The 72,089-nt window shown below is 34.3% G+C and overlaps 1 protein-coding gene across 6 annotated transcripts; it reads right to left on the reverse strand.

The window, feature by feature from the left end:
* Nucleotides 1–438: 438 nt before the first annotated feature.
* On the reverse strand, nt 439–40,778 carry CHMP2B (Charged multivesicular body protein 2b). Of its 6 annotated transcripts, XM_076502606.1 has the most exons (10): nt 39,105–39,334; nt 39,018–39,041; nt 27,745–27,812; nt 16,654–16,745; nt 9,595–9,636; nt 7,141–7,242; nt 5,779–5,829; nt 4,430–4,532; nt 2,529–2,635; nt 439–1,875 (listed from the first exon to the last, which is right to left on the reverse strand). In XM_076502606.1, coding segments are annotated over exons 1-10 (699 nt in total). In that variant the 5' UTR covers nt 39,107–39,334; the 3' UTR covers nt 439–1,767. The 6 variants fall into 6 exon arrangements, with proteins under 6 accessions (XP_076358721.1, XP_076358724.1, XP_076358727.1 ...); XM_076502609.1 differs by lacking the exons at nt 39,018–39,041; nt 39,105–39,334 and adding an exon at nt 39,721–40,778; XM_076502612.1 differs by lacking the exons at nt 39,018–39,041; nt 39,105–39,334 and adding an exon at nt 40,114–40,578.
* Nucleotides 40,779–72,089: the final 31,311 nt, after the last annotated feature.

A 72,089-nucleotide genomic window follows, 5' to 3' on the forward strand; every position in this document is an offset into this window, starting at 1 on the left:
AATTAAACTTGTGGTCCCCAAATGATGAAGACAGTAGATAAATGAAAATTTGAAACAAAACAAAAAGACTTACAAATTAAAATCCAACAAAGAGAGAATTTGTTGTTGAGCAAAAAGCTAAACAATAGGCTATATGTGCTGTTCCCACCTAGTTTTTAGCATTATAAGCCTTCAAACTTACCATGGACCTGCTAAGGGTCAAGACAGAGAGTGCAGAATTGAAAAAAAAACAAAAAAATGGCCATGTCATTATTTATGGTTAATGATCTTACAGCCATGATAAAAAAAAATCCTAGCTTTATTATTAGCAAACTTGACATGCTTTGAAATCCTGTGAGTTAAACCAAGGTCCAAGTGTTTCAGAATTCTCTTGCCTCATCAATTGGAAACATGTTTCCTTCATCACACTTCAAGTTTTATTAATAATTGAAACATATATATATTCTGAAAATTTATTTATTTATCATGTTTAATAAATATAAATAATAACAACATGAATTTGTCTCAGTTTTAATTTTCCTCATACAAATAAACTGCAACTTGATGACATTTGAAAACATCAGTTAGTTCTTTGGTTTTATATGCTTTCACCTTTCTATCTCATAAAAGTATTTTTATTGTTAAACCTATTGTTCCTTTAGTGGTTCATTATACCCATTAAAGAATTTGGAAATTAAACATTATATTAGGCTAAGTTTTTTTTCAAATTTAGGGTTTAAAGAAAATAAGGTATCTTCATTCCTGAAATGTTTAACACAATTTTTCTTTTACACATTTAACAGTTTGTTTTCAAGAGTACTAAAAGGTACAATGTGCACCCACTGAATATCGCATTCCTTTTCATAGTTCAAACATTTCAGTGACAAACACTTTGTCATTTCCATTTTTAATATGTTCTTGATGTTATTCTCTGAAAGATAATTCACACTGTAATTTTACCATAGAATTACTCAAATTATATGCATTCTGGTGACCATGGGGATTGAAGTCTATATTTTAGCATTGTATGCTGAACTACCAGGGTGACAAGATAATTCTAATTTGCAATATTTATTAATACTCAGAAAAGAAAAAAAGAGCAGTAGAAAATCATATGGTAAATGTAACACTAATGATGCATTTTTCTACCTGCAATATGAATTATCATGTCAATTTTTATTTTATTTGTATTAAAATACTTTCCATTTAAGCTTAAAGGTGTATTGTTCCTATTTATTAATACTGGCTAGACTTAACTTTCTATACAAGTCATATAAAGTGAAAGACCATTGCAGGTTAAATTTTAGTTCCAAAAATTTACATATATCAAACCAAAAAATATTATGAAACACAGTAAGATATAAAATAAACACAAACACTTGTCAGTGATAATTAATTCACAGAACCTATTGATGGTTAAGTAAATACCAAAGGCACCTATATCATTAGGTTTAAGTAAAGTAACAGGCTGCTACTTTGCATAGGCCTAACAATTAACTTCTTATGCCTAATAGTTCCAAAGCATATTTAACTAATAATGTGTTGAATTACTTTTAAGAGTAACTTGACAAACAAGTTACTACACATGTCACACTAAACATGTGGCACGCAGGGAGAATAATTAATATTACCAGTGTCACAGTGCTAGTAAACATACCATTAGTAAAATCATTCTGGTTTCAATGCACGCTAATTTAAAAACACTGGTAGCATTTTTATCATTTAAATTTAAGACACTGGATTTTTTTTTTATTAAGTCTATAATACAAAAGAAGTAATCATTGTTTTCTATGCTTTAAGTTGGGCAAGTTGTTTTTCAATTTCTTCATCAGTTGGAAGACAAGCCTTGGATGTTTCTCCAAGTTTACCTTCATAGGCAGCAGGAGCATCAGAAACCTAAATGAAGAGAATTCTACTTTTAAATTTTGATCCATATTTTTCAACTTTTCCTTCCAACACTAAATTTTCTTAGGAGAATTATAAATTTTGAAAAGAAGCTTTTTTTAGTAGACTAGAAGAGTTAACTGAAGTATCATCACTAATATATTTTCTTTAACAGTGGAGGACGTATGATCTTAAGCATAATTTGACTCTATTTAGTAACTATTGACACTTATGTGAATTTGTTCAATAGATTGGGAAGACAAGGCTCTTTAGGAAGTGATAAAGGACCCAGGTTAAAACAGCAGCATCCCACCCAGCCCAAAGGGTAAATGCCAAGTTTGGTTGACATCAGTTAAAAAATTGTTGTGAATGATGTACATATAGACAGAAAGTGCCCCCTCCACCCAACCTTGCTAGGTACTGTATTGATAAATTGTCAATTGAAAAATACTTTGGATAATACATTTTTGAGAGTTAGATATATATATTTTTTACTTCAATTTTGATATTTGATATGCAAGTGTGCATTTGACACCTGTGAGACATACAACAGTCATAATAGTGGTAAAGCATAACCAAGCCGACTGTCCCAAAGTTTGCGCTAAAACTCAATAAAGGTTATTTCAGCACAAACTGAACTTAATGAAAATCATCCATTCTTTTACCTTTCCAGTGATTTCAATTCCAATTTCATCAAGAACTTGGGTAACAATTGCATCTTGTTCCTCTTCATCCCCAGATTCATCAAAAACTGCATTTAAAGTATCTTCCACTGAAAATCATATACAAGAGAATGAAACATAAACTGCAAGACCCAGTATTGTTGTAAATCTTTGTGGGACACACACATACTGTCTCAAAAAAGAAATAAAACAAAACCAAGTAAATCTTTTAAACAAACTTTTATCTTAGTTTTGGATAAAAATCAAAATTTACAGTAAAACATTCACACCTTTGGAGTTTGTAATCCAACACAATCTAACCAACCATTTAAATTATCTATTGTACTTAAACAAGTAACATTATTGTGCGTTCTAGTCAGTTGACTGTAAGCACAACTAGAAATAATGAAAATAATAACACTTAATGATTGTACAAATATTAAAGGCCTCCAATAAATTATTTAGTAAATTCGAGAGGATAAAGTTTTTACAGTATGAATAATAATGCACGAGTTCATGTGTTAATTCATCATTCACAAAACACTGCTGGAGTAAAGATGATAAAACAGAGATGTGTTTATAACAGAGGCATTCTGTAATGCACGTTCTGGCTACCAGGTAATTGGTCAATAATATCAAATATCATGTTTCAATTCATAGAAATAATTCCACTAATCTGGTTAAGGAGATCTTGGAACAGTGCCTCTTTCATGGTGCTTACAAGCAAGACAGGTAGCTCTTTTAACACTTATCTTTATAATTATAACACTGTTATCTTTATATTTACCTCATAGAAAAATTTAGTTTCTTGTATTTGCAACTATACACTTTAATATTCTTGACATATAGTTTTCCATTGTTGGTACTCTGAAAACATTCCTTATACCTGAACAACCCTTGGTGGCCATGGTACATCATATTTTTCCAGTCATTTATATTTTCCCTTTCCTTAACACCTTATCTGTACCCCCCTAACTTCTTGTGATGCTGTGAAAATATTTCACAAATAATCTTATATTATTTAAACCACTATTTCCCAACCTTTATAGCAAGAAACAAGTCTGACCTCTGAGCCAGCTGCATATTCCAGGCACATATAATTTGCTAAAACAATTTAATAGGGACTTATTCATAAAAATATGTAAATCAAAGAAACGATTCAAGGGATATACAACAACATGATAAAATATACTGATTCTTCACCCAACTATCCTCTAATTTTTAATCATGGCATTTATTTATTTCATAATGTTTCTTCAAAGGCAATAAGCTATTATCAAGTCTAAGCCTTCAGAACATCGGCCAAATACACCTGCTCTCCAACAAGTCTTGACCGGTCCAATCCTACCATTAAACCTAAGCTCATAGTTGATCCTTTTAACCAAATTAATGAAAATCTTAATAAGATCTAATTCTAAAACATGTACACCTCATGGCATATACCCACAAAGATTAATCCACTGGAAACTGCAACCCAACAAGCACAACTACAAGTTACAGATACAAATTAAATGCTTCAAAGTTGCATATAAAAGACACTAAACTGCTCAAACTAAAATAAATCTAGAACTCTGGATTTCTAAGGAACAAAGTTATGTACAAAGGTAAAGGTTGTTTGTTTTAGCACAAAGCCACACTGTGCTATCTATTATGTCCACTAGAGGGAATCAAACAGAAAGGTAAAGATTAGCCAAGTAAATAAATATACTTCCACCTTTTAATATAACTCTCCTCATTTAATATCAAACATTCGTGAATTTATCAGCTGAACACAATTTACGAACAAGCGTACGTGAAACAGGCAAGAAAACCACATAAAACGCATGCAAAACACTTTGATAAATAATGTATTTACAGTGGAATCAGTAATTCACTCGTACTGGATGAAAATAAATGTAACCTACTCATTTCTTCTGTCATTTCCATTTTCATATTTTGCTTTTCAAAATCCTGTATTGTTTTCATCATTGCCTCGGGTTTCATTTGTTTGTTGACTACACCCATGGCCTTGTAAAAATAGATATAGTTATATTTATATTATAAAAACAAACTCTAGATATATAACAGTCTGTGTGTGTGTGTACTTAAGTCTTTTGTCCTTACAGGTCAATCAGAATAATTAATTTATTATCTAATACTGGAAAAGGTTAGAAGATTGAATACCCACATAGCACTTTTAAATAAATGTCTTTTATCAAACACTATAAGCGAAACTAAACAGATAAATTGTTCTGATTTGTTTTTAATTTTGTCGAAAGCTACACAAGGGCTATCTCAGTTAGTCATTCCCAATTTATCAATTAAAGGCTAGAGGGAAAGCAGCTAGTCGTCCCCACCCACCACCAACTCTTGATTTACAGTTTTACCAATGAATGGTGGGACTGACCACCAATTTATAACACCCCCATGGCAGAAAGGGAGAGGATGTTTGGTGGATGGGGGATGTGAACCTGTGACTCTCAGACTGCAAGTTAAGTGGCCTAACCACCTGGCCATCCCAGACCATTAGATATATATAAATAAATAAATTCAACATGCTTGGTGTCAGTTCAGTATAAATATTTTTTTAAATACAGTATGTTCTTCAAGAAAAAGAGCCACTCTGTGTGTATTCTTATTCTAAAAGGTGACGAAATGTGTAACCCTAACATCGTTCATTTCAGGAGAAAATAAAAGTTCAAAACATATAAGAAATGATAAAACAACTTGAAACATTAATACGTACTTGAATGATGGTGACAAACAATACTTGTATCATACAATTAGCAAAATGAACTTTTGACTCCAAGATTTTAGTTGATTACTGGTGTCCTTACACAGAAAGAATACTACACACTTTATGTATGTACAAATGGCTGGTATGGATACAAAAAGCACTACGTAGAGGAGCAAACGTTTCGACCTTCTTCGGTCATCTTCAGGTTCACAAAAAAAGAAAGAGTTAACTGACTGATAGCTGACCACATGTTTGAAGGTGGTTGTGTAATTGAGTGTAGGAATGTAGAGGGCGTGCTTTGATGTTGAATATATTTATTAATATGGGTATAATATGTTCCTTTCTATTGGTTTATTTTGGGCTTGTGTTGTTGTATAAGTAAGACTACTCTACATAGTGGTTTCTCTACCCATACCACCCATTTTTACATGTGTAATTTTTTATACAAGTGGGTTTTCTCATCATCACAGAATACTACACACCTTTTGAGAAAAACAACATCAACTCAACATTACATAATTTGCACTTTCGTTATACCTTTGTTGTCTGTCCCATTGCACTGGCTAACTTCAAGTTGGAGTGCATTCCCTGAAAAACATCTAATATGTTAATACACATATATATATATATATATATATATATATATATATAAACACACATTTATATATTAACTGATATTGATAATAACACAATAGAGGTCTAAATGTATAAAAAATCTCACTAATTGTTATATAGTTTGAAATCAGAGTGAGAAATAAGTAACTAAATAATCAGTAAATATGTTACATAAACTAACAAGAGAAAGTCCATTCTGTGATATATAAATATTTTTTTTTTTGCAACATTCAATTTTTTTAACTGTTGTCTTGCCAAACGGCTTTGTAGTTATAGATTTATTGTATGCTGTGAAATTACACTAAAAATTCACAAGAATAGCTCCATAAACCAATCCTCTTTCTTCCAAGACAGAATATCCTTCTCAAGACACCGTTAACCCTTAAATGGTGGCCTCATAAATGGATGATGCTACCTTCAACATTCCTGCTCTTTAAGAGTTAAAGATGGTATCAAAGTTCCAGAAAAACATAATATAAATGAAATAAACCTGGCTATACTGGTTTGGCTTATTTTGAATTTTGTGGAAAGCTATACAAGAGCTATTTGCACTAGCTGTTCCTAATTTAGCAGTGTAAGAATAAAGGGAAGACAGCTAATCATCACCACCCATCACCACCAATTCTTGGGCTACTCCTTTAGCAACAAATAGTGGGATTGACCATCACATTAAAATTCCCTCCACGGCTGAAGGGTTGAGCATGTTTGGTGTGACAGGGATTATAACTTGCAACCCTTGGATTATGATTCAAGTGCCTTAACCACCTAGCCATGCCAGGCCCAGCTTGAATGTAATAAGTTAAAAACCATGACAATAAAATTACTTCCATTTAAGATGAATTAGCATACATTATTTTATATTAATGGAGTAAGTCATATGTGTTAGACAGGTACAAGTAGAATTTATCATCCGTGAATACTTTTAGCATCAATAAAAACTCACAACCTTATATTCAGTACATAAATTAAATGTGCTAACCACAATTGCAATTATTTTTCTAGCAATAAATCATGTCATCTTTTCATCCTGTTATCATCAGTTGATGTAACAAGCAAAATGAACCAATCAATACTTTGAAGTATTAAACTTAAGGATTCCATAAAGGTTTTGTTTTTTTAATAAATTATCGCACTAGAGTTTATTCATTTAGTTTTTTGACTAGTTTAAAAACAAAACACAGCGTTTAATTTAAGAATTTGTTCTCTTGTATTTCCTGTAATTAACAGCATTGACTTTCCTTTCTACTGAATATATTCTGCTCATTATTACTCGATAGTACTAACCTTGGACTGAGCACCAATGGATTGTACCTTTGAACCTGCTGTATATGTTCTTGTCTTCTGTTTCCTTAATTGGACCAGTTGTTTTGCTAGTACAGTACATACCTGTAAAAGTTAAGGTGACCATACCAACAAAACCTGTTTTTCTTACAACAATATTTTTCCCATACTAAGATCTTCAACAAGCTATTAAACTAGTCTCAACTCTAGAAACATTTTTGGCCATTCTCCTAAAATAAAATAGAAAAAGAAACTACTGCAACTTTTGTCAATAGTTTAAAAAAATAGTTTATTTTATCTTAAAAAACCAGAATTGTGAGGCTCACAAAAGTATCAAAATTTAGTGTTTTGAAAACTTTCCAGTTCTCAAGATCAGTAGTAAACTACAGTGTAGTTCCATAAGTTAAATCATATAATATTAAACATAAAAATAATATCACAAAAAGTAACTCTTAGAGAGAGGTTTGAAATTTTTGTAGTTCTTAAGTTAACTGTCATTGATTCTAAAATGTAAAAAAATATAAACCTAAATATAATAACCATCAATACTGGGGACAATAAAAACAAGCTTAAATATTCCTCCAAAAAGTAAAATGTTTTATGAACTTCCATTTTCCAAGCTTGAAACACATAACTTATTTGCACACTTTACAAGTTTCTGTGAGATTATTCTAACTGTTGCTTCCTTAAGTGTTTACAAAGAATTGAAAAAAAATATGAAACAGTCCTGAATAACAAGTTGAACATATGAGTTTTAATTTGATTTTGTGAAATGAACAGAAAGCCACTGCTTTTATTGTAATCTCTCATTGCTTTAATTTCAAAAATTGGGCTATTAATTTATGTTACAAGAAGTTTTTATAATTTTCTAAAGACAGTCATCTAGTTTCTGTGTTTCAGCTACAGACTGCGAGATATAAACACTTCAGGATCAGAAGTCAAGTGCATGGTTGGTACAAATCCTACCACGAAAAATTTATAAAATGAGTACCAATTAACATGGATCAACCTTAATACAAAAATAGTTACATTTGCCACTTAGTATCCAGTTAATATTAGGTATTTATGCCAATGGTTGTGATGCAACAGAAATCTTAAATATCGAACACTTGAATTTACTCTTTTCTCCCCTATAACATCAATTTAAAATTTTATTTTGGCAAAATTTCCATGTCAGAAATGTTAATGTATGGACAAAAGTTATAGATTGTGCATTGAAACTTAGGCAGAATATACAGGATAAGTCTGAGAACTTTAACGGACAAATAACTGTTTGTTGAAACAAAAGGTGAAGACATTTCAGCTTCTTTATTATAGAAGCTGAAAACTTGACTTCTTTTCTTTCAATGGGGAGTTGCAATGTATTAAAGTTCTCAAACCTATTAACAACTAAAATCTGATTATATGTTAGTAAAACATAGTTAAATTATTAGTTGATGGATAATATAAGTAGACTTTATGCATTCAGCATATAGTCACCGAGGGTGGCCAATTCATGTCACCCAACTATCAGAACAAAATGATTTGTGCTGGAGAAAACTTTCAACAGACAATAATTTTTATTGATGAAACTTTGTAGAATGAACAGTAACTGCCTGTTGTGGAGACGCAAGTTCAGAGGATTACGTTTCTGAAGATGAAAGCACAAGTTTAGAGGATGACGTTTCTGAAGATGAAAGCACAAGTTCAGAGGTTTCTGAAGATGAAAGGTGGAAGACTCTCTAAACGTCATTCTCTAAACTTGTCTCTCCACAACAGGCAGTTGCCATCCATTCTACAAAGTTTCATCATGAATACTCTGCCTAAACAATCTATCAAATAATTTTTATTATTCTGAAATTACAGTGACATCTGTATCATAAAACCAAAAATACAATGATGTATTTAAAATATTTCCTGTAAGAAAAGAAACATACAAAATCAATAAAAAATATGCTTTCTATTTGGTAAATTATAAATGTACATGTGCATGTGTGTTTGTATATAACACCAAAAGCTGTACTGTGCATTTTTACAATTTTCATGAAGATTTCTTGTTTCTATACCTTTTAGTCCTTAGATAATGTTTTAAAAACATTATACATCATGACATAACACAAAATTAAAATATAAATAATATTTTTTGAAAAAAATCTTGCATCCCTAGTAAATTAAGATACCTTCAATGTGTAATAATAACCACATTATCTCAGAAAGTAAAATAACCCCATAATCTTGGACATTATCTTAGAAAGTAAAATAACCACATTACCTTGGAAAGTAAAATAACCAAATTATCTTAGAAAGTAAAATAACCAAATTATCTTAGAAAGTAAAATAACTGCATTATCTTAGAAAGTAAAATAACCACATTATCTTAGAAAGTAAAATTACACATTATCTTAGAAAGTAAAATAACCACATTATCTTAGAAAGTAAAATAACCACATTATCTTAGAAAGTAAAATAACACATTACCTGTTTATTTCCTTGTTTAGCTGCTTTTTTTATTTCCATTTCCTGTAATCAGTAAAACATGAAAGGCATGCATATTAAAAATATGACTACAATTAGTAAAACATGAAAGACGTGCATATGAAAAATATGAATTTTTATTATTACAAAAAGGAAAACTTATTTTTACGAAATTTTGTTTTACAAATGTTTGCTCATCATAAAACACTTCCATTTCTTTTGAATTTTGCCCAAGGCTACATGAGTGCTATCTTCAAAACTCATTCCTAATTTAACAGTGTAAGACTAGAGGGAAGGCAGCTAGTCATCGCCACCCACCGCCAACTCTCGGGCTACTCGTTTACCAACAAATAGTGGTATTGACCTTCACATGACCCTAAGGCTGAAAGGGCAAGCAAATTTTGTCATAATAAAGAGTTCAAAATTAAGATATTATATTGTATTCATTACCTTGTTGTTACTTAAGTTTACTTCCTATTAACTGATAACTGACAGTTCCCTTTGACTTCACAATTTCTTTTCATTGTTTTGTCCAATATTAATCTGGTATTTGATAATCCTCCATCTTTTACTTCTCTGTATGATGATTCTCCACAGTTTTCTTAATATCAGCTGACAATTCACAGTAACCAACATTTAATTTTTATAACAATTTTTACAGTTTTCTCAATATCAGCTGACAATTCACAGTAACCAACATTTAATTTTTATAATAATTTCCAGTTTTCTAAATATCAGTTTACAATTCACAGTAACCAACGTTTAATTTTTATAATAATTTCCAGTTTTCTTAATATCAGCTGACAATTCACAGTAACCAACGTTTAATGTTTATAATAATTTCCAGTTTTCTAAATATCAGTTGACAATTCACAGTAACCAACGTTTAATGTTTATAACAATTTCCCCAGTTTTCTTAATATCAGCTGACAATTCACAGAAACCAATGTTTAATTTCATAACAATTCCCACAGTTTTCTTAATATCAGCTAACAATTCACAGAAACCAATGTTTAATTTCATAACAATTCCCACAGTTTTCTTAATATCAGCTTACAATTCACAGTAACCAACATTTAATTTTTATAATAATTTCCCCAGTTTTCTTAATAGCAGCTGACAATTCACAGTAACCAACGTTTAATTTTTATAATAATTTCCACAATTTTCTAAATATCAGTTGACAATTCACAGTAACCAACGTTTAATGTTTATAACAATTTCCCCAGTTTTCTTAATATCAGCTGACAATTCACAAAAACCAATGTTTAATTTTATAACAATTTCCACAGTTTTCTTAATATCAGCTGACAATTCACAGTAACCAACATTTAATTTTTATAACAATTTCCACAGTTTTCTTAATATCAGCTGACAATTCACAGTAACTAATGTTTAATTTTTATAATTATTTCCCCAGTTTTCTTAATATCAGCTGACAATTCACAGTAACCAACATTTAATTTTTATAACAATTTCCACAGTTTTCTTAATATCAGCAGACAATTCACAGTAACTAATGTTTAATTTTTATAATTATTTCCCCAGTTTTCTTAATATCAGCTGACAATTCACAGTAACTAATGTTTAATTTTTATAATTATTTCCCCAGTTTTCTTAATATCAGCTGACAATTCACAGTAACCAACATTTAATTTTTATAACAATTTCCACAGTTTTCTTAATATCAGCTGACAATTCACAGTAACTAATGTTTAATTTTTATAATTATTTCCCCAGTTTTCTTAATATCAGCTGATAATTCACAGTAACTAATGTTTAATTTTTATAATTATTTCCCCAGTTTTCTTAATATCAGCTGACAATTCACAGTAACTAATGTTTAATTTTTATAATTATTTCCCCAGTTTTCTTAATATCAGCTGACAATTCACAGTAACTAATGTTTAATTTTTATAATTATTTCCCCAGTTTTCTTAATATCAGCTGACAATTCACAGAAACTAATGTTTAATTTTTATAATTATTTCCCCAGTTTTCTTAATATCAGCTGACAATTCACAGTAACAAATGTTTAATTTTTATAACAATTTCCACAGTTTTCTTAATATCAGCTGACAATTCACAGTAACTAATGTTTAATTTTTATAATTATTTCCACAGTTTTCTTTTTATCAGCTACTACTTCATAATTCTCTGTGTTTCAGTTACTTTTATAACATAACATTTAGGGAAAACATGGGACCTACTGGTCAATCTTGGCTGTTCCATACACTAAAGTATATTAATTAAAAAAAAAACATTTTAAAGTCAGTCCTTATAATTCATATACTTGGCAAGCTCTCTCTTAAACGTACTTAAATTTGGTGCATTTACAATATCTGACAGCAACCCATTCCAAGGGCCAACCATCCTGTCAGAAAAATGAAACTTAGGTAAAGACAACTCCTACCCTACCAAACTTTATACTTGTGTCCCCTAGTTCTACTGTTAAGTATAAAAAAGGATGATGCACCCACACTAAAAATTCCATTTAAACACCACAATCAGATCCATCCTTCTAACTCTGATAGGTGTAATCCCCTCCACCCCAGGCATCATTCTAATTGCCCTCGTCTGTACCCTTTCCAACAATTCTATGTCTTTATTAAGATTGAACACGATACTTCAAAACAGTGACCTGTACAATGAAATTATAAAAATCTATTAAATAACTAGATAGAACCTAAAATCCTATTTGCCCTACTACTAACAACAGCACATTGCATGGATGGCTTAAGAGACTGTACCATTATACTGATGTTATCAATATTCTTTTCTTTCATGACCCTCTTAAGATTCTCATCAAAACTATATTCACAATTTAAATTATGATAACCCACATGCATTATCTTGTATTTATTATAACGTATTTGCCAGTTATTTGTCCAACATATTTAATGATATAAATCCTTTTGTAAATCAGCAGCATCCAAGACCTAAGTATCATCAACAAATAACTTACTCATCATTCTATGATTATGTCATCAACATAAATCAAAAAGAGCAAAAGTCATAAGATTGATCCTTGAGGTACCCCACTTGTAGCATTAATCCAGTTTGACTGAACTCCATTTGTAGCATCCCTCTGCTTTCTTCCATTAAGTCATTCATCTTTCCAATTTGCTAACTTTTACCCCATATATACAGATATTTTTTTACAGCCTGTTATGTGGCACCTTGTCAAATGCTTGTTAAAAATCCAGATATTAAATCTACTCCACAACCCTCATCTACATGAGCAGTAACATTTTCAAAAAATGTATTGCAAGCCAAGATTTTCCCTTAGCAAAACCACAATGACTAACTAGCCTTTAAAATTTCAACCTTCATAAACAGCTTTGCAAAGCATCTTTTATCAGACTTTCCAAAACTTTTCCCACAACTTATGTAAAATCACTGGATCTACAATCACTGGGACAATTTTTATCACCTCCGTTGAAAAGAGGAGTTGCATTACCTAACTTCACATCTTCTGGTACCTATCCACTATTCAAGAACTGACATAAAAAAAATAGTAGTAAGTAATTTGTATATACAATCCTTAACCTCCTTTAAAATCCTTGGAGGAAAATATTACACGGCTCAGGAGCCATATCATTCTTTAAACTTCCCAATTCATTTCAACCATCTCAAAATTATTGCAGTCATCTTGTTCTTACTTGTTTCTATCAACTGTTCAATATGTTGAATATTGCTTAAATTTTCATTAGTAGAAAGAAGAAAAAAAAGCAAAATTTAATAATCCAGCCAGCTATCTCATAATCACAAGATTCAAGCCTTTATTTATCATCTCTCAAGATCCCTACCCCAATACTAACATTTTGTTTTCCCTTAATATATTTAAAGAAATCCTTACTATTAATATTTACATTATCAACCAATCTTTTCTCTTACATCATTTTTGGTGTCCTAATTTTCTGTTTCACCAATTTTCTTAATATTTTATCACCTTCTAACTCTTCTGTTATACCAGTAAATTTAAATGTCTTAAAGTTATGATGACTTTTAAAATTTTATCTCTTATACTCTTTCTGAGACAACCCAGTTTTTTTTTACTTTTAAAAAATGTCCACATCTGATCAATATCTCCAAATAACTCACCTGGCCAATTCACAACAGCTAATTCTTGTTGCATCCTTTCAAATTTTGTTCTTGTTGTTTTTTTAATTTGTAACCAAAATACCATTATTCCTTATTTCTATATACAGCAAAACATTGAACCTAATACAGCAATAATCACTTACACCCAGATGTTCCCCAGTTTCTACCCTCTCAATCATTTCTATATTATAAGTTAACAACAAATTTAATGTGCCATTGTTTCTAGTGGGATCCTTAACCAATTGGTGAAGAAAGTCATCCTGAAGAGTTTCCAAAAACCCTTTTCCCTCATGGTTTGACTCTTGCATTTTCCAATCAGTATGTCTGAAATTACAATCACCCATAATTAAGACTTCATTAACAGTTGAAATATTAACCTCATTATAAAATTTCTCTCTAATCCTATCAGTATCTTCTGGTAGTCCGTAATAAATTCCCACTGAAAGACTTTTCCCTTAATCCTTAAAAGGCAGCCATCATCAACTGATGCTGCTACCTACAACATTCCTCCTGTTTTAGGGTTAAAAGAAACCCAAATGGATTTAATCCCTTTGCTATTATCTTTGATATCTTCAACTATAAAAGGATGTAACTCATATTTAATAAACAAAGCCACTTCTCCCCTACTCTTCTGTCTCCATATAGGCTTCACATATATTATAATTTTAAAACCTAGCAAGCCCTGAAAATGCTTGATAGGCAACCAGGGACACTCCTAAATCTCTGTTCTTTTTCACCTCTTCTTAACACGAGTTTAATAAATTTACTAATGATAATGAAAACTTTTAAACAGTGTAATTCGCTTTAAATGGAGTCATGGAAATACCTAACTCATGGAATGATGATAAGCAAATATAACAAGAATATATATTGGGCATAACTGATGGAGAACCTCAAGACATCAAGTAAAAACAGAGCCAAAAGCAGGACATCAGGAACCAGAAACAAGAACATGAGATGTGAAAATCTGATGAAAACTGTAACTGAAGTAACTTCTGCATGGCTTGAAGGACCAAAGCTGGGATGGAGTTCCTAAATAATGACTAACATGGAAATAAGCAGTATACTAAAATTGAGTGCCCTAAAGTAATTACTTTTATTTCATATACTACTAGCAACACAATAGTAACAGTTAAGCCTAAATTTCAGAACTACTTCTATATACTCATTTCCTGTGCCAAACTTTTTTTCCATATCTACTTTTTTTTTGCATTTAGTTCATCTTTGTCCTCACCACTGGCTAGTCCTAGTTTAAATCATCCCTTTCAGCTGAGTTAATACCCTTAACAAACAAGACAGCCCTTATATTATTTAAATATAAAATATTCATTTAAAAAAAATCCCTTCTTCCACGGAACTGATCATAAGTCCAACCAGCCAATTTGTTCATCATTACATACTAACCTAAGCCCAGAATTTAGGCCTAGTAATCTATTTATAACTTAATCTTCATAGTTAATTCTGGGTTGTATCCCTGACAAAATTAGGTTATGGTCCTTTTCTTTAAATGCCTTTATCAACTCCTTGTAATTATTAATTAGCTCTTGTGATCTACCCTTCCTTACATAATTAGCCCCTACACGTGCCACAAAATATGTATCTCCAATAACCCCCTTTATTATATCCCTACTCTGTCAGTTATATCTTCCACCTGTGCCCCTTGGTAGTATAATATGGTTCTTTTCTCCCTATCTAACCAAAAGACTATTCTATTCACATACCCCGTCAAGGAATAACCTATAACAATGACCTCCTTATCATCCACATCTTTCTATGACTCCTTTGTTTTCCTTCTTTCCAATAATTCTTCATCTGCAAAAGTCAAGGGCTGAAATTTGTTGCTCAACAGAATAGATTCATTATAAATAAATTCACTACTTTTAGCCCTAATAGTGCTGTCTATAACTTCTTGAAAGTCATTGTTATGACAATTTCTACCAGTTTTCTTCCTATCAGCTGATATTTGACAGTTCCATGTATTTTGGTTAATTTTATAATAGTTTTCTTTCTATCACCAGGCACTTCACAGTTATGTAGGTTTTAGTTACTTTTTATCATTATCCACAGTTATCTTTCATTCAGCTGGAACTTGACAATTCCCCATGTTTTAGTTAGTATTATAATAGTTTCCCCTAATTTTCTTTCTATCAGTTACTACTTCATAGTTTTCCATGTTTTAGTTATTTTTATAATAACTGACCCAAATTTCACTGTTATAAGCTAGCATTTGAAAGTTCTCTGTTCTTTGTTATGAGTACAATAATAGTTTTACCCTTGTATTTCTAACAGCTTCCCTCACTTTCCTTGCTATAAACTAGTTCTTAACATTACTAGTGAGTATTTTTTGAGCAAGGCATAAGTTTAAGAAATGGGATACAACCTTTTAAAAGTTTCTTTCTTTTGGATGTTACAAAAAACATTATCCTGCAAAATTCCAACATTTATCCAAGTACTTTCTCTAATATTGCCTCACTGTCTACATAGAATGTAAAATGAATTATAATGATTTTAAATTTCTAGGTTTAGGAATCGGTCTTACAAAGTGAAATTGTTAATCTGATGGTTCTACCAAATCCCAAGCACTGACAGGAACTGAAAATATTGCCTTCACCATATCAACAGAGTAAAACTTTAGGTACTCAATGTTCCCAAATTTGGTAAATACAGAATTATATCTAAATATATTAAACTTTATTTTATTGCTCAGTTAAGTTAAGCAATTTTTTTTTTTTTCATTATTGTCCACCTTCCCAATTAGTTTCAACTAAACATTTCTGATTAAGTTCAAAGTAGCAATGATACAATTTGTTAGTATAGATTACCCTATTACATTAAATAAACACATCTGTTTCAAATATTAAACATTTATTTAGACATTTTCAGTAGGTGTGTGTATGTATGTACAAATTTAACGATTTAAAAGGAAAAATATTGATACAAATCATAATTTCTACTCACAAGTTGTTTTTCTTGTCTTTCCAAATCTCTTCTATCTTTCTCAATACCCCTCTGTATTCTTCTCAGGTCCCTGTCTTGCTGGCGCATCTGCTCTTTATTTTGGGAAAACAAAAAGATAAAACTCAAAATAAAATCACTGAAATCTTATTAAACCAATAGAGTATTATGGATTCTCATCATCAAGTTACCTGTACATCATTAATCTATATAAATGTAATAAATAATTTTGTATCAGTGATTAAACAAAAATTCCTCAAGTCCACAAAGGCAAGTGCAGTAATTAAAATTAAGAATTTTAAATTTGTTATTAAATACTTAAAGTTGTAACTTTCCAAAACTTAAAATGTACTTCCTATAGGTACTTCCCTCCTCTTACAAGATTAGTTTTCCCATTTTGTGCTGCCCTCTGAATGCAAACTTTTTATAATGCATGCCACAAAGCCTTCTGCCCCCTCACACTGGAATAAAAAATTCCAACTTCTCTCATGCAAATCTTCACCAATAGGAGAGTAGTAGTATCACATGAAACATGTGTCTCCCTCCACTACTTAACTACCACTTTGATGTCTGGCAGAAGATGTAAGAACCAGAAGATTGTGAGAAGAGTAAGTGGAGTGAAGATACCAATTGGAAATATTTGTACAATGGTGAGTAAAATTATAACTTCCAATAACTTACTCCCTCTTCTTATACGATTAACTAGAATCCCATGCTGAAAAGAAAGAGAGACCTGTATGGAGAAGAACAGATGTATCCCCCCCCCCAAAGCATCTGAAGGATACCTCTGTATACAAGAGAAACAGATCAGATAATCTGAGGAGGATACTGCACCATCTTTGAACCAGGTACCTCCTTGCCATGAATAGCTATGGACAAACACCGAGGAAAAGGAAAGGAGCACATCTGAGTGGGAGAGGATAAATAGGAAAGTGATCCCAATCAGATAAATTCATAACTCAATTCAACAGAAGAATAAAGGATGTGTTTTATGGTTTAGAATGGCTATAACATGGTGGACTGTACTTAGTAAGTCAACTACATCTAACACTTCATCTTGCCATCTACATCAAGCCCTAAAATTGTGGATATGAGGAAATGATCAATCCAAGGCATTACACAAGAATAGCATTGAGCCAGGATTTGACATCTGAGAGGTGTTCATCACATGCAATCAACAACACCCACAACCATGAGCTGAAACATCCAAAAGTCAATATCATTACCATCATGAGAAAAAAAATGAATACCCAGGGAAGAGATGAAAACAACCCACATATACCCTCAGTGACTTACAAGATAGAGAGGAATTGTTTGAGAAAGATGGACAGCCCCAAATCTGTGTGAAGACTTACGTAGACTGGTTCACTTGATACCCAAAACCAGCCTTCATGGTATCGACATCCATATGAAGGTAAGAATAAAGGCACCCAATCAAAGGGGTGACCTGCACTGAGACATCTTACCCTGTTGTATATGTCATTAAATTCAGAAGATGGTACATCTTCTACACTGACAGAACACCCTACACTGAACTGAATGGTTTTTGCCATCTGTGTGGAACCCATCCAGCAGGATACTTCCATGGTCAACTACCCCTGCAGCTTGGAACTGTAAGTGGTAAGGACTCCCATACTCCATTGAAAGAAACAAGGGTAAAATAGCACTGGAAAATCCTGAATGACTGCTACACCTGAAACAGTAAAATGGGTGATCATGAAACCTATTCTAAAATACAAACCATACCAATTTATTCAATCAAGGTATGGCTGCACACTCCTGCTATGACCTTCCAACAATCTTGTGAAACACTGCAGCTCAAATCTGAACATGCACAGCCATAGAAAGAACATGCAAATCAGCATGGAATACAGTACAGGTTTTCTAAAGAGTACCTAGTCAGGGACCATTCACCACAAAAAGGGATCTAATAGTAGAAATTCAAAGAAAGAGTCTCTGAAAGAAAGTAAAGCATTAATAAAAACTTGCCTATTGTCATGACCACAGCAAAGTCTGAGGTATAAGTAATAGGCAATACCCCAAAATGCAGAAACATGATGGAATGAAGATAATGGGAGTTGAACATCTGAGTGGTGGTCCACATGCCTCCACCAAAGGCTGATCAAGACAAGAAACAAGGAAAAAGGTGAGGTGATGGATTTGATGGAAGATAACAGTGGGATGAGTACAAAGAGAAATAAGCCAACTGAATTAAACCAGAGTAAAGCAAGAAAGATACTGAGACAAAGGGGGATGCTATAAAATAAACAGATAGAAATGAGAATCTCAGCAGGAAATCATGCAGGCAATATGACAACATAGGACACACACCATACATAGAAGTCTATCCAGGTCAGGATGAGTGTAGAGATGAGAAATAGAAGGAAGGTAAATGAGCAAATAGAAGGAATTACCCTCACAAGCTACTGATGTCTTAAGATAGAAGGAACAATCTAGATAAAGGAAATGATATGTTGGGTGGTACAACATGAGAGTGACAGAGATAGTGAACATATCAGAGTGATGCTGTCCACAGACCAAGAGGAGAAGGAAATATGCCTTAAGGGGTAAGTGAATCAAAGAACTTGAGGCAATGGGATCAAACAGAGGTAAAGAAATGGAGTACAACATTAATGTTCCAACCCAGAAGTACCACACACCTAGGTGGCCAAAATATTCAGAAAGAAATGATCAAAAGGGTACAAATTGAGGAAAAAATGATCCAGAGTAATGAGAAAAATTGAAAATATGCGATAGGGCTGTCCAATACACAGATAAAGGGATCAAATACCTCTTATCAAAAAACTTTGGAAGAAATTCAGAGACAACTACAGCCAGAAAACTAGAAACTTTAATAACCAAAGTCAGGGCCCACATGAGGAAAACATTCTATTTCTGCTGATACACAGCCATGAATTAAGGATGAATGGAATGAGCTGAAGGAAATGCCACTCAACATGAAAAACCAGGACTGGAAAAATGTCAGGCATGAATATGGAGGTTATGAACTACAGGATGCAAAACCAGGGACCATGGTTTTCAAAAGATGTCAAATAATAAGGGGAGAGAGATGGGAGGGAATGACTGTAACAGGAATAAGCAAGAAAATCATGACTGAACTTACCAATAAGGAGCAATCAGAAAGATCTTGCACACTAATAGTGTGCAATCTACCCAGTCTCTTTGGAAAGATGATCTTCACCAGGTTCACCATGGCATTAGATAACTAGAGATATGATGTAAATGACCCAAAACCCAATGAACCACAAAAGTTTGAAGAAGTTAGCCTTCTCAGCCCTGGTTTCAAGTTATATGATGTTAGAATCACTTTCTAATATCAAATCAAACTAGACATACTTTGATTATTAAAAGGGAATCACATTAAAAAAAGGTCTAATGTATGAATTAAAAACTTAAATGGCATTGAAAAGAGGAGGGTCAAAACATTAATGGCCTTTATGTAGTATCACTGAAACTCAATCTGAAAGTTGCATAATATTCCATACTGATCCACCAGAATTATGAAAAAAAGGCAAGGAACATCAAAGTAGAAAATCCTCACTCCAACATGAAGAAGTACAATATGCAACCAGTCCTGCCTCACTCAACCTGAAGAAACAAAAATTACCCAGTCTGGAATTACAAACCAAAATCCTAACTACCCAACCTGAGAGGCAAGACAACACCTGCTACCTGCAGAATTATAAGGAACAAACAAAGTTCAACCAATGGCAAAGGAATTGACACACTGTATGCTGGATTATGAAAAGATGAAGACCCTCTTCCAAAAAACTAAAACCCCCTTACACACACACACACCTTATCCCCTTTTCCAGCCACTAATGTCTGGGATACAACAAAAACATAAGTAGAATTGCAAAGAGTCCTGTGAACATGAATCACAAACACATCCAAAAGTCAACATCTACCAGCAAATAAAAGAAGAAAATAAGTTTTAATCAAAAGGTGATCCCCTTCAAATAGCAGAAGTAAGTCATGGAAACTACCAAGATATCCCCAATTAGGAACCTAGAAAGGACAGTAAGGATGGTTGGTTGGTTTGATGTTTGATGGTGCAAAGCAACAAGGCTATCTGCACCAAACAATGGTAAAGTTTAAATTAAAGTAAAATTATTAAAATTCATAAAAGGAAATTAAGGTAAAACAAAACAATGTTTAGTTTTTTAATTAAAAACATAAATAACATTAAATCCAATTTTTACATCTAGTCTACAGTGGTAAGAGAAAAACTACAGTAATACAAGCTGTAAAGGACTTTCTGTAGCATAATTGTAATTATCATAAGTTAAAAAATCATTGTTAGTCACCTGAAGTTGGCATTTCCACTCCTGGTTGAATTATTTGACATTACGGCTATTTTCAAAAAGTAAAGTAATACAAGTTTTAAGACTTGTAGCAAAACCTTAATTATTATAAAAAACGTTAGAATCACTTTCTAATATCAAATCAAACTAGACATACTTTAATTCTTAAAAGGGAATCACATTAAAAAAAGGTCTAATGTATGAATTAAAAACTTAAATGGCATTAAAAACATTAATGGTCTTTAAAAAACTAAAAACATTTCTGAGGTGTGACAGTGTCACCATCACCAATAACTCTGTCTAACATTATGGACAAACATTGGGACAAAACATGTCTAAAATGGTGCCATTGTTGAGAGTCATAATGATGGCAAGACAGTAAAATGTGGCTTATTGTGACCTGAGTGTCACACAGAAAACAGGTTGGTGTATTAGTTCCCAATAAAAGAAAATAATAAGTTAAAAAAATTGTGACCAATATGTAGTCTAATTAGGACAACTTCTTCTTTGCGATTCTTACAGAAGTAAGATGGCCAAAGTCCAGTAGAGGGTTTTATTTTGAAAAGTTTTTCTTCATGTTGCTCCCTCCAAGTCGACTGCCAACTGGCACAGAGCTGAGCCTTGAATACAGGACCATAGTCCATTTATGGAATAGGCACAGCAGTGACAGTGCCAGAGCAGACAGATTCAGTTGTGGTGTCAATAAGCCCATTCCTGTGAATACCAATGTGGCCTGGTATCCAGAAACACTGGATAGAAGTAAATGTTAAAGAGAAATAAGTTAGTTGGTTATCAATATCAGTGAAAATAGGGTGTGAACTAACATGATGCAATTCCAGGGTCAGTAGAGAACTAAGCAAGTCAATATAAATAGTGCAGTTTGAGAACTGCTTAGTTTCTATGTAGTCCAGGGCAAGAGAAATGGCATACAGTTCAGTAGTGAACACAGAAACTGTAGGGGGGATTCTGCATGCAACCACAGAACCAAAACAAACCATTGCAGAGTCATTTGATTTCAAACCATCCATATAAATAGGAATGAAAAAATGGTTCAAAAGATGTTCAGCAAATAACAGACAGTACTTCCAATCAGGAGTATCTGCATTTTCGAATGACTTAAAGAAAGGTCACATTTGAGGATTGTAATAAGCCATGGTGGGATGGGCTGACCAGTAGATAGAGCAATATTATTCAAAGACAGACCCAATTCTACATACAAAAGCCTAAAGGTGCAATGGCAGATCATCTGTTCTAAAAAGCAAGGCCCACTGAGGAAGGAAAACACAACCCGTGGTAGGATGCTGTAGTAAGGACCGAAGTTTTGAGACATATAGTAAAGACAGTTGTAAACAGTAGAGGTGCAAAGTAGGTTCATGAGACTGTGTATAAGCTCTGAACTGGGGAAGTGCAGAAGGCCCCAGAGCAGAGCCAAAGTCCCTGATAATGAATGGGGTCCAGCATCTTCAAGGCTGAGGTCCTGACAGAGCCATAGACCAGTAATACATAGTGGAGTTTCAATCGAATAAGAGCACGATATATCTTTAGCATAGAATGTCAATCCACTCCCCAAGTGGTGGAAGAGAGAACATGGAGGATGTTCAGTGCTCTTGTACATTTGACTAGTAGCTGCTTGATGTGTGGAATAAAGGTCAGCTTATGGTCAAAGATAAGCTCCAAGAACTTTATCTCAGGGACCACAGATAGCATTACTTCACCAATATGGAGTTCAGAATCAGGGTGAATACCCTGTTGGCAGCAAAAGTGCATGCAAATGGTTTTAGAGAGAGACAGAAGTTAAAGCCTTTTGCTGTGGTCCACTTCAGTAAACTATTGAGGGCAGTCTGTAGCTTCTGCTCAATATACCTCATGTTTGACAACTGACATGAGATTTGAAAGTCATTGACATAAATCACGTTTGCAACAGTAAAAGGGAGTTGTTCAGTGAAGGCATTAGTCTTTATACTGAAAAGTGTGACACTCATAACACAGCCCTGAGGGGCTCCAAGTTCTTGTAAAAAAGAACAGGAAAGTGTCAAACCAACACAAACTTGGAATCACATGTCCATTAAAAGTTGAGAAAAAAATGGGCAAATTGTCACTTAACCCATATAAATGGAGGTCTTGCAAAATGCCATACCTTGATATTGTGTCATAAGCTTTCTCAATGTCAAAGAATATTGATACAAGGTGTTGATTGAGAAAGGCTTCTATGATTTACGTTTCAAGTTGAATCAGGTGGTCTGTAGTGGAGCGTTGTTGTCAGACCCCACATTGAGTGGGCAAGAGGAGGTTGTGTGATTCTAGGAACCAAACAAGATGAGCATTAACCATCTTCTCTAAGGTCTCACAGAGACAGCTCATCAAAACAATTGGAAGGTAGTTTGAAGGAATCTTGGGATCCTTGCCAGGCTTAGAGAAAGGTATGACAATAGTCTGGTGCCAGGCATCAAGAAAAACATTCAATAAGAAGAATAGCAAGAGAAGCAGGAGATAGATGATGCAGCATTTCATTGTGTACATCACCAGGTCCGACCTATGTACTGCTAGACTGACATAAGACCAGTTTCAGTTCCACCAATATACAAAGTTGATAATAGTCACAGAGACATTCAGCTCGAAAGGAAAAAGATGATTATATTCAAAAGGAACATAAAGCCAATGCAGAAGAACTAGAAATCTGAACAACAAGTGCACTAAACAGATCTGTATAGGTGTGGGAAAGGCAGAAGGCCAGTGTCAGAAGAAAAGAGTGGAGATGGGTCACATCTGTCCAAGATTCAATGAAATCTGGAATACCTGCAAAAATTAATTAAAGGAACATCTCCAAGAGCTGAAAATAGAAGCCAAACACCCTCGAGCAAGGCATCTCTCTCCAAAAGATCTAGCAACAAAGCAACCAAGAGAAAAAGGAGACAGAACATGAGCTAATGACCTAACTAAAGTAAGGAGACAGAACATGAGCTAATGACCTAACTAAAGTAAGGAGACAGAACATGAGCTAATGACCTAACTAAAGTAAGGAGACAGAACATGAGCTAATGACCTAACTAAAGTAAGGAGACAGAACATGAGCTAATGACCTAACTAAAGTAAGGAGACAGAACATGAGCTAATGACCTAACTAAAGTAAGGAGACAGAACATGAGCTAATGACCTAACTAAAGTAGATGTCAGTAAGTGACTCAGATCCTCTGAAAATTGAGCAGGAGACCTGTGAAAGTCCTCAGACAACAGTTGCAATGAAGATGAGAACTAATGTAAGGGATAGTCACATTCAGAAAAACAGAAAAGAAACATCTGTTAATTGTCAGGTCCTTGAACTTAGCTTATGAATCAGTTCAAATATTAACAAGAGATATCACAATATAGGGTGTAAAATACATGTATTAAGTTTCCCTTATAGCTTTAATTAAATAAGAATAAACCAATAAATAACACTGATTCAACTCCAGGCATTCCAATAATTTTAAAAGTGAAGGCAGTGAACAAATGAGGAAATTTTCCTTTAATACATAGCTACATAAGATATTTATTGTTTTTCAGACTTCCCTTCATTTGTTTCTTACAGATGAGATATATAAAACTCTTTTATCACTCTTCTAATGTTGCATTGAGCTAACAATTCAAGAATTTTATGTTCACAAGCATTAGTCTACCCAGTACCTGGATAGCTTAATATCACCCATTAACCCTTTTACTACAAGTCACTGGTCAAAGGCCATGTCATCACATTTGTTGACTTCATTCAAAATTTTATTTGAGTACTATTTTATAAATATGTGACAATATGGATGGTATTAACCTATAGATTACATTTAAATTTTATTATTACACATTATTCGATTCCTTTATTTCAAAAGCAAATTAAAAAAAAAAACTTAAACATAAATTTATGTTTGCCATATGGTATGTTGAATACAGCACTGGTTCAAGTTAGATATTTGTGATGTCAAAATTCAAAGTATACAGTTTCATACAAATTATGAACTAAAATTACCGATATTAACAAGCTAGAATACAAAATACCTGAGATATAGCTCATGTACTGAAGCAAATGCACCAGCCCTGCTCAAGTCTTCCCATTTTTGTAAACAGTCCCTTACATACACTTATTGTACCAACACAGTAATTTATGATTTTCTGGTTATAAGAATGTGTATAAGAATACCTAAAAAAAAATATTTCACATTCTTCACATGTGAAATTTCTTAAGGTTTAGATAGCTACAAAAAACAATAACCTAGTACAAAGGTCATTACAAGAAAAGATAATTGTTTGCTTTAATTTTTCAATCCCTGTCCCATGTTATAACAAAAATATGTTTAAGAATGTTTGTAAATACTAATAATCTATATAAATATATAATAATTAAAATGTGTCTACATATTACAAAAGACTGGTTACCTTGTAAAGACTAAACATCAGTTTTACATCATTATATGTAGTAATAAGTGCACGTGCACCACGTTATTGTAACATCTGTGTTATTAGACAGGCATAACTGGAAAGTCAATATAATACAACTAATAAAGATATATAAATGAATAATGCTATAAGACTTAAGCTATTTAATCTAAACTTACATTTTTGTAATATAATTTGGAGTAATTCTAGGACAAAAAAAAATTATTTTCTAAGTTTTACAGTGTTTACAAAGTTGATCAAACAAACAGACTCCCTACAGTTAGAGTAAAGAAAATAAGAGATAAAATATATATAATAAAAACAAAATATTTGAAATGCATTTAGGGCATTTTAGAAATTACACGAATAACATCCAAGATTTTTGGCATGAAGAAAAGATTTTTAATCATGACACGAAAATCAGATTTGTATTAAAACAAACTTGATATACTACATATTATGAATTTTGCTAATGTTCCTTACCTAAAGACGTGCATTCCATATTATGAATTTTGTTAATGTTCCTTACCTAAAGACATATACTCCATATTATGAATTTTGTTAATGTTCCTCACCTATAGACATATACTCCATATTATGAATTTTGTTAATGTTCCTCACCTAAAAACATATACTCCATATTATGAATTTTGTTAAGGTTCCTCACCTAAAGACATATAGTCCATATTATGAATTTTGTTAATGTTCCTCACCTAAAGACATATACTCCATATTATGAATTTTGTTAATGTTCCTCACCTAAAGACATGTACTCCATATGAATTTTGTTAATGTTCCTCACCTAAAGACTTGTACTCCATATTATGAATTTTGTTAATGTTCCTCACCTAAAGACATATACTCCATATTATGAATTTTGTTAATGTTCCTCACCTAAAGACATATACTCCATATTATGAATTTTGTTAATGTTCCTTATCTAAAGACATGTACTCCATATTATGAATTTTGTTAATGTTCCTCACCTAAAGACATATACTCCATATTATGAATTTTGTTAATGTTCCTCACCTAAAAACATATACTCCATATTATGAATTTTGTTAATGTTCCTCACCTAAAAACATATACTCCATATTATGAATTTTGTTAATGTTCCTCACCTAAAGACATATACTCCATATTATGAATTTTGTTAATGTTCCTCACCTAAAGACATATACTCCATATTATGAATTTTGTTAATGTTCCTTATCTAAAGACATGTACTCCATATTATGAATTTTGTTAAATGTTCCTTACCTAAAGACGTACTCCATATTATGAATTTTGTTAATGTTCCTTACCTAAAGACATATACTCCATATTATGAATTTTGTTAATGTTTCTTACCTAAAGACTTGTACTCCATATTATGAATTTTGTTAATGTTCCTCACCTAAAGACATATACTCCATATTATGAATTTTGTTAATGTTCCTCACCTAAAGACTTGTACTCCATATTATGAATTTTGTTAATGTTCCTCACCTAAAGACATGTACTCCATATTATGAATTTTGTTAATGTTCCTTACTTAAAGTCATGTACTCCATATTATGAATTTTGTTAATGTTCCTCACCTAAAGACTTGTACTCCATATTATGAATTTTGTTAATGTTCCTCACCTAAAGGCATATACTCCATATTATGAATTTTGTTAATGTTCCTTACCTAAAGACATATACTCCATATTATGAATTTTGTTAATGTTCCTTACCTAAAGACATGTACTCCATATTATGAATTTTGTTAATGTTCCTTACCTAAAGACATGTACTCCATATTATGAATTTTGTTAATGTTCCTCACCTAAAAATATATACTCCATATTATGAATTTTGTTAATGTTCCTCACCTAAAGACATATACTCCATATTATGAATTTTGTTAATGTTCCTCACCTAAAGACATATACTCCATATTATGAATTTTGTTAATGTTCCTCACCTAAAAACATATACTCCATATTATGAATTTTGTTAATGTTCCTCACCTAAAAACATATACTCCATATTATGAATTTTGTTAATGTTCCTTATCTAAAGACATGTACTCCATATTATGAATTTTGTTAATGTTCCTTATCTAAAGACATGTACTCCATATTATGAATTTTGTTAATGTTCCTTATCTAAAGACATGTACTCCATATTATGAATTTTGTTAATGTTCCTTACCTAAAGACATATACTCCATATTATGAATTTTGTTAATGTTCCTTACCTAAAGACATATACTCCATATTATGAATTTTGTTAATGTTCCTTACCTAAAGACATATACTCCATATTATGAATTTTGTTAATGTTCCTTACCTAAAGACATATACTCCATATTATGAATTTTGTTATTGTTCCTTACCTGATGGAGTTGTTTTCTTTGTAAATAAACTCATTCTGAGAAAAGTAGTTGTACAGTTGAAGTCGATTCTGAAATAAAGATAAATCTAATGTTCCTCATCCAAATTTGATCATTAATCTTTTTTCTTACTGCTAATTTTACATACAGACTGCTGTGTGTGTAATTATACTCACAGTAATAATTTCAGTATTTCCTATTTTAAATGATTTATATTAATTCCTTTCATTAATACAAACATCTTATAAAAAGCTAAAACACTTTATAATTGCCTTTTCATAGCTGATTTTTTTGGACTCATGTTATTTGATACACTAATTAGCACCAGTTCTTGTCAATTTTGCTGAGTAAACTATTATATGTACAGACATATCTGACATAATAATGACAACTGGTACCCATCAAATCACCTCAGGACCTAATGGAGAGGAAAGACACCACTTACTGCATCCTCTGCAAATTTAGTTCCCTGAAAGTTGTACAAATAAAAAGATCAACAGAAATCAGAAGTCAACAAAGTAAACAAACAAGACATGGTAATACTGAGCTATATGTAGTTATGACCAAACAGTAAACTGGAAATAATACTAAAACAAGAGGAAGTTGTATTTATGAAACATCTTTGCCCCAACTGATATTATACTGTATGCTTACTTAAGTCCCCATAGTACGATTAACCTTTTACAGGCAACCTACAAAAGTTAATCGGATCTTGAAGTTTGAATGCAACCAATCAATTCAGCCTTAAGATATTCTGTCCACGAGATCAGGATGGACAGATAGGATAACCCAACATTCAGCTTCAAGAAATGAGAGCATAATTATATGATATAAAGTACACAAGAAAAATAAAAATAAAAGAATCTTCTACCTCCACCAACTGATAAAATAGTGAACCTAGCACAGGAAATCAGTAATACCTGGACACACCTCCTGAAAACATTCAAACAATTAGTTGATTCAAGTTCTGATAGAGGGAGACCCCAGTCAAGTGGATACAACAAACTTCCACCGAGAAAACCAAGGATTGATTCTAATTTGCTACCCACACAAAAACAGTTATTCTCAAGACTTCATTAAAAACAGCAGCAAATTTGTAGCCAAACTGTGAGATAAAAAAACCAGTTAATAATTAGCATCCAGTTATAAAAGATAATTACTTATTAATTAACAATTAGACTTAAGTGATAATACAGGCTTCTAACCATGGCAACAATGTTTCACTTGGTGTTTTTAGTATTGCAGCTCATTACCAATATCTCTATAAGATTAAAGCTGTGTTTCATGTTGAGAAGAAAGAAGGGCTTCTTTTACCAAATAATTTCTCATGTTTTTACACTCTATCAACATTTCCAATAAAAGAGAAACAACAAGTGAAAATCTAAATTCAGAGATTCATCCAGGATTCTCTTCTTCAAAAACTGAAATTTCTTCATGTTAACATTTCTCTCCATAATGATAATTTTCGTATCCATAAAAAAATAACATTTCACAAAAAAGTTTTAAAATATATGATATTAAAGTACAAAATCTTGAAAGCTGCCAACATGTTTTTCTGTATTTCCAGAACTTTGGAATAAATTAAAACAATGTCTTTATAGCAAACATTTTGAAGGTACAATTTCTTTGTCCAGGTGATGAACTTAAATAAATGCCAGACCCTGATAGTAATGTCTATATTTTCACTGCATCCCTCTATAAAGAGTGCTACTACACTAAGATATGTGAGAGATGTTTGAACCTCCACACACACACACACACACTGTGTGTATATTGTGTTATACAAAATTTACTAAAAGTTTCTTTTTTCTTTTGGTGTAAGGACATTAATGCAGTTAACATGAACTTATGCCAAAGGTAATATATACTCAATAACAACAATAACGGGAGATGGAGGGGTTATAAACCCACCATTATGATGTCTCTTGTTCCAAACTATCATCCTACAAAATTTGGTTGAGATTGGCACAGACATCTAGTAGTAGTTACATAACAAACAGACAGACAACTTAAACCAAGGACACGTTAGTAACATACCTTGTGAAATAGTTACCACATCGTCTTATTCAACCACAACAACTTATTTGCATAACTACCTTTAAACAAATTAATCACATTAAGATTAACTTCCTCTCCTCCACTATTAAAAACTTTTATTTGATCAGCACTTCACTAACATCCTATTTTTAAACAGTTTATACAAATATAAAAACCTTTCAGGTCAATGGTGATATTCTACACAAATTCTGCCCTTATCTGCTTTAACAACACCTTTCTTGACTTTTATTTTAATAAGTTTCAGTATCTTCCAATAAACAAGTAGATTTCATTTTCTGTCACATTTAAATTAAGCATTTTGAATTTCGTAATAATTTAAGAACTTTCGTAATATAATAAAAATGTATAATTTTGGATAGAAAAAAAGTCTGAATCAAACAAATAAAATTTTCCCAAGCTAAAGAAGTACAAGAAATATCTTCCACATTGTTAAGTGGGATAAAAGTCGAAAATTAATGTTTTCCTCAGATTTAAATTTAGTTTCAACAGATACTCAACTTCACACAGAAAACAGCTCGATCTTTTTATGCATAAGCCTGCAAGATTTGCATTCCACTATCCTTGAGTTACTTTCCACCTAAAAAGTGTGTTTAACATGCACTGTACTAATGCACCATGTTATGACCAAGGTACAAAAGTCCTCAACCAAGAGCAGGGTAATACAATTACCCCCTAAGCAGTTGTGCTCAAAGTAACTTTACTCTCAGATGGAGCAAAAAGAAACTGTATTGGATGTAGGTAAGATGAGTGAAGTGTGAAGAGGTAAGAGTCTACTAGAAAAATATTTTCAAATAAGGAAAATATCAACTTCCAAGATAATATCTCACCTATTTACAAAGGATAGCTACAATCCCACATTGAAATGATGGAAGCCTTCATGCAAAAAATTATAGATGAACTTTCTTCAGAAACATCTAAACATAAATTCAGAATGGAAGGCCCCCCAGTGGCTCAGCGGTATATCTGCAGACTTACAATGCTAAAAACCAGGTTTCGATACCCATGGTGGGCAGAGCACAGATAGCCCATTGTGTAGCTTTGTGCTTAATTCAAAAAACAAAACAACCCTAATGGAAGACGACACCTACTCACCTACCTGGCAAAATCATCAATAACATACACATTCAAGTGAGAGCAAACCCAACAATATCCTAAAGGTGAAGAGGCAACTTCATACATAAGCCCAATCAGCACAAGAAAATATTTGGAAGGCTAAACAAGCCAGCCCAGCCAAGAAGCCTCTCAAAGATGAATGCAGGATTGAGAATAGTCCTCCTAAGAAGGGGCAAAGAGATGCCAATCATCCACGTAGTAATGAAACTTCAGCTCCAACCTATGAACATACAGACAGATACTCCCATGACATAAGTGAAGACATTAAATGTAGACATAATACCAAAAGAAAAAGCACAGAACAGGAAGACATAAACCAGTGGATGAAATGAAGAAAACACCAAGAGGATGAGTCAGTCAAAATGCATAAAAGGGCATCTGAAACACTGACCTTGATCATCCACAGTTTGGGTGAAAAGAATCACCTTTGAGAAAAGAACCCTTACATATGGGATTGACAAGAAATTAGTTGAAAGACATCAGGTCAACAATCAAATGTTAATCCTCATCTGGTTGGGGGAACCGAAAGAGATGAGAATTATAAACCATGGTAAGAATAAATATTCCCTCAATGGTATTCTTGGCCAAGAGATTTGAGATCATCTCCTCAAGATACTGAAGAAAAGATAGATCAAAATTAAAAAAAAGGAAACCATAAAAGGAGAGGATGAAAAGAGAAATGGAAAGATGAGTCATGAGTGGAACCCAAAAAATCCATCAGTCAGTTGAAAACAGAGATCAAAGGCTGACAAAGAAAGGCTTCCACAAAGCCAGACACAACACAGTAGTCACCATTGAGACAAGCAACAATGGTGTTTAGAAGTGAAAGAACAGGAAGGAGGAGCAAGCTGGAAAGCAGGAATGGTAAACAGAGATGAACACAGCAGGCCTAGGAGCAGAAAGAGAATGGTAATGATAAAAAAATGAGAAACTAAAGTAGACAATGATGTCTAATATTACGCTGCCTTGGCCCAAGCCTTCAGCAAGTCAGAAACACCCCCATGAACCTTGACCAATGAAACACAGCCTGAGAAAGATCACAGAGGAAGATGTATATTAGCTAGAGGGCATTTCTTCCCAGTAAATTCCAACAGCAAGGGAACAAAGTAAAAACAGAGAAATATGGGTCAACATGGTGAAAAGAAGAAAACAAAAAACCATCTTGAGTGTAATGAAGTGACAAAAGGCAACACAGAATTCTGGTGGAAAAAGAGAAAAGCATGAAAATTAGACACTAGAAAGGAAAACAGAGGTTAATGGATCTACTACCCTCAAGCAGGTAAAGGAAATACCAAACACTGGAAATCATGAAATTGGAAGGAATATTGGCTGGAAGGAAGAACCAAAAATAAGTTGTCAAGTTAATGAGGTCTGTTAATATTGGTGAGTAGTTCTTCATGAAACAAGTCTGCATGGACCCTAACGTCAGGTGAAAGAGAAAAGGCAAAGTAATCTTGAGACCAAGGTTTCCTATATTAAAGCACAGGATGAACCAAAAGACACAAAAGAAAGAAACAAAAAAGAATATACTTATAAATTCACATCAATGAAAATATTAGAAGTTGTGAAACTTTTCCTCCATAGATAAAGACGTGTCTGAAGCAAACCTTGATGGAGCAATACCAGTGAAAATCATCATCCTGAGAAGAAAGAGCATTGGCTGAATGGATGGGATGAAGGAACCACATCACATCGAACAATTTGCATCATCATCCTGAGAAGAAAGAACATTGGCTGAACGGATGGGATGAAGGAACCACAACACATTGAACAATTTGCATCATCATCCTGAGAAGAAAGAACATTGGCTGAACGGATGGGATGAAGGAACCACAACACATTGAACAACTTGCTGTCATGTCTTCCAGTAACAATAAAATCACAACAGACAGATTTTGTGACATCAACATCATGGGATAAAGTGGAAGATATCATCACTTGAGATGTCACAATGACAGGAATGATCAAACTTTTAAGTGAAATTAAATAAACTGCAATTATTATGTGAAACGTGAACAACAAAACACATAAACTAGAAAAAAGTTAACTCCATTATAAACAAATGCAAATATCAAATAAATTGTTAATAATTTTTAAACACCTCCATTCTAGACAATGTCCAAATAAAGAATAAAGTTCATCTGAGTGAAAGCATGCTGTGTCTCCTTCCTATTGATGAAAGGCTACTAGAAATGCCAACTATTTCAAATGACTGAGCATAATGGTTGTAGACAGAGCCCGTGCAGATATTGTACAACCACTCGATACAGTTTTGAGTCATTCATGTCTGTGGATCCATCTGTGGCTAAACTGTAAACACCGTTAGTAAGTATGCTTGAAATCATTTTGCCATCTTCACAACCCAACATTTGTACAATGGCTGTAGTTTTGGTTCTAGCACAGCCATATTTTTTTGCTATATCAGAGTCTGGGAACATTTTTCTGAATAGATGTCCTGCATGATCGGCTACAGCTAGGGGTAAATTACGAGCAATGACAAATTGTGTGAACATCATTCTGCATCTATGGTTTCATATTCTGAATTCTTACTCATAAATGTCGTTATTTGCATTGTTTTTGTCTTTGCCTCAGCCTTCTGTTGGTGAGATGCTGATTTTGTATGTCTGGAACAATCGTTTATCCCATCATGCGCCACAGAAAAATCGATGTGACAAACTGTATAAAACCCATGACTGTCACTGACTTTTGATGCAATGACTATACTCTTTCCTAAATTTTTGATTCACAGTTTTAGTCCTTTTAGATTTGCCAGAAACAAGACAATCTGGTGAACGAAACCTCTTTTTTTCCATCTTGTGAACGATCGCATTGGTGTTTCTATGCTGCTTAGAAAACAAGAAATACCCATCTACGTGAGTGCTGATTGGCTGATAAGCACTGATGACGTAACTATGGATTCCCCCACGTACCCAGCATGGAGAAGCACTGCACTCAAACTATTGGTAGACGCGGAGATACAAATATTTTTTATTATTTCAAGCACAAACATGATTATCGCAAGTAGCCATTTCAACTATGTCTTTTATTTATTATCAAAATTTATTTGTATCTCACTAGAAATTTTCTTTTCAAGCCCTGGGGGAACAATTTATCACTTTATTGTATAGGCCTATATAATATATAATAATTTGGGAGTTGCAACAAGTCATAATATTTGTCTGTATGAGCATACAGCCGTAACATATACACCAAAATCGTAATGATTATGCTCAAATCATAATGGTTGGCATCTCTGGGCTACTGTCAAAGGACAATGAAATCATGAATTCATGCAATTCACGTTGAATGTATATTATTGGTAGGATATAGCTCAATGCTCAGCGGCATACAAATTTCCTTGATGTAGAAAGGAATAAAACCATTCTATGTGCAAAGGTGAAGTATCATCCTGAAGAAAAAAAAATCCCATCAACTGCAAAAGCATGGATGATGTCAAGAACAGGATTTTTGGAGTAAAAGAAAAACATTGCAAAGAAATCATACACACAAAAACAAGAGATGTTTAAGGCTATAAAGATATGTTATGTTGGAATCTAGGAACTAATCTAACAGAACTGAACCTTTGACTCCTTGTAATATTGAAGATGCTCAGAGGTTTACAGAGTTGGAGACTCTTTCATTAAGTATATCAATTAAATTGTCTTGCTAAGTACTGAATTAAAGGATGTTATAGAGTGCCCTAACAGTTTAGTCATTGATACTATGGAGCATTGTCTTTTGTTTTCTTGCAGTGCACATAAGAGAAAATCATATTTAAAACAGTAAACCAGAAGATTCGCTCAAAAAAATAAAAATCTCTTTCAGAGGTTTCATGATAGAAATAGGTGACCTTGTTGGAAATGCTGTTTCATGCTAAGTATAAGAATGAATTAAGCAGAGTACAATATTTATATGAAAGATCACCAGAAATCTCTTCAGAGAAACAGTTGGAACTTGATGGCCCAGTGGGATAGTTTTTAAGAGTAAGAAGGCAGATTCCACTTAAGTAGGTTAGTTAATCAATAGAAACAATTATCTGTAAGCATTGACTGGCATCAAATAAGATATTAAATCAAATAGTAGCAGGGAAATAATGAATTACTTTAGATCCTTGTTCCCAATCATTTATATTGTAGTTTATTCCAATGTTCCTATGATAAAAACTATGATTGCCACAAAAATAATCTACTAACTGAAATTACTGTTTCTAATTATAACCATTTTTACTTATTCCAACTATTCAGCAAATGAAATAATTACACTGTGACTTTTCATTATTATCTTTAATTAATTTAAACATGTTTAGCTTAATCTATTTTTATCATAACTCATAAAAATAAACTGATCAAAATTAGGCTAATTATGCAAATAATTGAACTACTGCCATTGTGTTTGTTGTGAAATACAAAATTACAGAATGGGCTGAGTGTGCTCTGTCCACCGTAAGTGTCAATTTCAAATCCTTTTAGCACTATATATATATATATATATATACGTGTATTTTTGTTGTTGTTGTTTATTATATATACGTGTATTTTTGTTGTTGTTGTTTATTATATATACGTGTATTTTTGTTGTTGTTGTTTATTATATATACGTGTATTTTTGTTGTTGTTGTTTATATATATATATATGTATTTTTGTTGTTGTTTATTATATATATGTGTATTTTTGATGTTATTTATATATATATATATATATATATATATATATATATATGTATTTTTGTTGTTGTTTATTATATATATGTATCTTTGTTGTTGTTTGTTTATTCTTCTCATTGAAGAACTAGGGGTACAATAAATAAACTGATAAGACAGCTGGGACACAACTTCGAGCCAACAGATTAAAAATAATTTTAAATACAAGTCAAACAGGTTCAAATGCAAAGAAAATAGCAATTCCTGGTTTTCTGGATCCCTAAGTTTATCAAGGGTCACTAAGTTTAGCAAGGGTCCCGACCTTATTGTTATATTATGGTACATGAATAAAATTGCTTTTTCTCGTTCTTTAGTGGTAAAAAACAGGTAACTAACCTCCATTTTGTAAATATTTATTAATAATAATTATTATTAATGTAGTACAATGTACCATTCTGAAATTTGTTCCAGTAGTGTGTTAAATGTCTTGTGCATCTTTTAGCTGTGGTATGGGTGCCATATGAACTCATCAAGGTAAGATGGCAATTGTTTATTTTCATATAATGAATACAAACTCTAGTCTCTTCCTTTTTATTTATTGACAGGATTGGTATGTATGTGAATGCAGTCATGTTATCGGTGATTGTGCGAACAAGGTGTCCTTGAATAACTTGTCAGTTTGTGTGCAGTCGTGTTATCGGTAATTTTATAGCATTATTAAATGAGACCCAGTTAGCTGGAGACTGACAAGAAAATGTTTAAAAATAAGCTTATAGGTTGCTTCTATTCTAATGTTAGTAGTATTAGAAACAAAATGAAGTAGTACAGGATTCTGGGTGAAGTGGGAGACTGGTACGTAAAAATGTTATCATCTTTGGAGAAAACTGATAACATGTAATATTTTTAAATCCCAGTTATAAATCTGTTGAAAAGAGAGTGAATGATATATAAAATGATGAGCTGCCACCTGTTGGTATTATGATTGTAAACAAAAAAGAAAGCTGTCACACATGTAGCCATTATTAGTTAGAATCAGGGATTTTAATTATAAGAAGTTTTTAACTAGTAACTACTGTAGGCCATCTGATCAGACCTATGTTGTCAACAAAAAACTGTGAAACTGTTGACATTAAAAACAATGAAGCAATCATCACAAGAGACTAACTTTTAACAAAATGACAAGAACTGTATGAAGTCAGGTAATGAAGGAGTGGGATTTCTTTAAATGATTCTGAACAGTTTTCAGTACTAACTGGTCAGGGAGCCCACCAGGTGAGTTTGTTTGAAGTTAAGCACAAGGCTATGCACAGAGCTATATGTGCTCTGCCCACCACAGGTATCAAAACTCAGTTTCTAGCATTGTTAGTCTGCAGATCCACTGCCGTGCCACTAGTGGGTGGAATCAACCAGAGAGGGTGACATTTTAGTTCCTATTAACCACTAATGAGAAAGTAGTTAAAGAACTGAAGTTGGGAATGTTTCCAGAAAAAGATTACATTGCATTATGTTTCACATTTTCCTGCAGTGCAAGATGAAGGAAATGTTAGTTCCTAATTACAGGAGATGAAACAAGGTTTATGAATATTGAATTGAGATAATGAGTTAAAAGATGAAGCGAGACAGGTCTGTGAAATTTTGAGAAAAAAAATCTTTTAATTCAAGTTAGGCCTACTTATGGAGAAAACAACAAGAATGACCAAAAAATTAGCTTATTACAAACATCCAGGAAAATACTGATGTAAAAAATGTTTAAAATGTTCAATTAACAGACAGTGTGAAAAATTTAACAAACTTTAGAAATATGGTTATGATATATAAATCAGTAAATGACAAAAAGTTTTAAATGAACCTATTCTTAATGTTAAAACCAACAGTTTGATAAATTAAGCAGGATTTTAAAACCGGGATTCTACCTCATAGCATGGCAACAGAAAGGATTTATTAGATGGCCATGGTTTTAGATTTTTTCTTCTACTTTTATAAAAACTTACCAATACTCCAGACCAGGAACATTCTATAGGAAAAACTGGAATTTGCCTGGATCATGTAGATATTAATCCCTTTTTGGAAAGTGAAAGAGAGTTATACGTGAGTAAGTAGAATGAAACATCAAAACCAGACATTTGTTCTCAGGTTGTAAATAAGATCAAATATCAGATGAGCCACTGTTTTTCTCTCTCTCACTTTTAGCATTTCAGCAAACAATGAGATATGAAACAAACAACTGCTAATTTTATTCCTGTTTTTAAATTTGGGAGATAAGTTCCTTAAAAATTATAGGTTGTGTAGTCTTACTTCTATGTTGAGAAAAATTCTAAAGTCTCATAAAAGAATTTTCCTAAAATCATTTAATGAACTTTGATATAAATGAAAGACAACATGGATTCACTAAAGTAAAATTTTGCTTGAGGATACTTCTCTTTATGTGGATGATGGTAAAGTGGGTAGAACTTGTGTATTTAGATTTTTCTAAAGACTTTAGATATAGAGCTTTATACAAATATTAAACAAATTACATAGATGTGCACTAAAGAATGACTAGTTGACTGTATTGTAAGATGACTGGTTGAGCGACAGGAATTGAAACATTGTTATTAATAGAACCTATAAAACTATAGGTTTGCTAATTGTAATGTACTACAAGTCCAGCTTTTTGTTAATGATTTTGATGATAGTAGATGTAATGAAGTTTGGATATTTCTAGCTGTATTGAAGATACTAAACTAGTACAGAATAACTTGGATCAAACAAATGTTGGAAGAATTCTTGCAACATATTAACGTCTAGTTCAGACATCTATGTTTTCTGATAGAGTGAGTAGTTTAACGAGCAAGCAACGGTTGGCAATTGTAGAGGCCAGCACTTTACAAAAGTTCAAAAAGAGGAATTCATAATTTCTTTAAAATAAAAGATGCATTTCAGTTGGTTTTATTTAAATGAGTGTACAACAACAGTCTTTAAAAGAAAATAGCCTCTTGCTTATATGTTACATTATAGTGTTTACAAGTCACCTTCATATAAATAATTAGTATCAAAACCCAGTTTCTAACACTACAAGTTTGCAGATTTGTCTGACTAGACAAAAGGATCTTGTCATTGCAAAGATCTACTGAACTTCAATATGTAATATACATAAATTATTGTAAGATTTAACTTAATATGTAAAGGGAAAAACAGTAAAAGCTGCTACAAAGGTCTTTTAAAAATATATTACCTGTATTATTTAAATGAAGTGAAAATTAAAAAAGTGTTGTGGTGGACAATTAAACTAATCAGAAACAATGTTATTATTTACTAACATAACACTTTTCTACATCAATGATGCTCAACAAAAGCAAACCTTTTTAATTTATTGAAATTACCATTGTAGTCACAAATATAACCCTAACTTATATAAGATAAAGCTGTCCTGCAAGTTTATATGTAAATAAAGTTCTCCTTTAAACATTGGTAAATGTCGCTTACCTGATACTGGAAAAATGAAAGGTCATAGGGATGGGAACCTATTGACTTAATCGATATATATATATATATATATATATATATATATATATAGCCTTAGCATGAATAAGATTTGGATTTATTACTGCACACGTTAGACTGTATTATTTGTAGCACTGTTATTAATTTTTCATTGTTCCGTACACGTATGAGTTAGGTCATGAAATAAATATACTTATTTAAAAATGTATAACCCCTATATATATATAGTTTGAATTTGACATAGGACTAAGAGGAAGCACTACATTTTATGTTCTTAAGAAAACAAAATATTTTATAAAATTCCAATTTGACAAAACTATATATATATATATAACTAGCACAAAGAGTTAATAATACACTAATACTCACTACAATATACAGATTCTACTTGTAAACTTCACAATAACATTACTGAATGGCATACTTTCACAACACTTAACAGTCTCAAATTAAAACCAAAAACTTGAGTCTCTCTAGAACGGAATATAATATGTTCAAAGTTCCAATCTATAATTTATGCTATAAGTATAGATTCCTTAATAATAATAATAATAATATCTCTTTTTAATTTTCATTGATAATTAAACACATGTCTAATTATATTTATACATGAAACATAAACCAAATAACTCGATCTTACAAAACTAAACTGCACATCGACTTCTTGGAAGAATAAAGTTCGTACCTTTGTTTGTGATTTCTAATTTATTTATTAGTTGCATAATGCATGAGTTATTTCGTTCGATTTCTTAATTCATAACAATTGAAATCGATTACATCTCCATATACTTCATCATGAAAGAACACAGAATCAATAAAAAATAAGTAATTCTGGAACACACGTCTAAGCTCAAAATTATTAATGTATAGATAGCCGTAATAAAGTTTTAATCTCGTAAATAGCAGTTTTGGAGTGAAATGTTTTTAAGCAGTTAATACTGCGAATGTTTGAAGGGGCCATCCGTAGACGTCCTCAGGAATTGTTCCTGGGGGATGCAAGTGTAAAACTGTGAATTGAATTAAAAAATCATATACATACGCTGAATGAATAAAGAAAGAATTATGTTTCTCGTTTTACCGGAGGGGGTACGAGAGGGGAACTTTCCCCCTCTGCGGACGTCTAGGAACCAACTCGACCAACTGTTATCATGAACCAGGATAGCAAAGACTGTGGGGAAGGAAGAGATTTGCCTCCCACCGTCACTAAAGTGTTCCACTTGTAGCCAGAATTTAAAAAAAACGTTCAAGGCTAATCAGTCTAAAATGCCATTGCATATGCCTTCGGCGCAGATAGCCTAGTTGCTTTGTGCCATAAAACACCTAACCAAGCATAAGATTTCCGGTGGCTCAGTTATAAGTTTAAAGACTTATAATGCTAAAATTCTGGTTTTAATACCCTCGGTGGATGGAACACAAACAGCTTACAATGTAATTTTATGCTTAAAAGAAACTGTATATTCGTGTCTATCTTTACAGAATTATTTCACTAACTGAAAAAAACACTTGAAAGGCACCAACATTAGGCCCGGGATGGCCAGGTGGTTAAGCCGTGGGGGCGTAACGGTCAATCCACCTCTTTTGGGTGATGATGACTAGCTGCCTTTCCTCTGGTCCAAGGTTTCCCAACCTTTTGGCACTCGCGACCCCTTACCTAAAAGTTTGAAACCCATGTGACCCCCTACTTAGGGCTTACTATCAGCAGCTTAATTTTTTTTTATTTTCTGTAAAGAAGAGGAAAAGAAACATCTAAAAAATATTTTAAAATTCTGTAATTACTTATTAGCAAATTAAATCACATTGGTCCAACCTGAATTCACAAAAAGAACATATATTTCTTAAAATAATATTAACATAGGTTTGAACAGCTATCCAACCCAGCTAGTGAGATGCCTGATGTTGCATTTCAGCAGCAAGCTTTGAAATTCGTGGCCGAGAGTTTGTTAGAGCCAGTCTCATGTCATCTCCAACATCCAATCTGTTCCTATTATTTGTTTTTATATTGACAAGAGTGGAAAATCTTGCCTTACACAAGTAGGTTGAAGCAAATGGAACAAGGACACGTAAAACTATCATGCTGACTTTGGAGTATGACTGATACATAGCGCACCAGAACTGAGTCACGGATTTCGAGCTGAAGAGTCGTTCCTTAGATCCAGAAATTCATCTTGGATATCATCTGGGATGCTGAATACATCAAGTTCAGTACAAAATGGGTTCCTTACCAGGGCCTCCTGCTCCTGTGATAGCTCAGGGAAGTAACGCTCGACTTCCTTTTCTGGAGACTGAAGATATTCGGTAATCTCATCCTTGAGGAACTGATCCAGTTGGATCTGAGACTCATCCGTCCCTCCACAAAGTTTTTCAAACATAGCGATGTTTCTAAGATTGGTTTTCCGACGCCAGTTCTGCACTTTGGAAACAAAGACCTGAAGACTATCTTGAAAAAGGAGAACATGTGTTTCCCTTCCTTGAAGCTTCAAATTGAGCTTGTTCAGCTGGTCAAAAATGTCGGCTAGGTAAGCAACCCTTTTATTCCATGCTTCATCTTCGAAGTGAGCTACAAGATCTTTCCTTTCTTGAGTCTCCAGGAATAGCTTTATTTCATCTTTCATTTCAAAGACACGATTAATAACGTTTCCTTTCGACAACCAACGTACTGCTGTGTAGAAGAGAAGGACTTCGTGGTCAGCATTCATGTCTTTGCATAGTTCTTTGAATAGACGAGTGTGAGTGCTTGAGTCTTCACATAATTTACAATTTTGATTACAGATTCAAGCACTTCCTGCAGAGAGGCAGGGAGGGTCTTACTGGCGAGAGCATATCGGTGAATCATGCAGTGGATGCTCTTTGCTTGAGGTGCTAGCTCCTTCACTCTCGACTGGAATCCTGATTTCGATCCCAGCATAGCCGGTGCCTCATCCGTACAAACCCCACACAAGTTTTCCCATTGAAGATCTTTGTCTTGAAAAAAAGTTGAAACTTTTTCCATGACATCATCAGCTTTTGTTGTGGTTTCAAGTGCACTGCAGAATAAGAATTCGTCTTTGATGTCACCTGTATTAATGTATCTCACGAAGATAAGCAACTGAGAACATGAACTTACATCTGTTGACTCGTCGAGCTGAAAGGAGAACAAAGGGGAACCCTTAATTTCAGTCAAAACCTGTTCCTTCACATCCATAGACATTTTAGAAATGCGCCTCTGTATAGTATTATTTGACAGGGATACTTGCTGCATCTTCTTTACACTGGCTCTCCAAGAATAAGATTTACTGCTTTCATCAAGCAGGGTTTAAGAAGTGTTTCTCCAATCGTGTGAGGCTTTTTTTGTTTAGCAATTTCGAATGCAATCTCATATGAAGCTTCCACTACGGCTGCACTCTGCTGCTGAAACGACCCACTTCTGTCGATTCTTTGGCTTTTAAGACACCGTTCATGCCGTTTGAAGAAATCCAAACCTTTCTTTGCGTGTTCTGGATGTTTCGTCTCGAGATGACGCTTGAGTTTTGATGGTTTCATTGACTCTGCACTCAGGACAACATGCACAAAACACACTGTGGTTTCTCGATGCCGTCGTTGGCGAGCACAGTGGTGAAGCCAATGTTGAGGTAGCATTCTTAGTATCTGCGCCGTTCAGCCATGGACACAACTCACCTCTACTGTTTACTTATCTCCTTGTTAAAATAAAATTAAAATGTTGAATAATGAACGCTTTGGCAACTGTAGATCTTACACTGACTACTTGTGGGGGGTGCAGGTAGAGTAATGATGGGGTAAGTATTGGGAGGGAAGGGAGCGTGGCCAGTCGCGCGATTCGTCATCCACCAATCAGCAACGGACATGTGACTCACGTGTCGACAGCGAGCACACACACACTTAATCACAGCTAAACAGACACACAAGCATATGTACATGCGCGTGCACTCACATACTCGCTACTCACTAGTACACACAACATACAGTTGCAGACACATACACATTCACACAGGCACATTCACTCACAGGCACGCATACATACACCATAATATCACCTAATGACATTGAACTAACGTAGCACACGTTTTGCTTTGCACCGAAACAAAAAAAATGTAAGAGCATGAAAATGTAATTGATGAAATAAAATTACTGTTATCCCAAGCCTCTTCTAACAAGGCTAAGCGACTCCCCTGCCAAGGCTTTGCGACCCCCCTGCCAAGGCTTCGCGATCCCCTGGGGGGTCGCGACCCACCGGTTGGGAACCCCTGCTCTAGTCTTACACTGCTAAGTTAGGGACGGCTAGCTCAGATAGCTCGTATAGCTTTGCGCGAAATTCAAAAGTAACCACATCAAAGGGTAGGCTTGTCGACAAATGGGATATCCATGGGCTGGACGTTTAAAGAATGGATGAAATAGATACCTTATTTTATTCATTTGCTGCAGAAATAATTATATGTTTCCTACTGCTATGAAAAGGGTGAAAAAGTATCGTAACAGGCAAAAGTGTCATTCTTAGGGACCACTGACTGTTCTGCTTGGGGTCCAGAATTACTATTGATGAGTCTGTTCAGGTCCTAAAAATATTCACTTGAACCCCCAACAGTGAGACAACATAAAAAAGCACATGTCTTCACGTAATGCATATGGTTAACAATATTAAAATGACATATAAGCATGATAAAAAGTATTTTGTGCAGAGAACATGTTACGTGTTTTAACTGGAAATTAGCCTGCCATCTTATTTCATAATTATTAAAGATAATACCTATTTATGCCATTTTCTGCTGCCATTTAACATTTTAATGAGTAAATTTATATGTTTATGTTACTTGTAAAACATGTAAGATGGAGATGGGGTACAAAAAGAATGGTAGTTCGGAAGTTTTCAGAGTTTAAATTTTGTTTTCTCCAGAGGGACAAGGTGTGGTTGAACTGGTTAATGTACCGGACTGTGTCTTCAAACATTTTTTTTATTAAAGCTGTCCTGTTAAGTAAAATCGCCCTCCAGACAGTCGGCGAATTCCAATTAATCAATCAGAATACCGTAGAACCGTACGCATTAATTTAATTTGATCATTGGTGGTGTGGGTAAATTAGACACGCGTAAGCATATGAATAATCAACATTACGTTTAATAAAATGGCCGATTATGTACACATAGTTTGTTGGGAAGGCATGAGCTTATTCACCTCTCTTGTATATATCTTTATAGTAATTTAAAATTGGATGTAAATGCTATTGATTAGCTGCGTGTCTTCCCTTTAGTTTATCAAGTAAAAAAAGAAAAGCTTGGCATAGATAGCTCTTGGTGGATATAACACAGAATTTCATCAGGAACTAACTTAAAAAGTTACAAATCTAATACTTTTGCTTAAATATAACTCTAGAAAAGAGGTGAGAGTTGTATGGTAGGAGTAATATAATTATTATAATTAACTTTCTTTTTTAATATGTCTGTTTTGAAAATATACTGATAATAAGACAAATATAATTTAAAATAATGATAAGATTTCTTAGGTAACAATTTTTTTTATTTAACTTTACTAGTCATTGTATAAAGAATAGAACTTAAAAAAACATGTAATATCGAAAGTATAACTCACACGTTAAAATACAAAGGTAGTGCTTGTTTTTTTTATAGTAAAGTCACATCATGGGGAATTAAACCCCATATTTTAGTATTGTAAGTCTTTAGACTTACAGCTGTGCCACCAAGAGACCAAAGCAGTGAAGCTGAGGGAGTGAAATATGTAATTATTATATCTGACATCTCAAGTTTTAGTACTTTGTTTTCCAATTTTGCATAAAGCTACTCGAAGACTATCTTGCTAGCCATCTCTAATTTAGAAGTCATATAGACAAGAGGAAATATAGCTAGTCAACACCACCTACCGCTAAGCCTATTTGTATCAAGTAATAGTTAAATTGACTGTCGCTTATAACACTCTCGCGATAGAATAGGTAAACATGTTCAAGAACGGAGATTTGAATACTTAGCTTAAGAGATGTACCAGACAAGATGTACCAGACCTAATATGGTGATTGAAAAACATAAACATTTTGAAATTTCTTCAGCGTCTCATAACTCAGAATTTGTGCAAAATAATGCTCTAAAAATTTAAATATCTTATTAGAATATCATTAATAACACTGTTAGATCGTGTCGACATAACTTGGCATAGGCTGGCTGTAATTCAGCACAAAGCTAACATAATGGGCCAGAGACGGAATTACCAAGAGGCAGACGGGACAGTGCCCTGGGGCCAGCTTAGCCAGGGTCATGGTCTGGTTTTATCTTCTCAAAGAAGGAACTCCGGTAATTTCTTTGCCCCGAGGTCCTTGAACTGCTTGTTCTACCACTGCAATTGGTTATCTGTGGTCTGCTTTCCACAGATGTCGAAACCAGGTTCCTAGCGTTGTAAGTCCGCGAACATACTGCGTGTGGCACTGAGAGGTAACTTAGTACAAAGGAACATGGATGGTTTCATCGAAACTCATTGACTCCTTTCCGTCAAGCATAGTCATGGCTTAGATGATATCTGATAAGTCAGAACTTTAACGTCTGGTATAGGCACGCCTCTATTTATATTTGATGCTGCTTGTCACCAATAAATATGTTAGTGTATATATATTCTTTACTTCTTATTGTCAGATGTTTAAGTGAGAAATATAAGTCGAAAGATATGTTGAGGTAGTTCGTTTCTTTTTTGTGTTTTCTTATAGCAAAGCCACATCGAGCTATCTGCTAAGCCACTGATTTTAGCGTAGTAAATCCGTAGACTTACCGCTGTACTAACGGGGGACTGTTATGCTTATAAAAACGTAAACTAGTATGCCGTCAAGCAATTTTTACAGACTGCATTTATAAAAATGCAAAAGTGTGTACCACTCTTTATTTCTTAAAAACTATGGATCTGAAATGCACTTCTTACATATCTCTGTTGTTGCTGTATATTGTTTTTTTTTGGCTGCAGTGAACAAACTAAGAGGAAAGTAGAAAATAACAAGTATAGTTAGTATAATTTTATCACTTTATTCTTTGTTGTTTATGTACTAAAAGCTGACGAAACATTAGATGCGGAATGAATGCGACTTCCTTTGACGATATATATTTTTTTTAATTTAAGCTTGTTGAATTCTTTATTCTTAATTCAGTTTTGATCAGGTAACAAATATTTCTGAAATTGAACACTAGGTACGCAGTTATCGTTTTCTGGCGTTGCGTTCAAACTGTACGAGTACACTGTTAAGTTTAGGCTTAGTAAGTATGTTCTTACTTATACTTCGGATATATGTATATATTTTTGTAGATTTTTATAAACAAAATAACGTACATATATGTATTTACGTTTAATTTAACGATGGTATGTTATAGATTAAAAAGAAACAGATAATGAAATTTCAATTTTAAGCAAGCGGTGTAAAGTTTAATACTATTCCCGCCTTTGATAGAAGGTACTTTTGTATCGTTAATTGATGTTTTTGTTAGGCCTAACTTTGTTCGTTGATGTTGACCGATTATAGGCCTGTTATAAATGTTGAACGTACTAGTGTCATAATATTAGATATAAAATAACACTTTCTAAATGTCGTTTAAAGAAACTGGTAAAAAAAAGTCCCTTTTCTCTTTGACGGTGTTACATCTGATTTTTGCGCAGCATGAATAATAGTATATATATACACACAATATATAACTTTTATTTATAATTTAATTAGCATATGCTTGAATAGATTGTTAAGCGCATAAGAAAAAACAAACTACAATTGTTATTTGACAGTGTTTTTAAATAAATGTGTAACTATGAACTTAATACTACTGCAGGAATGTACAGGGTGGCCCGTAAGTCCCTACACATCCATATATCTTATGTAATCTGTGTGCTGCCCCTCATTCTCGCTGCATAATATTATGCGACGCCATGTTCTGTGAGACATTTTCCTCGACATAGCAGGGGTTATTGTTCCAAATGCTGCAGTAACAGCTGCCTTCAACTTATCATTAGAATTATAACGTTGTTTAGACACAATGCCCTTATGTATCCCCAAAGAGAATTATCACATGTTGTCAAGTCTGGACTTCTTGCAGGCCATTTCATGGGTACCGGGGATGTTACAGAACCACGACCTATCCATTTGTCTGTAAACAAATTTATAATACATGTGTAATTGAATATAACATAATAATATATGGATGGGTAGGAACTTATGGGCCACCCTGTACATTGGTACTAGTCATGATAAAGGTAAAAGCACAAAATAGTTAGGTATGTTTGATGATTTTTCCATACTGATGTTAATGAGGGAGAAAATGTATAATTTTTTCCTTTTGTTTCAGTTTGGTGTGAAATATTGCAAATGTTTATAATTGACTCTCCTTATGAAACAAATGCTTAGATTTGCTTGAGAAATTATAAAAATTACTACAATTTTTATTATTAAGGAGAGTAATAATAATAACCTAATTTTAGGCACTGATGAGAGATTGTATTGAGCCAGATAGTAAGGGGGTGATATCTTTAAGCTCAAGAATGTTTTGTTTACACTACGTGTTAGAGAACCAACCAGAAGGAATGTAATCTTAGAGTTTGTTAAGCACCGAGGATAACTGGCTGCAAAAGATAAAGTAAGAAAACAGTTGAGGAATAAGAATAATTAGAAAATTTTTATATTTTGCTACTTGTTGAAATAAAAACACAATGAATTTTAGTTCCTAATTTTCATAATAAATTTTGAAATTAGAAGAAAACTTGTCATTTGTGATTTGGGATAATGAGTTAATTGTTAAGGAAATTTGGAAAATTTTTAAATATAAGTTACTTTTAAATCAAGATAAACATATTTCGAAAATTAAGAAAATATAACAGGGAAGATAAAGCATAATTAGCTTGCTTACAGCATAAACAAGTCAGGAATAAATGCCATAGTATTAAATAATTTGGTTGGAAGTTTTAAACAACTATAGGAAGGCAAAGGATTTAGTTAAAACTAAGTTTATGAGATGGGAAACAATTCCAGTGGCAACATTTTTGTTGAAGACTGAAAATGGTTGAACTTTTCCCTTTTGTTTTTATAAGAGGCAGTGTTATCAATATCCCAACCTTGGGCATTCTGTGGTTAATTGGAAGTAAGTATAAGATTACATAAAGTACTATGGTCAAACAAAAGTTCTCTAAGTTTTAAATGTGATCAGAGATGATTTATACAAGTTTCTCGAGTTTCTTTTTTGAAGCTTAGTAAATGCAGACAGTAACCTGTAGATTAAAGAGCTGGTTATTTTACTTCCATTATTGAATGTGGTGATAAAATAGTTGCTTTGGAAATAATAAGCCAGTTAGTGTAAGAAAATCTGATAAAAGTAGTTGTATAAGATATTTAATAACATGTGGTGTGATGAAAGAAAGCAAACTCAGATTTGCTAAAGGAAAACCTTGCCGAGTTAACCTGTGGCTTTTAAGGAGGATGTTACAGTGGCATAGTTCATTTATGTAGATTTTTCCTAAAGCTTTAAAAAGGTCACACAAGAAAGACTGCTTGTATACAATAACTATAGGCAATGACAGTAGTAGAGATTGGGAAAAGGCCAGTTAATTGGATTGTAGAAAGCTGAAGGTTTTAATGGAGTCCAGTCAGATTGGACCATTGATACTAGTAGAATGTCTGCAGGTGTTAGTGTTTGATCTTTTGTTATTGACAACATATAAAAGTCACTGATTAGGCTTCACCTGAAGTATTGTGTGCAGTTTTGAATGTATCTAAGAAAGGATATTCATGTGTTGAAAGTGTTTATAGGATGGGTACTGTATTGGAAGGATTATCTTGTGGGGGTGGGTTAAAATCTGTTAAAAGAAAGGAATGATCTTACAGATAAAGTTTGTTATCTGATGGTTACAATATCAAAGGACTTTGGTTTCTTTGTACAGTATTTTGGGGACAATAAGATGAAAGGACATAAGTTTAGGATTTGAAAAAGACAGGTTAGGGCACAGTTAAGAGTATAACATTATGATTGACTTATGGAATCTGTGATAGTAAAGATCAGTATTTTACAAAAGTTTAATATGAGAAAGAATCTATAATTACTTGAAGACATAAAAGGTTTTAAATTTTTACCTTCTCAGTATAGGTGTGCAGAGGAAGTCTTGAAGCCCTAAATAGTTTCTTACATGTTGTGAACATTTTTTCAAAAAATGGATTATAAAATATCAATTCTTGTTGTGTTCATTGCATATCACTAGCTTAGCTTTGTTATTAATCATCAAACATATTCCAACTTGTGCTTTTATGTTTGATCAATTTATGTGGATGATGTTAATGTTAGAAACATTGAGTATGATTTCTGTTAATACATAGATACTTAAGTTATGCATAATGGTCTACACTAAATAGGTAGTATCGGTAAGTTCTATTTATATATAGTAGTTAATATTTTACTGTTATAAAAGGATCAAATTTCAGAACAGTTTCAAGAAGTATTAGAACGACCGTTTCTGACACACACACACTTCCCTTTCAAGTATTTCAAAAATTTGATTTTATAAAGACTTTAAACCAAGATTTAGTCTCTTGTGACTAGAACATTCTTCAAAATTGTATTTACTACAAAAATAATTAAATAATCGTCCCTTGTTCTTATTTTTAATAAGACAATTTTATTTTTTTGTGATATTATTTTGGGGCTTTTTTAAAATTTGATCCTTTTTAACTTTATAATGTCTTAACTGTCACTGTGTTTGTTGTATCCCAGTTGATCTGATGAGCTGTGTTATTGAGTGAAAGGTTTCAGTTACGCTGGGTATAGCAGGTATAGTGTGGTTGGCATATTTCTTTTTACTCATAAATTCTGAAGAGATTTGAGTGGAAAAAGTGTTAGTACATTAACGTTTATTTGGAAGAGATCATCACATTAAGTCTGTAAATTGGTTTTTTTTAAAGTAAAGTTTTAATTTACAAAAGGTTTTTTCTAGGCAGGTTTTAAATTGCATTATGAAGATAAAGTTATGGATTTTCTTTCAAACATGGAATACTGTTAGAAAATGCCTACCGTTTTCAAGTTCTGGCCTTCACAATGTATAAGGTACACTTGATGTGGTATTTGTACTAGCATACTTGTTATATAACTTATAATAAGCTCATTACAGCATTTATTGCACAAAATTTGCTGAAAGTGAATATAAAAGTGTAATGTGTTTTAATTATATTTCATGGTAGCAGAGGTTGTACAAACACGGTGATGGGCATATTTAATAAGGAGTTTAATGATACATTATTATCAACTGTGAATTGCAAGGCCTGACTAGAATCTACAAGCCACTCCAGGCCAGCATTGCAGTGTTAATTTGAGATCTTAAAATATTGGTCTTCTGGTTTTACTCTATTCATGAATAGTTAATTTTTCTTTATAGTGTTTGGAGAACTTACCTTTTCACTTCTTTAATTCTATAAACATCTGAAGCAGCAAGAAATACCAACTTGAGAAATATTATGAAGAATAAAAAAGATTGTAAAGTAAGACCCGAAGACCAACGTTTTAGATTTTCAAACAATTAGGATGATTTATACTTCATACAAATATACATATAGCATTGCCATGGTTTTCAGATTAACTTGTATAATTATATTGGTGATTTTACTGCATAGGTTGTGTACGTGTTGAACCAAAGGTTCTATTGTTATACATAGTTCCCATTCATTGTCCCTTATTTCAAGTATTTCTTTGGTTTGTGTTGATTGCTGTTCTGATGTTCTTAAAATAGCTCAGGTGTTTTGTTTCTTTCTTGAACTGTTTCAGTTGAAGAAACAAAGTAGTTCGTAGTCCAGAAGGAATCATGGATCTTGCATGATTCTGGCCTTCACAATGTATAAGGTACACTTGATGTGGTATTTGTACTAGCATACTTGTTATATAACTTATAATAAGCTCATTACAGCATTTATTGCACAAATTATTGTACAATTGAATTATACCTTTAATGTACAAGAAGTGTGTGATTTGATTAATCTGGTTCTTAAAGATCCGAAAACAGTCAAATTCTTGTTTTCAACTTGACATTCAAACTGAAAAAAAAATAAATATAGGATTGGAGAGCTGTTATTAAAGTGTGCCATCATGCACATCTCCCGATAGCTACTTCCATAGTAAGAATCAACTTTCAAAGATATCATGTCTCTTCACACAGTAAGCTATCTTTTCTGCATATCTTTCCTAGAAATTTTCGTGGCACAAACTTTAGTGATTTCCTACCTAATCTCACAATATCTCTTGTGAATAGCATTACTACATAATGGCAATATTATGCAGCAAAGGTTCTCCATCAACAGGATGGTAACACCTTCTAGCACACTAACTACTTATCCATTTCCACTCATGAATCTTCACTTGTTTTCTTGTCAATTTCCTCCTTAATTTCTACAAACAACAAACTCTCAAGTTCACATAATACTTGCTATTTTTGTAAGCAAAGAATTAACTCGCACAGACCATGTATGAAGTATGGTTTCTGAAAGCATGATTACTGAGGATAACATGACAGCTTTTGTGTTTAAGGTGATTGGTTCTATTATCTAGCCAGGATCTTTTAATTTTGTCTGTTCTTCAGGTATTCCTGTCATTCATTTTGAGGAGAGAACAAGGAGGATAAATTTGCTTGTTTCCTCCTGCTGATAATGCTTTGTGAACTTCTGTACCTGTTGAAGAGGATTATCAAACTTTACATAATCAGGACTTAATATCACAGATATGTACCATGTTTTCTCTTTTTCCTGTATCATTTGACTTGTTTTCTCTGTAATAATCCTAAACAAAGCAGCTTTACCACTTTTCCTTCTCCTTATATTGGCATTCACACTGATTCTTTTTTGAGTAACTGCTTTCTAACAACCTTGTGCCTTACCCTCCTTCTGTATATGATTCTTATATCATGGCCTACATTGATTCTGAATTCTTATTTATCAATTCCAAAAATTTGGAATATCTCTTGTTGTATACTCTTTGTGGATGGTTTTGCTCTCTAGTGCCCATTCCCCTTGGGGTGGATTCCTGTACGTGGTGAGGGGACCTACCAGGGAAGGTTCTGTTCTTTTTGGTTACCTTCTCTGGGATATGAACATCCACCCACATGTTTGCTGTGCGTGGCAGCCCGTGAAGGGGAGGAGAGGATCCTGGTGGTTGAGGGGTCCAACCCAAATACACCACTTTGGCCTTGAATTCCTGTAGATGGGCAGCCTTTGGGTGGCCCGCTTAGGTCGATCGGCTGGTTCACTTGGGCTAGAGTCAACCAAGTACCAGTGTTGGAAATTCTCAATGGGTGTTGTGGACATTGTGTCTGATGCTGGTGTTTGGGCATAGTGCTCACGAAATCCTGGTGTTGCAATGTCCTTGCATGACATTGTAGTGCATCCCCTCGTAGGACTCCATGGTGGGTGGGGTCAGTGAGTACTGAAATTTTCCTTTTTTTCCTATGGATTCTTTTATAAAAAATTTAAATAAAATAGTGAAAAAACAGTCAATAGGTAAACGACCATGTCTTGAAGACTCTGAGCAGCAATCTTCAACATCTGTAACACATGTACCTCATTTTCTTGTATTACATTTTCTTTCAGATAAACCTTTAGGATAAATGTCCCCCTTTTTTATCCAGAAGGGACTAGAGAGACTTGCTGGCTCTCCAAAGTCAGTAAAGAAGCTTTGATCTGGAGACATATTGGTTGAAACATCCACATCCCAGCACAGTGAATTCCTCTTGAATTCAAAGGCAATTGGGGATGTACCTGTTGAGGTTACCCCTCATGCTACCTTGAATTCATCATGAGGAGTTATTGTTGAGAGGGATATGAAGAATGTCCCCGAGTCTGAGATTCTCGCTGGTTTCTTCAGTCAAGGAGTTTCTGCAGTGAGGCACATTTCCACTCGCAAAGATGGAGTTACACTGCCAACAAATATCCTTGTTTTGACATTTACATCACCATGTGCACCTGCCACCATCAAGGCAGGTTACCTAAATTGCAGGGTACGGCTGTACATTTCAAAACCTCTCAGATATTTCAATTGTCAGAGGTTCGGCCACTCAAAAACGTAATGTCGTGGTTCTCTGACATGTGCTCGTTGTGGTGGCAAGGACCACGATGCGTATGAGTGTGACACAGACCCACATTGTGTCAACTGCATTGGTTCTCACCCTTCCTACTTTCGTTCTTGCCCAAAATTGTTGGAGGAAAAAGAGGTGCAGCATTTGAAAACAACTCATAACATTAGTTATCCTGAGGCTAGTCTGCCACTTTATCTCAGACATATGCTGCTGCACTTTGTTCCACAACTACAGTGGGAGTGCAGACAGATCTCTCTGTGCCTCCAAGAGAATTGTTTTCAAAACAAATGAAAAGCTTTTTGACCTCCATGGTTAAAATGGTTGATGAATCAACTTCTACACCCATCTCTGTTCCTCCCATACATTCCAACAAACCCCAAGATCCAGATCCTTTGGTTTCACATACAGGCATTTCTTCAGACACATCTTTTTCTCTCACCCCAAGATGCAAAACAATCATTTGTTTGCATCCTCAGTCACTGGAATTCCCTTCCAATAACAAAGACCTGCCTAGTTGACCCAGGGCAGGATCCATAGAGGTCTATAGACCTCCTCCGAATAAGGACAGTAAGGAAAAAGGACATGGTCATAAACAGAAGGGTTCTTCAGCCACTTGCCCTACCTGTCATTAAAAATGGCCACCTTGAAAGAATGGAACTGTCGAGGTTTACGTTCTAATCTTGTTGACATCAAAACACTGATTGCTTCTGACCATCCTGTATGTCTTTCCTTATAAGAAATATTTCTGAAACCTGTCGATACAGTCACCTTTTGGCAGTTTTCTCTGCACAGAAATGATGGGCTCTGTGATGGATGAGTACATGGAGGGGTGGCACTGTTGGTTGATCAGCATGTGCCCACCCTGTCTTTGTCACTCAACACACCCTTGGATGCCGTAGTCATTCGTGTTTCCTTGGGTCATACCATCACTGTTTGTTCTCTCTACCTGTCTGCTGGAGAGACATATGATCAATCAGACCTTGATGCTCTCGTCGAACAGTTGCCGTCTCCCTTTCTAATTCTGGGGGACTTTAATGACATCATCCCCTTTGGGGAAGTGCTGTTATTGATAGGAGGGGTTGCTCTGTGGAGCATATGCTCTCTGATCACAACTTTTCTCTTTTCAATACTGGTTATTCCACTTATTTTCATGCACCTAGTCAGTCCTTTACTGCTATTGATCTCTTGGTTTGCTTCCCTTCATTATTGTCCCATTATTCATGGAGGGTTGCCAATAATTCACTAGGCATTGATCATTTTCCTATACTTTTGAGAGAGACTGGCCGTGGTCAATGCCACCCTACCTGCGTGTCCGTGTGGAAGCTGGATCAGGCAGACTGGTCCAGTTTCACTGCTCTCACAGAATTTGATCATACCATTGTCAGTTAGCCATCAATAGACGACTGTGTGGCAGCGGTAACTGACTGAATTATACAAGCAGCTGCTCAGTGTATTCCTAAAACCTTGACACGTTTTCCACGATATCCTCGTCCGTGGTGGAATCCTGCCTGTCACATTGCACGGAAGGCTCAAAAACGGGTCTGGAATACTTTCCGTAGATATCCCACACTTTCAAACTGCATCGCTTTCCATCGGGCATGTGCACATGCTAGGTGGGTAAGACGTCAAAGCTAGAAGGATTCTTGGATTAAGTTCACAACTAGCATATCTTCTGCCACCAGTTTGAAGGTCATTTGGGACAGGGTTCAAAAGGTCAATGGGAACTACAATTTTGTCATCCTCTCAATCTTACTCTCTGATGGCCAAGAGGTAGCTGATGTCTGGAGCATCGCTGATACACTAGGTGAAAGCTTTTGCCAGGTATCTAGCACTTCTGCTTGTTCCTCCACCTTCTTTGCCATTAAGACTGGCAGAGCATTCACCTCTTTCTTTTCGAACTGACTGTCTCTTTGAATATAATCGTCCCTTTACACTGGTGGAACTGAAAATGGCCCTTCATCTGTCTGGCAGTACATCTGTTGGACCTGATGATGTACACTATGACATGCTGCACTCTCTCTCTCCTGCTTCTCTTGATATTCTTCTAATTGTTTTTAACCAGATAACATTGTAGAATCCACTGGTCAGCCCATCCCGCCATGGCTTATTACAGTCCACAAATGTGACCTTTCTTTAAGTCATTTAAGAAAGGCAGATACTCCCAATTGGAAGTCCCGTCTTTTATTTACTGAACATCTTTCAAACAATCTCTCCTTTCCAATTTATACGGATGATTCCAAATCAGGTAACTTTGTGGGCTCTGCCATGGTTTGTTGCAGTTCGGTGGTTGTGTGCAAAACCCCCTCTACAGCTTATGTGTTCACTGCTGAACTGTATGCCATATCTCTTGCCCTGGATCATATTGAAGCTAAGCAGTACTCCAACTGCATTATTTATACTGACTCGCTTAGTTCTCTACTGGCCCTGGAATTGCTTCACGTTGGTTAACACCCTGTTCTCTCTGATATTCAAAACCAACTGGCTCATTTCTCATTAACATCTACTTCTATCCAGTTTTTCTGGATGCCAGGCCATGTTGGTATTTGTGGGAACGAGCTTGCAGACATGGCAACTAAATCTATCTGCTCTGGCACTATCACCACTGTGCCTGTTCCATACGTGGACTATGGTTCTGTATTCAAGACTTGGCTCAGTGCCAGCTGGCAGTCAACTTGGAGTGAGCAACGCGACAACAAGCTTTTCCAAATAAAACCCTATATTGGACTTTGGCCGTCTAGCTTCCGTAAGGTTCAGAAGGAGGAACTTGTTCTAACTAGACTACGCATTGGTCACAGTTTTTTAACTCATCATTTTCTTTTGTCTGGAACTGTTGTACCAGTGTTTAGTTTGTGTAACACTCAGATCACTGTAAGCTACATTTTACTTTCTTGCCATCGTTACAACTCTCAATGATGGCACAATTTTGAACATGTTCTGTCCAAAGGTTTGTCCATAACATTGGACAGTGTTATTGGTGACAGTGACACTGTCCACCTTGATAAAGTTTAGTTTTTTAATGACCATCAATCTTTTTAATGTTATTTAAGTGTTTGATATTTATTCATTACACCTTTTTAATTGTGGTTTCCTTTTAAGAGTCTCAATCTCTCAGTTTAATTTGAAAATGGCCATAACATTAAATAACTCGACACCAAGACTGGAAAGGCCAACTTCAGGTGACTAACGCTGCTGTGTGAACTACCCGTTAGTCATTCTGGCAAGTTGTTATTACAAATTTGCTGCATGTCTTTTAACACTTTTATTACTTTACTTTTTGATACTGGCCACAATGACACATAACCCAGAACCAGGACTGGAAAGACCAATTTCAGGTGACTGACGGTGGTTCTTGTATTTACCTGTTAGTCTTCCTGGTGGGTTAATGTCATTACCATTATGCTAGAGAAAGTCCTTTACAACTTTATAGACTGGATGTCAACATTGGTTTTATGCCATTTGTGTTTTTAATTGCTGTTTTGTTTTTAACCTTCATTTATTTTTATGAATTTTACTACATTTACTTTACCTTGTTCTTTTTACTGGACATTTGCCAAATTATTTTTACAATTTTGCTACATTTCTTTTAAAACTATTATTACTTTATTTTTTGATAATGGCTGTTATGACACATAACCCGGAACCAGGACTAGATAGGCCAACTTCAGGTGACTGACAGTGGTTTTTGTACTTACCTGTTAGTCTTCCTGGCAGGTTATGATCATTACTATTATGCTAGAGAAAGTCCTGTACAACTTCACTTACTCTGCTTTCTCTCTTAACATTGTAGACTAGGTGTCAACATTGGTTTTATGCTTTTTCTGTTTTTCAGTGCTGTTTTGTTTTACCTTCATTTCCTTTTATGTATTTTGCTCCATTTAATTTCTTTTTAACGGATGTTTGGCCCAGATAGCCTAGCTGCTTTGTGCCATAAAACACTAAATCAACCAACCAACCAGTGCCCATTAATCCAATTTTTGCCTGACACTTCTTTACCCCTCATCTCTACACATCATGTGTGAAGCATTTCACCATGCCCCAGAAGATTTTTAGACACTTTTCTCCCCCTCTATGGTCCATTGCACTTCTTTTGCCCTTTGTCTTCTCACAAGACTTGTTGAGTATGGATACTCTCCTTTTTTGGGTAGTTCTGCTTTTCCCTAATTTGAGTTCTTTGCCCTGAAGCTTTTGGGAGTATTCCTGACTGTTGAATCATTGGTGAAGGCTGTCCATCATCAGTCTTTTTTTTTCATCCTTAGTTTACAGAATGTGCTAAACCTAACCTTCCTCCTGTGTATCACATCCTAGACCATCTGATTCCTGTCTGTCTTTTCCCACTTTCTGATCTTAGTCTATCTGGCCTCAGACTTGAGCTTGTGAGTGATAACCAAGTTGTATTGGGTCCCATGGAACCTGTCATGATATGCACACCTGTGGTGACTGGTCACACTTTTCTACAGACAGATGAGTGGTTCTAGCTCTTACCCAGGGACTTTCTCTTCAATTTCTTCTCACATTCAGCCCTCATCCTATTTTCCTTTCATCCTCCATCAGATACCATCTATTTTTGTTTCAAGGAAGCAGTGTCATAAAGAGGGTTTACAACCCTTATCTATTCATGGTCTCAAGAAATCAGAAACTGACTTTCATTTCATGATTTTTTTTTCCTTACTCAGTCATCCTGCACTTTCTTCTGGAAAATTTCTTTCTCTCTATTGTTTTTTTTTGCTTAGACTGTGGATGACCAGGTCAATGTTTTGGATGTGTTCATCCATATCACCTTGGCAGAATTCTCAGTGTTTCCTTTGCTTCATTGATTGAGCTTTTCCACTTGGCAGTGCACTGGCTCATTACATCTTCAACCACATAGTGAGGGCCTTTGTTTGTCATATGTGTAGACAAGTACCAGTATTCTATTTCTAAATAGATGAATGGCTTCTTTAGTCCCACTCCTAAAAATTGTTTTCCTTCATGCCTTCCTTCTGTCACTCCTTCACAGTATCTTGTTTTCTTCAGTTTTTTTTTTTCTCAGCTGTTCTCAACTTTCTGCCGTCTGTCTGCCAGCTATGCATCTCATATTGTGTGAGAGGCCCTATTGCTTTTGGAGACCATGATTTCATTAACTTTTTTTCTTTGGGTTCTATACATATGCACTTCCTCCAGTGGCCCTTGTATCACCAGTGAAACCACTTATGAGAACCATTGACTTCAATGGTAAACCTGTCCCCACCTTCCATGCCTGAATGAGACTTTAGTGTTATTCCTTTCACTATAATCCATGAATGTTTTGAGTTTTAGGCAATTTGCAACTTATATCTCCTTTCTCTGAAGAATACTTTCTCTTGTCACCTGTTGTCATTTGTATATTTATGCTGTTAATTCTTCCTGCACCCTTTTTTATAACTCTTGTATACTTTATCCAGCCTTTCTTCCCCAAGACTTTAACTTTTTTTTTATTTATTTATTTATTTCCCTTTTATCCTTCATGAGTATGCACACCAGGAAAGAGTGTCTTGGTCTGTTTGCTACTTATCTTGTACCTCATACTTTTGAGGTTCCCATCACCAACTCTTCATTCTCTGGGATTCCTCCTCCTCATATGGGTTGGGTCCATCAACCTATATGTTTAGTCTATTCCACATTAGGGGTTGATGTGTCCATACTGTTCATATTTCATCCAATCAAATTGTCCCTTGGTGTGGATTCATGTTCATGATGAGGGGACCTCCCAGGGAAAGTTCTGTTCTTTCAACCCTAACACATCACTTTGGCCTTAAATTCCTGTAGGTGGGCAGCCTTGGAGTGGCCCTCCTTGGTTCATTTGGTTGGTCCACTTGGGCTAGGGTCAACTGAGTACCAGTGTTGAATGTTCTCAACAGGTCTTGTGGACATTGTATCTGATGCTGGTGTTTGGGTGCTCACAAAACCCTGGCATTGCTGCAGTGTCCTTGTTTGGCATTGTGTTACGTTTCCTCGTAGGGCTCCATGGTGGGTGGGCTCAGTGGACACCGAAATATTTTTTTTATTACAGATCTTCCAAATAAAGACTTAAATAAAATAGTGAAAAAACAGTCAGTAGGTAAACGATCATGTCTTGAAGATTTTGAGCAGCAATTTTTAACACCTGTAACACCTGTACTTCATTTTCTTATCCTACATTCTCTTTCAGACAAACCTTTAGGATAAATGTCTCCATTTTTCATTTGTAAGGGACTACAGGGCTTGCTGGCTCTCCAAAGTCAGTAAGGAAGCTTCGATCTGGTAACATATTGGTGGAAATATCCACATCTCCACCATTTCATGTGTGTTGTGTTCCTTCGGGATTGATTTTCCTCCCGAAACCATTTGTATTGCTGGTTTATGATATTGTTGTCCTCCACACCCTTACCCTTTTTTTGAAATCTTTTCTACCTGTTCCTTGTACCATGTTTCCCTTAGGACCTACTTTTTACTTCTTATGGTCTGTTGATATCATAGGTCAGACAGATTCACCATTGATGTTTCATGTACCCTTTACAACCACAGCTGTTTTTCTTTGTCCAGATCATGTTTTCCTTCCTAAAATATTTGTGACTTGTGAAGGCAACTGTTTCTTTATGCTGATGTATTTCCCCTAAATTTCACATCTATACCCCTACTGTGATCTATGTAAACTTTTATTTCATTCTCTTTGTTGTTATATTGTCTGCATGACTTCCTTTCTTGTACCTGCCTATCAGTTCTTTAATCTCTGGAACTTTTCACCTTCTACCATCATGGGCTGGTTTTGTCAACTTATCAGGCTATCTTCCAATTCCCAGCATTTTTTCCATGCATTGTCTCACCAGATTTGACATCTTACCCTGGTATCTCTTCATTGTTGTCCTTCAACAGAGATCTACCAGATGGGCTCATAGCCTACAATGAACACATTCATCTTCCATTACTTATATCATGTAGCCATTTCTGATATCATATTCCACTTGTTGTCATTCAATACTTGATAATTCTACTGTAAATTGGTAAGTTTATTATTTCTTCCTTTTTTCCATTACAGGATTATGTTCCTTATGGGTAATGAACAACTGTGAGTGGTACCTGTGCAGTAGACTTGTATCAGGCACAAAATATTCAATGTAACCATCAGAGTATATATACACTGGCTGGGGTATCCCTGACACACTACAGGAAACCAAGGGATGGACCTGCCAGTCTATACATTCACACATATTTACATAAACACAAGCTGAGGTACTTGATCTTTGTCCAGGTTTTGAAATTAATAATAATAATAAAAAATGTGGGATGGGTACTATGATAAGTAACACAAAAATCCAAACTTTTACACAAATTACTTATAAAATTTTATTTGTTTGAAGATAATAATAAAGCTACACAATGGGCTATTTATGCTCTTGCCCGTAATGGGTATGGAGACTTGGTTTCTATCATTTTAAGTAAACAGGCATTCTGCTTTTGTAACATAGTACAGGATTCATTATCATTTCACTAGAAGTTTTCTACAAGCTTCTAAAAATTCATATGTATATACTTGAAGCATACACTGTAATAGTCAGGATGACTTTGTTAAAATAGTGGCAGTAAGGGTTCTTTCTGTTACCTGCTTTTGACAAGCAACTTTTAATGTCCTGCCACACTATTTCACAGTATTAATTGACTGTCATTGTCTGCAGAAATGCCTTACAGGAAGGATGAAGTTGTACGGTCATAGGTCAAAATGGGAAGTGGGTATAACTTCAGAAATGGTTCTTCATATCAACATTATAGTGACTTTTGGAGAAGATACTTATGTTTGTTTGTTTTTTCATTTTATTCCTCCATGGAGACTGCTAATGCACTCTGAGATATGCAAGATGTTTGTGCCCCACCCACTTACACTGTGTGTATGTGTGTGTGTTATAAAAGTTACTAGTTTTTTTGTTTTTTTTGTTTGGTGAAGGATGTAATGCCATCTATGAATTTAATTAACATTAACTTTTGTCAAAGATAATAAATGCTAAATAACATCAATAATGGGGATAAAAAGGGTTATGAACCACCATTAACGTGCACCTTGTTCCAAACTGCATCCCACAAAGTTCGATTGAGATTGGTTCAGCAACCTAGGTTTAGTTAGGTAATTAACAAACAAGCAAACATACAGATATTTGTGCTTTTATGTACAGACACCTTTCTCCAGGCCTATAACACACACTGTTGAAACAGGTTATTCCATAATACAGTTAGTAGGTTCTCCTTGTATTGTATTTTTTCATAATTATGCCTGTACTGTATGGTACTTATTTGTGGACTGTCATGAGTAAACCTGAAGGGGATAGCTGCCCGTCCTTACTGTTATTTCAGTTGAATAAATTAGGAGTGGTCTGCTTTTAAATATAAGGATTCAGTGGTCACTTATTTCAGTCTCTGGTTTCAACATTCTTCCAGACTCTCCAGTGCTTTTTCATCTCTTCTTTGAGTGGAGTATGGCAGTCCTTATCACTTATCATTCCCTAGCTGCTGGGATAGTGGATTGTGGAGGCTTCCTCCTGAATGTTCATTTCCATTTAGTGCAGAAATAGGAGATGGTAAGCTGGCAGAAACTGGAGTATATCCACCATAATGGAATTCACCCTTCAAGTTAGGATCCCTCATCCTACCATTACCTGGACATCTGTTCCCAAGTAATTGGTTTGGGGCTTGAACTGAAGCAGCTGATCTAAGTCCTCAAGCGTGTGAAAGTTGGGAGCCCTCATCCTAACATGGATACAATGTATATGTAAAAATGGCTCGTTTGAGGTTGAGAAAATTTTTTACGTAGAGGAGTGAACAACGTTTTGACCTTCTTCGGTTATCGCCAGGTTCACAAAGTTAAGTCATCGTCAGGTTCACAAAGAAAGAGAGAGGTAACTGACTGGAAGCTGACCACATGTTTGAAAGGGGGTTGTGTAATGAGTGTCGGAATGTAGAGGGTGGGCTTAGATGTTTGAATATACAATTTTATATTATTGATTTTTATTATTATTTATTATATTATATTTTATATTTTGTGAACCTCACAATGACTGAAGAAGGTTGAAACGTTGTTCACTTCTCTATGTAAAATATTTTCTCAACCCAAATGAGCCGTTTTTACATATATATTTCTCTACAAGTGGCTTTTCTCGACATTACTGATGGATACAATGTACTAGTTTGTTGGATTATTACCAGTGTACCTCCTCCATCAAACTGAGACTTTGAATTTTGATATTGCAGGAAGCTGGACTGACTGAAAGGTACTCTGATTGGCAGAGTATTCCTGCCATACCACTTGCAGGTTACAACTTATTTATTCTGGTAGTACATGGAGCTGTACAAGGAACCAGAAGTCCAGTTGTGTTTGGAGTTGAGTGAACCACCACACAGGAATTTCCCTTCTTACTGTTCAGATGCTGGGTTCCAGAGTTGTTGGTGTTGGTTGTGGATTTGCATATGTGTGCCCTGTCCTGTCAGACACATATGTTTCCATCTTACAAGCTTAAGGTGAAAATGTTAGAGACCCTCATCATATCACAAAATAAATGATAAAATACCCAAGGCTGCCTGATTTTGGACTAGATTCCCCAAATATGGTCTAGTGTGCCATAACCATTCTACACTGCTGGACACATCCATTTCATTTGTCACACTATTACTGTTTGGTTAGGAACCCTCCATCCTATCATCTCCTGGGTGTAGAGTCTCCAGTATTTGTTTGTTTTTTAACTGAATTGACCAACATGTGTAAAATTAATTTCTACACATTTATGCAACACTACCTCATTGGGTGCAAGATGTACTTGTTCCAGATGTGGTGATGTCTCTCATGGGAGTGCTATTACTTAATAAGAGGCCACACCTCACAAACATTCTTAGGAAGCTTTCTAAAGAATGCTCTTTTTGATGATTTTTGCACTGTTTCTCCACATCTTAAATATGGAATTCTAGCTGTTGTATGAGAGGAAGTGCCTACTTCCTTTCCACTTCTAGTTCTTCTTTTGTGCCACCTTCTTCTGTTTAAATTTGTTTGTATTTTAGTAAAGGTTTTTAAATGTGCACTATTAAGGTCCACTTAACAGTTCTCTAATGTGGATGGTAATATTCACTGGCTCAAACCCTCTTATGTTTCAATTTTCAGTTCTAAAACAATTATAACTTCTTATGATAAAATGTTAACCTTGAAATTTCTATACATTTTTACCTCTGCAAGTTTTTCCACTTTAACATGTACTGAAGAATTGCCATGATTTTTGTCTTTTTAAATACCTATCATTCAAGTTAATATACATTTTTTTGGAAGTTCCATGAACAAAGAAGATATCCTTTCCACATAACTAGTCTACATGGATCATGTAATTATTGCACATTTTCTAATGAATTCGTAATACTTTGTTCTGCAGGTCAACACATGAAGTTTGTATTCCTATTTTGTAGTATAATGAGTGGTTACAAGCTATGAGGATAAACGTTTATTTGTAATAATATGATTAAATCAGGTTTCAGACCTGTAGCCAATGGTTATTTTTATTTATAAATATTTAAGTAATAGTACAAGAGATGGTATTTTTAGGCTAGGCAAAGTAAATTGGGTCAAAATTTCAAAATTAAATGAACTTTAAAAATAAATTTGTCTCATCTCTTTCTTTATATGCTTGCAGAATTTCCAAATTATGGAGGATAATTGGTTGAGTGAGCTATATCTCACAGGATTTTACAAGCATTGTTGTCTGAAGTTTATTACATGTTTTTCTAGGTATTTCATGTGATGGAAAATTTGTAATGAGTAAAAATGCCACGTGGTCGAGGAAAGAAATCCCAGAGTCCCAAAGTCAAGGTAGAAAAAAGTTCTTCACAGATCCCTGAAGTTGCTATTGAAATACAACCGGTAAGGAAAAGATGTATGATTTTCTGAAACTTCCAAGATAATGTGTTAACTATATAATATTAAGTACAGTAGGTGAAATGATAGTTGTTACCATATTTTACAGCTTTTAAGACACACCCATATTTTGGCAAATAATATTTCGGGGAAAGAAACATTTGTATGTATCAAAACACTGAATTTTTACTCCATACATAAAACCTGAAATCTACATACTAAGAAAACTTGTGTAGATGAAAGTAGCCTACATGTTACATATTAAATGAGATTTGCAAAACAAAAAAAAACTGGTAAAACAGCAAGGGATTCTTATCTCTGATAGAAGAATCAGAGTTCATCAATAGTCTATAGGGTAAGGAGATGTAATAGATTGTTTTCAAATAACAAGTATATTTCTATTGGTGTTTGTTGTCAATATCAGTGTACCCAAAGACCAAGTTGTGCTTGCTGGTTATAAGAAAGCAGTGTAAAATTGTTGCATGTTACAACTAGGAACTTTGCTAGACAGTAGTATTCATCAGAATTCGTAAACACTAAGTGTTTAGCACTGAAAAATCAGGTGAAGTGCTCTAGAATGATTTATTATGAAGTCACTCACGTTTAGATAATTTTTACATATGACATACATTTTGTATTGATTACTATTCTCTTACAAATAATAGTTTGGTCCTGAATTATAGTAGAGGGTGGAAAATGGAGGATTTTTTTTCCCCTTCTTTACTTCACATGCATTAGTTTTGTGTTCTCCTGCTAGTGGTAATGGTGGTGGTAGTATCAATACTACCATATTTATTTGTATGAAGTACAAAGGGAAATGGAAGTGACACTTGTCTTAAAACAAGTTTATTTGGAGAATTTTTGGCTAAAATTGAATCTTCACTGATAATAAATGTACTGTAATGTTAATTTTATAGACCATCTAAGCAGACTGGCTGGTTATGAACTGGTAACATGCCAAATTTCCTTACACTCAATGGAAAAATTTATACTTTGAGATATAGTTTGTCCATAACATCATATTAGATCTTAGTTTGGTGTAGGTTTAGGTAATGAAGACCTTAGTATGATGACCTTCAGAAAATCATCAAAATAATAATTAGGTAGATTGTGTCTGTGGAAGATTCTTAAGACAACATGTATTTTTGTGCTCTTTCTGATTGGAATCAGTGTTTTATTCTTAGAGCTCTCTCATTACTTGTTTAGTTGCTTTATTTTTGGAGTTATAGGGACTCCAAAATCTTGAGTTCAGAGTACTAGCAAGTCCTAGTACAAAAGGCAGGAACAGATACTTTAGCAAAACATCAAAAGATCCGTAAAAGAGAATTTAAAAATATCATGGTAATAACCAAAAATAGAGGGACTAAAATATTCTCAGTTAATTTTATGTTACCTATTAATATTTTATTTCAGCTATCCTAACATCTATTTTGTTTGGTGTTTTATAAAAGAAAATCAAGCAACATTTTTACAAAAATCAATGTGTTGAATTTAGATATCATGTTGTGTTTTTCCTTGTACAGGAAAAATCTCCAAGAAGATCTTCAAGATGTTCAACTCGTTCTCAAGTATCTCCTGGTTCTGAACCCATTAGTGAAGGTAGAAGGTCACGACGTAGCTCTACAGCTGCACAGACGGCTGCTTCTGAGGCACATGCACGTGTTACACGTAGCCGAAGTCATAAAGAAAGTCCTACATCAACACCTAAGTCTGAAGCAGAGTCTCCTGCCACTAGAGTAAGGTCAGGATGCCGAAATAAAAGCCGAGTTAACTACCAAGAAGAAAGTGAAGGTGAAGAAGATACCACAACAGTGAAAAAAGGAAATAATGATAAAGATTACAATGAATCTAACACAGAAGAAAAATTAGCAAGATCTGGTAATAAACGAGCTACTTCTAGATCTCCAAAAAAACAAAAAAGAAATAGTGGGGATAATCAAAGTGTACAACATTCCAAAAAAAGAGCTCACAAAAACCATGAAGAACCAGAAAATGATTCAGTTTTGGAAGATAACTCAGTCTCACAAAGTGACGAAGAAATGGAAAAGGATAAAAACACAAGTAAAGAGTGTAAACCAGATTCTGAAATGGATGATGGTGAAAAGCCAAGTAAAGAGTGTAAACCAGATTCTGAAATAGATGATAGTGAAAAGCCAAGTAAAGAGTGTAAACCAGATTCTGAAATGGATGATGGTGAAAAGCCAAGTAAAGAGGGTAAACCAGATTCTGAAATGGATGGTGGTGAAAAGCCAAGTAAAGAGTGTAAACCAGATTCTGAAATGGATGGTGGTGAAAAGCCAAGTAAAGAGTGTAAACCAGATTCTGAAATAGATGATGGTGAAAAGCCAAGTAAAGAATGTAAACCAGATTCTGAAATGGATGATGGTGAAAAGCCATGTAAGAGTGTAAACCAGATTCTGAAATAGATGATGGTGAAAAGCCAAGTAAAGAATGTAAACCAGATTCTGAAATGGATGATGGTGAAAAGCCAAGTAAAGTGTGTAAACCAGATTCTGAAATGGATGGTGGTGAAAAGCCAAGTGAAGAATGTAAACCAGATTCTGAAATGGATGGTGGTGAAAAGCCAAGTAAAGAATGTAAACCATATTCTGAAATGGATGATGGTGAAAAGCCAAGTAAAGAGTGTAAACCAGATTCTGAAATGGATGGTGGTGAAAAGCCAAGTAAAGAGTGTAAACCAGATAGTAAAATGGATGGTGGGGAAAAGCCAAGTAAAGAGAGTAAACCAGATTTTGAAATGGATGGTGGGGAAAAGCCAAGTAAAGAGTGTAAACCAGATTTTGAAATGGACGGTGGTGAAAAGGCAAGTAAAGAAAGTAAACCAGATTCTGAAATGGATGAAGATGAAATGGGAATGGAAGAGAAAACAACTGAAGAGAGTAAACCAGAAGATAAAATGGATCATAATGAAGTAATAGAGAAAAAAGGGGAACCAAGTAAAGATTTTATACCAGATAGTAAAATGGATGATGAATACAAATCTATAGTAAAAGATAATACAACATCTTCTATGCAAGGACTTTTTTCATTCACAAAATCAACTGCAGAGACTGAGAGTGAAAGCACGGACACTTCATGTGAACCAACTACAAAGAAGAATGAAGGAAAAGTTTTGAATCAAATAAAGAAGGGTCTTCAGATTTAAAAGCATAAGCATGAAGTTCAGAATTTTGAAAATGGATTCACTGAACATCCAGAGAAAAGAAGCAGGAAGACTGATGAGGCAGGAGATGAATCCGCAATTGAAAGGAACATCATTACAAAAGAAGTTTCTGTTGGTGAAATGTCATGGAAATCTAAAGAAAAGCTAGAATTCATGGAAAACAATGAAAGAGACAAGACAGCTTCTTCAGAAGTAGAAATTAATATTAGTTTGATGGATAACTTGTCCGTTGGTGAAACTTCAGAAAATTCAAGAACCTTCATTACTCCTGAGACTATTTTAAAAGAAGAACCTATGGAAGTTGATGAAGAAAAGCGGAGATATGGTCAGTGAAATACCTGTTGAAAAGAGTGTTGTGACTAAAAAGTCTTCACATGTTGAAAGCATTGAGGGTAGTAAGGAGAACAGAACAGAGAAACTTTCTGTTGGGGACCAGTCTTTGGTTGAAAAGGGTGAGACAGTTACAGAGCACACTAGTGTGTCAGAGACAAAGAATATTTCCGAAGCTGAAAAACACCATTTAGAAAAACCACTTTTAAGCAGTTTTGATGTGAACAATTTAGATACAGGTTGGAATACCAAAGAAGTTCAGCAGAGTGATAATGTATTGGAAGAGAATGAATCTTCAGTTGGGCTTTCAGAAAAACAAGAGTCTTTAAGTAAGATTCCTACACCACCTCCAGAAGATATCTCAGAAATTTCTTTACAAACAGAGAGAAGTGACAGTAGAGTGTCAGTCATTCAACAAAGCTGCGAACAGTTAAGTAAGAACATAAATACTTCTGGTGTTAATGAGTCCATGAATGTTCACAAAGAGAAAGGTAAGGATATTTATTTACCTGTAGATGTTAATGTGAGCAGTATTTGTGCTGAACAAGGGGATTGTGTTGTTCAAAAAGAAGTTTCTTCTGCTTTGGAAGAGAAATATAAATTTCAGCATCCAAACACAGCATTTCAGAGTGAATGTGAAAGTTCCAAGGACATGAACTTATCAAAGGTACCATTAGCTGATACTGAAACTGCATCTCAGTTTGAGAAGGATAAAAATCCTCCATGTGTGGTGATTAGTAATGAGTCAGATCTGACAGAAAACATAGCCGTCCCTAAATCACCTCATCGTGAAGTTGAACATAAGCTAACACCAACTTCTGATCTTTTATCTTGTAAATCTACTCAATCAGGTAAAGGTGTTAAAAGTTTGGAAGTTCCTGACCAGGTTAAATTTCCCACAGGTGAGAATACTGAACCAGTTGATAATGCCCAATCAGTTCAGCCATCATCATCATTAACCACTGTCAGTTACATGAATTCATCAGTTATCGAAGATGCAAAAGTTATTACTGCCTGCACCATTACAGAACCTTCAAAAGTATATACCGTTTCAGTCGCCTCTACTGATCATTCTGAAGAGGATTTTACAAAAGACAGTAAGACAGAATCTTCAGAGAAAGATACATTGTCAACTGTTTCTGCAGAATATTCAACTGTAAATAGTGATTCAAACATACCCAGAGAACATTCAAAAGTACATACTGTTTTGGAAACTTTTGCTAATCATTCAAAAATAGATATTTTAAACTCTCTTGAACAAGTACCATGTATAGATACTATTGATGGCCATTCAAAAGTAGGTCTTGTTTCAGAAACACTGACAGATCATTCAAAAATAGAAAATGTTTCAGACCCATTAGCTGATCATTCAAAAGTAGATAATGTTTCAGACCCATTAGCTGATCGTTCAAAAGTAGATAATGCTTTAAACACTCCTAGCGATGTTTCAAACTTTCATACTGATGAGTCTGAAGTGGGAGTTATTTCCAGTACTCCTTCAGAGCAGACAAAAATGGATGTTATTTCAAACACACAAACCGAACATTCAAAAGTAGATATTGTTACAAACAATGCTACAAATGGAGTTCACAGTGCTGGTTTAATTGAGACGGGGAATCAAAATGCCTTGAGATTTCGTGGTCGACAGTATCTGTTCAATTCTGCATTAACTTCTGAACATAGAACTGCTCTTAGTAATAGAACATTCAGTGTAGTATCTTGTAGTTTGAAAACTGATGAACCTCGCTATGACCAACTGTTTACAGAATTAGAAATAATTAACCCTGATCTTGTCTGCTTTCAGCATGTCAGTCTTCCTTACTTCACAGATATTTTGCAGCCTAAAATGAATGATTCAGGATATATTGGTGTTACAAATTCACCAAAGAATGATTTAATTGGATTAGCAACCTTTAGCAAAAGTGCTGCATTCCATATTGATGAACATTCTGCTATGTCCTTAAAAGAAATTGTTGAAAAGGTGAGTCGTGAGTTGATTGTCTTAAAACTAATGCTAGTAATTTATAGAACTAGTTTAAACCATTTTTTGAAATATAAAGACAGGTGTAAAAATTGAAAATTATAAACCCTCTAATGCAATATCTTCCAATAAGTTATCTTACTTCCAACTGCAAAAGAAGCTCTCTTGACTTGTACTGTTCTCTGTTGGTGCAAATTTTCACTCACCATATTCTTGATACTCTCACATATTTCTGCACGCTAAGAAGCAAATGGTTGTGCAAGAACCCTTCATCAGTAGGAGTGCAATGCTACCCCTGTGATGACTAGCATTTTTTTTTAATCTTGCAACTGTTAACCATTTCTTAGTTGGTAGTTCTGTTGAATAGAATTGTCTTTGCGTGCGGTTTGATTCACATATCCACAAGTGTTTATTTTTCTAATTTGTTTACTCGAATTACCTTGTTCTTTACCATTTTTGTTCCCTTTTTTTGAATTATTTTGTGTATATTCTCTCTCTCAATTTTGTGAGTTATGCACTCAGGTGATTACTGTTACAACTGTGTCCAGTGGACTAGAACCACAATTCTTGACCCAGGAATTGGTCCATTTCATGCACAAACTGGTGATTATTGTATAGTGGTTTTCTGTGTTTGCAAAGGTTTGGATTTGGACAGTCATTTTTTCACTTCCTGAATATGCCTCATTCACCTGTCTTTTTGAGGGAATTGCCCAAACCTTTTTCCTCTAAGGTGGATTTGATTATTCATATAGGTTATGTTCTGTCATTTTATCTTGTTTTATATGTTCCATCTCTAATCTTCTTGGGTACTAGCCTTTGGTTCATTATTTTTGTTTCCTCCTTCCCTGGATATTTGGTTTCATGTATGTCATTTTATGGATGATCATTCTTTTGATTATAATAGTCCCATCTTATTTAAACTTGGACTACTGTTGCTTCTTCCTTAGTGGGAATTAGACCCCAATAATTTGATTACCTTCTCCTGTATTTGTTCTTACCCTGACCACCCTTCTTGATTTAGAGCTGGTGCCTGCTAGACTGCTTCAAGTTGTCCACATTTGTAAGTCCTTAGCAGTTAATCCATGGGTTCTGAAAGTCATTTAGTATATCTGATCCTCTACTTCCATTCCTTTCCCTTGTTGTCTCACATTGTTTTCTTCACTACTCCTCAGGATCCTGTGTTTTGTTCGTCTGATTCATTCCAGTGGCCTTCATTTTCACTGTTCTTTGGATGTATGGCTGCCTCTTGCCTCCTTACAAGTTGACTCAGTCAGGCCCTACCAGCTCCACTTCAGTTGCAAGCTATTGAATGTCTTGTATACAACACTCATTCTTCTTTGTTGCATCTTCATGCATCATTGTCACAGTTTTCATTGATCCCTCATTTGATCCCTTAGATGTCCCTCTTACCATTTTCCCTCCCTTACAGACCAATTTCTACTGGTGTTTTGGATCAGAACAGTACAGCCTTGATTTTTAGATGGAAGGTTAGATAACAGCTTCTTTTAGCAACTGTTCATTGTTTCATTAAAAGCATATAAACATGTTTTAATTTAAAGACAAGGAACCCACTTTTTAGAAAATAAGTTTGAAGATATTTCACTTGGTAATGAAGAAAATGTTGTTATAAATGTACAATGTTTTAATAAGATGTCACCCTCAGATACAAGTAGTTTACAGACACATGAATATACATATATACAGTAAGGAACAGAGGTCACATGATCAGATATTTCTTCACAGCTTAGTATTACATATCTAGTTACTGCGGGTTGTTTATTAGTTTAAGATGGGATTGTTTTGTTCAATTAAAATAACTTCCTTTATTCTGCATTTATTAGTATTTTGTTCTTCATTTAAAATACAGTTTTTTGTATAGATATAGTGAAATGTTTCCTGTTGCAATGGTGGTAAACGTGATAAACCTTTTTTAGAATATTTTTTGCATCACCCATCTACCCTGCACTCTTTCTTCATTCCTCACCTGAAGAGCTGGGTTTTTGCATATTATTATTATTATTTTTTCATCTTGTTCTTTCATGGCAGTTTATATAGTTTCCAAGTGCAACCTGGAACCACACTGTATTAACTGTAGTGGCCCACACCCCTCTTACTCTATTTCTTGCCCTAAATGTGTAGAAAAGAAAGAGATGCAATGCTTAAAGACTGTTAATAATATCACTTGCTCAGAGGCTTGGAAGGTATTGTCCCCAACTCTATCTCAGACATATGCTGCTGCACTCTATTCCACTACCACAGTGGGAGTGCAGACATATCTTTCCGTGCCTTCAACAGAGTTGTTTGCAAAACATCTTAAGAATCTTGTGCCCTCCATAGTTAAAAAAGTTGATGCATCTATGTCTACTTCCATCTCTGTCCCTACCACTGCTTCTAGTGACTGCCCAATTTCACTTCCTTCAAGTTCAAATGTTTCCTTGGGCCCATCCTCTTCTGCAGCCCCAAAAAGTAAATGGACCATTTGTTCACACCCTCATTCATTGGAATCTTTGTCCACAGACAGAGACCTGTTTACCTGACCCAGGGCAGGATCCATCAAGGTTGATAGATCTTCGCCCAATAAAGAAGGGAATGGTCACTCTGATCCAGTGAAACTGTCAAGGTT

The sequence above is a fragment of the Tachypleus tridentatus genome, chromosome 5, assembly GCF_004210375.1.
Source record: "Tachypleus tridentatus isolate NWPU-2018 chromosome 5, ASM421037v1, whole genome shotgun sequence".
NCBI classification, from domain to species: domain Eukaryota; kingdom Metazoa; phylum Arthropoda; class Merostomata; order Xiphosura; family Limulidae; genus Tachypleus; species Tachypleus tridentatus.

Coding starts and splice junctions, on each gene's coding strand:
- CHMP2B (XM_076502606.1), bottom strand. Junction 27,813..39,017: donor TTTCATTTTTCCAGTATCAG/GTAAGCGACATT, acceptor TCTTTATTTCAG/AATCGACTTCAACTGTACAA. Junction 1,876..2,528: donor GAATTGAAATCACTGGAAAG/GTAAAAGAATGG, acceptor CTCTTCATTTAG/GTTTCTGATGCTCCTGCTGC.